The sequence below is a fragment of the Silene latifolia genome, chromosome 4 (genome assembly GCF_048544455.1).
Source record: "Silene latifolia isolate original U9 population chromosome 4, ASM4854445v1, whole genome shotgun sequence".
Lineage (NCBI taxonomy): Eukaryota > Viridiplantae > Streptophyta > Magnoliopsida > Caryophyllales > Caryophyllaceae > Silene > Silene latifolia.
Genome location: NC_133529.1, coordinates 3,982,054 through 4,054,142, shown reverse-complemented (window position 1 = coordinate 4,054,142; position 72,089 = coordinate 3,982,054). Strand labels below are relative to the sequence as shown.

General features: G+C 35.7%; 3 protein-coding genes across 4 annotated transcripts; all 3 read right to left on the bottom strand.

Moving 5' to 3' along the window:
• Positions 1-2,697: 2,697 nt before the first annotated feature.
• Positions 2,698-5,259, bottom strand: LOC141652619 (putative inactive poly [ADP-ribose] polymerase SRO2). The gene is made up of 4 exons (XM_074460164.1): positions 4,549-5,259; positions 3,986-4,373; positions 2,825-3,178; positions 2,698-2,773 (listed from the first exon to the last, which is right to left on the bottom strand). The coding sequence occupies exons 1-3, from the start codon at positions 5,070-5,072 to the stop codon at positions 2,942-2,944; spliced, it is 1,149 nt and encodes a 382-aa protein (XP_074316265.1). The 5' UTR covers positions 5,073-5,259; the 3' UTR covers positions 2,698-2,773; positions 2,825-2,941.
• A 2,594-nt stretch (positions 5,260-7,853) lies between these two features.
• LOC141652618 (putative inactive poly [ADP-ribose] polymerase SRO5) lies at positions 7,854-11,513 on the bottom strand. 2 transcript variants are annotated; one of them, XM_074460163.1, is made up of 5 exons: positions 10,711-11,513; positions 9,100-9,353; positions 8,708-8,847; positions 8,378-8,477; positions 7,854-8,200 (listed from the first exon to the last, which is right to left on the bottom strand). In XM_074460163.1, the coding sequence occupies exons 1-5, from the start codon at positions 11,229-11,231 to the stop codon at positions 8,160-8,162; spliced, it is 1,056 nt and encodes a 351-aa protein (XP_074316264.1). In that variant the 5' UTR covers positions 11,232-11,513; the 3' UTR covers positions 7,854-8,159. The 2 variants fall into 2 exon arrangements, with proteins under 2 accessions (XP_074316264.1, XP_074316263.1); XM_074460162.1 differs by having other exon boundaries at positions 7,854-8,207; positions 8,379-8,477.
• A 3,577-nt stretch (positions 11,514-15,090) lies between these two features.
• Positions 15,091-63,246, bottom strand: LOC141652617 (serine/threonine-protein kinase ATM). Its single transcript, XM_074460161.1, has 79 exons — positions 63,043-63,246; positions 60,939-61,047; positions 60,687-60,830; positions 60,152-60,313; positions 59,857-60,055; positions 59,608-59,770; positions 59,380-59,525; positions 58,627-58,729; positions 57,350-57,453; positions 56,993-57,091; positions 54,976-55,032; positions 54,784-54,868; positions 54,212-54,286; positions 52,889-52,930; positions 52,691-52,761; positions 52,098-52,146; positions 51,384-51,455; positions 50,528-50,683; positions 50,038-50,127; positions 48,661-48,848; positions 47,169-47,766; positions 47,001-47,072; positions 46,594-46,758; positions 45,738-45,863; positions 45,404-45,531; positions 44,592-44,748; positions 44,437-44,483; positions 44,291-44,354; positions 43,942-44,016; positions 42,228-42,356; positions 41,553-41,738; positions 40,231-40,352; positions 40,067-40,136; positions 39,813-39,940; positions 39,565-39,706; positions 38,735-38,875; positions 36,792-36,890; positions 36,658-36,704; positions 35,898-36,090; positions 35,589-35,810; positions 35,303-35,374; positions 32,824-32,893; positions 32,409-32,526; positions 32,186-32,309; positions 31,873-32,016; positions 30,910-31,020; positions 30,396-30,443; positions 30,193-30,297; positions 28,778-28,864; positions 27,717-28,025; positions 27,497-27,612; positions 26,912-26,978; positions 26,715-26,789; positions 26,525-26,644; positions 26,209-26,373; positions 26,030-26,128; positions 25,245-25,396; positions 24,962-25,163; positions 24,821-24,868; positions 24,575-24,658; positions 23,939-24,022; positions 23,088-23,168; positions 22,856-22,945; positions 21,325-21,387; positions 20,991-21,131; positions 20,789-20,845; positions 20,508-20,567; positions 19,309-19,403; positions 19,121-19,229; positions 18,324-18,413; positions 18,154-18,233; positions 17,996-18,074; positions 17,822-17,868; positions 17,644-17,743; positions 16,548-16,679; positions 16,314-16,448; positions 16,167-16,232; positions 15,679-15,822; positions 15,091-15,458 (listed from the first exon to the last, which is right to left on the bottom strand). The coding sequence occupies exons 1-79, from the start codon at positions 63,115-63,117 to the stop codon at positions 15,381-15,383; spliced, it is 9,147 nt and encodes a 3,048-aa protein (XP_074316262.1). The 5' UTR covers positions 63,118-63,246; the 3' UTR covers positions 15,091-15,380.
• Positions 63,247-72,089: the final 8,843 nt, after the last annotated feature.

Genomic DNA, 72,089 nt, shown 5'->3' with positions numbered 1-72,089 from the left:
TCCTCTGAGTCTGAGTCCGAGTCTGCGTCTGAGCCTGCGGCGGTGCAAATACTGATGGAGTCTGCGTCATGAATCCGTCCATCTTCTTTAACTTGTGAAAGATAACTCGTCTATCAAAGAAGTTTCGTAAATCGGTAGTATTGGTCTAGGGTTTGTATATATATAGATAGAGAGATATTCAAATCCTTACTTTTTAGGCAATATTGTTGATTTTACCATTAACCTAATTATTAAGTTGAACATATTTTTACAAATAAGATATTTGTATATTTTTACAAATTACAATACCACGTATTTGCCTTTTTACAAATAACGCCAACTTTCAGCGTATATTCCTCAATCACTATCGTATTTTTACCCCCGAGAATCGTTTTTCTTATTTCCCAACTTGTTGAGTGACTAACGCGAAATTCCAAAACTACCCTAATTTAATTACACAAACACACTCGTTACCAAAATAATTACTTTGATTCCCATCTTTCTCCAATTCATTCAAACAAATCAACCCCAAATCACTCAAATCGATTATTGAAATCCCGATTTCATATATCTTCCCTTTGGCGTGTCAGCTCTTTCTGAACGGGGAGTACTAATTATAGGTGGTTGTCTTGAGGTACTCTCCTTAATTTGGGTTGTGTTCCTTGTCTAGGGGTATGGTTCATATATACTTCCTAAGCCAACAATGGAAAAATGTTTTTTCTTATATCCCAATCCCCTAATTACTAAATGAACTAGTAAAGAACCCATGCAATATATGCACGGTATTTATAGAGTTTTACTTTTTAGTGTATTATTTATAGAATTTAAATTGGAAATTCACTTATTTTCATATTTCTCCTTAATGTATTTTGATTATAAAAAATAAATAAAAATTTAAATCAGAAGTAACGAAATGAGTACTTTTTTTTTGAATTTTTTTATTAGAGAAATAAATAACTTATCATGACCACACCTATAGTATATGTTAAAAATACCAAGCACTATTATAGGAAATATGTTTTAGGCGGGGAAAAGTTGAAGTTTCGCCTATTCATTTAGTAAATAGGGATAGGCGAAACTCCAACTTTTCACGCCTAAAACATATTTCCTAAAATAGTTCTTGGTAATTTTAACCTTACTATATGTATGGACATGATAGTTTATAAATAGACATAATCTTTTGTATTTAAATATTTATAACATTCAATATTTCACATTATGCACAAATTTATCCTGATATTTCTACGATAAAAAGATTTCGTTTTTTTGAAGAACTTTATGATAAAAAATTCATTGACTTTTTATGCTAAAAAGTTATTGCTAAAAAATATGTTATTAATTAGTAAATATTTGTTAAAAATTCATTGAGTTTTTATGATAAAGAGTTACGGCTAAAAAATATGTTATTAATAAATATTTGTAAATTAACATCATTAGTTCCTCGGTAAAAACAAAAAAAACTTTCAGAAAAATACTCATTCCATTACTTATTACGATTTAAATCTTTTGAAGAGAATAAAGTTATGGGGAACTTCGTCCCACCAAGAGAGCCAAAGGAACAGTTTGATGCGGGGTTGGGAAGGGATGTCCCAAACCCAACGAAGATCAATGGGAGGGCTGCTCGGGTCGTCCATGGTGTTATCATAAGACGAACCAATAGAAAATTTGCTCTTGGAGGCAAGGGTAGAGGAAATGATGTCGGGTAGGGTGATGGAGGGAAGAGGGATAAATAAGATGAAGGTGGTGAGAGGTGGAGGAAATTTGCTCTTAGGGTTGTTTGGTTGACACTTTAAAACTACGTGCATTGCAAAATTCCATGATTTGAAAAAAATATGGGTTGGTTGGTTGTCATATTCGAAAATGGAAGAATTAGAACTTCCCAGGAACTTTCAATACCTACATGATGTAGGAATTGACTTACCTACTATCCCCTTGCATCGATCATTGGAAATTTCCATGGAATTTAATTTCTACATGAGCAACCAAACACTTTTGACAAATTCACCCGAATTGGATGCAGGAACTTATTTTCTATGAAACTGAAGTTTCTAGGAAAACTAAGTTTTTTGATCAACCAAACGACTATATCTCATTTTCAGTTCCTATACTTAATTAAATTTACGATCGCAATAAGTTATTGGATTTACAATTAATTTATACGTAATTGAGATACAGATTAGAGGACACAAAATTTATTAGAGGACGTAAGATTGACGCAGAATTTATTAGAGGACGTAGGATAATAATTATATTAATAATATCTCGCCTGCCCCACTTATTTCTTGTAAAATTGTTTTGATCTCAACAAAAAAGTTACGGAGTACATTTTGTAAGTGAGCGCCCGGATTATATCCCGACTGTCCACTAATTTCTTGTAAAAATTTGATTGATCAATAAAAATTTGTGGATGCTGGTGCTCGCGCTGCTACTTTTATTTTTACTTGACTTAACATTGCTATTGCTAAAGGAGTGGGTGCCCAGATTATAATTCGTTTTGTGTCTCAGGATGCCGGTGCTTGCACTGCTGTTTTTATTTTTACTAGACCTAGCTTTGCTATTGCTATTGCTAACGGAGTGGGTGCTCAGATTATAATTCGGCTGCCCATCAATTTCTTATAAACTATTGATTGATTAATAAAAGTTTCCATTTTTTAAAATAAAAAATAATAATATGCTAAATAAAAAATAATATAAATTTAAAAATGACAATGTCAAAAGTAGTCCTCCCATTATGTTGCATTGAACTGATCTGAACTGAACCGAACCGAACCAACTTGAACTAAACTGAAATAAACTGAATCGACTTGAACCGAATTGAACGGAACTTAAAAAAAGCGAAATTAACTTCAAAAGAACATAACCCTACTCAACAATTCATAAAAACCAAACATAAATTAAACTCTAGCCTATCCAATCCAATCACACAACTATCTAAGAACAATTAAAATTTCATAATCCTGCGTCAACTCTTTGCGCATGCAACAGTAATCTTGTTACTCTTGCAAATCTTGTGTCCTCGACATCCACATTTTCCCATTGCCCTTCTCATTGACCTCAGCTGCTGCTGCTGCTGCTGCTGTTCCACTTTGAAGAAAGATCCTTCCTTTGCTCCACATAGTTTTACTACTACAATCAATAAATTCACCCCAACCAAGCGCTTCAACTTTTCTATAAAATCAAGGCGTGAGATTTTCCTGGCCTGCAGAACGAGTAATTCTTATGTAAGACGGTTTTATGGTAAATCGCTGTGAAACTAAATATGATGGACAATGGTACGGAAACATTAAAAAAAGTTCACTAACACTAAGGTGGTAACTAAATTATAATAAGACGGTCTCATGTAAGAATGTGTGTAAATAACTACAGTCAAGGCCTCGTTTGGTTGCTCACCCAATTTATGGGAATTCTAGAATTCCATGAATTGGGATTTTTAAAGCTTGTTTGGTTACCCCATTTTTTTTGTAAAATGGAGGAGTTTAAAACTCCTAGGAATTTTCAACTCCTACATGATGGGGGAATTTAACTACCTACCCCAAACTCCAACATGACAACTAAACCGATTATTGTAATTCACGTGAATTTTAATGTAGGAATTAAACTCTCGTGCATTGCAAATTAACACGTCAATGTAATTCCCGTATCAACCAAATGAGGCCTATTGCATAAATTTTTCTAAAAGAATGGTGCAAATTTAAAAAATAATATGGAGTAAAAAACTGAGTCCGTATTTACTTCCTATGTCAGAAGACAGAAATAGAGCTGGACATGGGGTCGTCCTGACCCGCTAAAAATCAAAAGAATAATAAATAAACCTATATGGGGTCGGGCCAGACAACAAAGTACACGGTCCACCGTTCCCCCTCTTTAGTGGGGGATGTGCCTGGACTGTACGTCTGCAACCGTCCAGACCAATCAGCGAGACACAAGATGAGACATAAAAATCAAATATCGGATCTAGATTCATAAAAATTAGGTAAAGAAATTCATGACTTAAAATAACACATACCTTGAGATCCATATGTAACTTGCTGACCAAGGATATTTTCTGTGGAGGCAACAATTTGGCAAGTGCCAAAATCAAAGTAGAAAAAGTCAACCAAGGAGAAATTGGTTTCTTCAACTTAGGAGTTGCATTAAAGGAATTGGTTGGTGCACTAGATAACGTGCTCTTCAAGGAAAGTGTTGGCAAAGGTGTTTTGAAACTTATGACATATTCCGGTAGAATATGAGTATTCATCTTTGTACTCTTAATAACATAAGTTGTAGGAGAAACAACTTCATCTTCGTCGTCATCATCTTTAATATCGTAATTTGAATAATCTTCTCGTTCGAGGAGAACCCGAGAAAGCAACACATGTTTCAAGCCATCATCTTGCATAACACATGAATTCAAACTGCAAAAACACAAAAATTCAGCAAATTAAACATGATTAATTGCAGATGTCAATCAACTTAATTGGTAAAATCATGAGCGGTGATATTCCTGATCTGGGTTTGAATCCGTCAGCATCAATATTGCTCTTGTGGCTCCATTACGCCAAAAAAATAAAATTAAAACATTATTTTTACCTTTGATTAAGGAACTTAATCGGGAAAAAATTGATACCATCATCAAATACGCCATCCCAATTAGGGATGTCGTTAATACCGAAACCACGGGACATAATCCGAGCAATGTCTTCCTTAGAAGTACCATACCATGCAAATTTCATATTATTATCATCACCATATTTGTTCTTCAATGCTTGACGATAAATTTCGAAACAATGACGTCTCGAATTTCCTTCAATTGAATTCGACCATACTTTCTTATGAATTGCAACAACACTAGTTTTGTTACCAACATCTCCTAAGCAAGACAAAAACTTGTTATGAAGAGCATTATGAATCGGGTCTTCTTTCTCTAATCGAACCAAATCATCGTCATCACCAAATAATTCATCGTAATAATCACTATTATTGCTTATGACACTTTCACAATCGGAAACTTGTTCATCATCATCATCGTCATAACCATGTTGGTTATTATTACCATCGTCATGGTAGTTGTTTTCTGGGAACTGGTTGAATCTGGACTGAATCTGGTTTTCCATAGTCAACTCTGTACGCGAAAAGAATAAAGATTGAAACTTTACACAGAATGTAACAATAAGTTACGAATTTTACAAATTTATTGGTACAAATTATATTTGAAAAGTTGTTAATTGGAGCATTAAAATTGTAAGGGATTGATGGTTTGAAATTGAGATTGGTGTGTGTATTTATAATACAAAGATTGACAACTAATTGGTAACTAACTTGGAGAGTACGTAATATGGTTATTAGGAAAAGTGGCCGTTAAGGAAATCAGAAAACGTACACGTATTGGATTACGACGTCATATCACGTGTGGATTAAATTTGTAATAGCGTCTAGGGTCGTTGAATCGGAGCCGACTTATTTTTTGTCTTTTTCCTTATTTGGACTTTGTTTTATTATATTTTCCTTTTTCTTTGTGATTATTTATCCACCACTTAGAGTCAAACACGTATATACCAAATTTTTTATTTTATTTTGTTAATAATTTAATCAAAAGGTATTTGGTAAGACCGTATTATAATAATAATAATAATAATAATAATAATAATAATAATAATTTATTTATAGTAATTTTATTTTTTATTTACTAAGTAAGGTAAATAAAAGATTGTCTTCTATATAAAAGTTTTATTCTTTTATGCACGGAGTATCATTTTCAATAACTTTTTCATCATCTACTATCTTTTCCATAAATAATGGATGAATTCCCTATTAACTAAAAGATTACAAAAGCAAATTATAAATGACAGATTTATCAGAAGGTTTGACTAACATATTATAATTGGCAGATTGCGATTAATAGATTGTTAGTTTTCTTTGTGAAATGGAGAAAAATTTCCTATTTTAAAATATGCTGGGCTAAGCAACATATTGTAAAATAACATATTGATCCCCAAATATGTTATTTCAATCTGCTGTTTACCAAACACTAAAATTAGCATATTGATGGTCAAACATGTTTAACCCCTTGAATATGCTAAAAATCAGTCAATATGTCGTTTACCAAACACCCCTTTCACAACGAGCATATTGGAATATCACTCAAATCTATTATATTCTGAGTAATATTCTGATTATGCCCTATTAACTAAGGCCGCCCGGATTAATTTCAGCATAAGGAGATTACAAAAACTGATTATAAATGACAGATTTTATCAGAAGGATTGACTAGCATATTATAATTAACAGAATTAATTTGAGTGTTTGGTAATTGGCAGATCGTAATTAGTAGATTGTTAGCTTTCTTTGTAAACCGGGGCAAAATTTCCTATTCTCCAATATGCTAACCTATACAAACATATTGACCCCCCCCCCCCCCCCCCCCAAATATGCTATTTCAATATGTTGTTACCAAACACTAAAATTAGTATATTAATAATTAATTTGACAAACATGGTAAAACCCTTGAATATGCTAAAAAATCGACAAATATGCCGTTTACCAAACACCCCCTAAAAGATTAACACAATATGACAATGAATGATAATAATGAAAGAGAGGGATCCACTATTAATAGGGTGAAGTGTGGAGATCCTCTGTCCCATTTGGTGTCCCAATGTGTGTGCCACTCCAATCACCTTCTAACCCATCAACAAATTAATATAATTATTGTAATATTTTATTTTGCAATAAGTGATGTGTCAAAAGGTGGGTGGAGTGGCACACACAATGGGACACAAAAGTGGGACAGGGATCCATAGTGGGTTAAATTGCGCTCAAATATTTTCTATTCTGGCTACCTTTGGAGTTTTGACGCCCTACGGTGTTAAGAAGCACCCATCCATGTGGAGAAGGTAGCCATAGTATAGAAATTTATTGGTGGGTGGATCCTGAGTGTGGGATAAATAAATAAAAAAAGTTTCTCAAAAGCTCCCTTTGAGGTCTCGAACTGATGAAGTAAAATTGGAGGGGGATGCAACTGATTTTCCTCGGTTCTTCCAAAGACAATATTATTTCGCCATCTCGATAATCATCAATACGTAAATAATGACATCGTCGTCAAAAGCTAAAGAGTAACTGTTGCTAGCATTATTGGAGTCCCAATTGGAGAAAGGGACGACGGTGAAAAAAGAGGTGAAAGAAGCAAGATCCCCGACCTGTCTCCAAATAACTTTTGAAATCGGGAAAGAGCAAGTGGTCGGGTGTCTCCTCATACGAGAGGCAGTGTAGGCACATGTAACGGGTCATCTAAAACTCTGAAAGCCCCCCTTCTAACCCGGGTGAACGTTATACATCAAGCGACCATGCAAAACGAGCCAAATGAACATCCTAGCTAGTATTCTTCAGATTTAAAATTTTGCACAAGTTTAAACCTTGTAAGCAAATGTTGTCAAGATCGGGATTCTACTTTGGATCGATGGAGTAGGTAGAATCGAATTGGTAGAATCGCATCGTAGAATCGTAAGATTCTACAAACTAACTAAATATAGTTATTTAAAGTATATGGTAAAAATATAAAATTGAAGATTAAAATACGTATTTATTTATATTTTGCCATAAATTATTGATGATTGATAGTTTTGGTGTCATTGTTATGAATATGTTTCTACAACTTATACAAGATTTGGATTTTAATATCATTATATAAAATGTTATTTTATTTTTTTATCATAAAACCGGATCGTAAATCGTAAGATCGTAGGATCGTATTATGATCCTACGTCTAGAAATTTTCAAACGAATAGGATCGTAAGATTCTACAATCATAATAGGATCGTAAGATCTGGGATCGATCAAGTTTTTTTAGATCGTAAAATCGTACGATCGAATTGGAATTCTGACAACAATGCTTGTAAGTCAAGAAGAGCTCTTTATTTGCCATGACAACTTTTTAGTACGACATTCAAACAATCCTTGTGATGTTAGGCTCTTAAGAACTTTACGATCACTAAACAGAGAAGCTAGCTACGATTGATTTTATAATATCGCCATCTAACAATAGATTTACACTTCGACCCATCTACAATAAACGGGTAGTAATGGAACATTTCAAAACCTATCTAGTACCCTTTTCACTTGAACAAACAAAATGATAAACAATCAAGTCTTCTATGTGTATCATCTTATTTCTTCCAAATATTTTTCTCGTCCTACTCGCATTGTTAGTTGTTATTGTGGTTCCCTCGGAAATCAAACGACATCCTGAAATCCTGTGAAAGGGAAAAGGAAAGTAGATCGACTTTAAACAAATTCTAACCATTGGATATCGTCTCATCATTATCGTTGAATTGAATACACAATCAAACCCGGTTAAATAATTGAATGGTTCTAATTAAAAATTGAAATTAAACAAATTTAAAGAAAGAAATCGAAGTGCTCACCTTAGTGCTTTTAAATGATCTAATAATCCCGATCAACATCTTATCCCCAGCTATTTGTCTCACTTTCTGTATCAACTCCGGCCTCGAAATTCTCCTCTCCTATATTACACGAAAAAAAAAGATAACACTCCGTAAAATTCCTCTTTACTGAAATGAGCTAAAAACAAGAGTTAACTCAAGTGTTAAAAGTTTTCTTACTCCGATCGTGAGGTTAAGAGAAAAATAAAATTTGAGCTAATTAAAGTTACGGAATAAAAGATTACATTTTCTTATAAGTGGTCGACTGAGTGACGCAAATTCAATTCAGAAAAATGTCAATAAAAACTTACCCTGTAATCTCTATGATACTTGCTGATCAAGGCAATAGCATCTGGTGTCAAAAATCTCGCCAAAACTGAAGTCAATTGCGGAAAAGAAATCCATGGAGACCTTGGCATTCTCATCACATTTTTCATCCTAGAAACAACTCCTGAACAAAAAACAATAAATCACTATAATTAGCCAATTACGCAAATTATACTATGAGATGGACGTATTCCGCGATCAAATAAAAATTGACCATTTTATGTTAAAACTGAAGACTTTTGACTGTTTATTGTGAATTGGTCACTTTTTGTCCATCATAGCATACAACGATCGCACATAACATATTTAGCCATCATAAATCAGTAAAATAACGTCATTAACGTTAAGTTAATTAAGATTAATATTAATAATGTACCTGTGGAAGATAATTGAGCTGGTTTGTTAACTTTGAATGTGACAACAAATTCGGGCAAAATGTGAGTGTTCATGTTACTACTCCAAATTAGATACTTCTTCGGATTATCATACGAATCGACACCTGAATCATACTTGTTTGAACTCGGGTGTGTCTGACCTGACCCGGGTTTAATCAATTCAGATCGTCCGAGTAATACTCGACATAGTAACACATGCCTTAACCCGTCTTCATCCTCCACCGAATCCTCCACGCTATCAAAAACAAAAATTAGCCACATAATTCAACATTATTAGGTACTATTATGAACTATAATCTTTCAAAAATTAACACCGTACTGATTTTCCATACAAAAGTTCCATCAATTTGAAGTCTCACAAATCTACGAGAAATACCGACCATACGACTAAGTGTGTGCTTTGTTAGAAAAAAAAGATGGTAGTACTAAAAATTACACACCGTCCTCTCAATTTCACCGTATTAACTTTTCAACCGCATATGTTGAAATATGCAAAAATTCTACTGAATGAAATAAAATAATTATCCAAAAATTTCTCAATTTCAATTGTATACATTTCCACTTTATTTAAAAAAAAAAAGGTATACATATTTCAAAACCGGTTTCACATTTATTCACTGGGACTGAGGGAATACAAGGTTCTCAAAAAGGCGATTTTGAGATTACACACTCTCCCCGAGTCGATGGGCACGCACATGGGCTTGGGCAACGCCCATTGACTAGAAGAGAGTATGCATCTCATAAGTCATAACCCTAAGGTGGTTCCATCCCAAGCCAATTGGCAATGAGGGAATTAGCTTCTTGGTTTATAAAGTGAAATCCTATCCCTCTCTTTTTCCATGTTTGGGTTGGTTATTTCTTCCCACAAAATAATACGGAATTAAAAAATTCAAATTATAGAACAAGACTATCTCACACAATATGAGACTCAAATTATATTAGTAGGTGGATTATACATCTGATGTATTACCATCAATTTTATAGTTTCTGAGCATTATAATAAAAATTTTGAGTTTTGTTTTTAAAATTATGAGTTTTACAATAAAGTTTATGAGTTTATTTACTTAAACATTAAACTCTAAAAATTTACAATAAAACTCAAAAACATTACATATAAATTTAGTAAAATTTGAGTTTTGATGGAAAAAAATTAAAATCTAACTTATAAATTTTAATAAGCTCAAAAAATATACATATGCTCAAAAACAAATAAAGTTTGAGATAATAAGCTCAAAAAATATACATATATGCTCAAAAACAAAAAAGTTGGAGGTAGTACATCCGATGTATGTTACTTTTTCTCAAATTATATTAGAACAAGATTACCTTACACAATATGAGACGGTTTTTTTATCACAAAAAAATGAGACGGTGCTTGTTTCTATACTAGTTAAACATTTATTTATTTATTACGGAGTATACAATGAGTAAACTAGTGTTTTCAGCTAAGACGATCTTACACACTAATTGTTGCTAGATATATTACTGTAAAATTATACTTCCCCCGACTCATCCCAATAAATATATAAAAAATAAACAAATAACCGAGACGAAATGAATATATCCGAATAATAAAGTAATGAATTAATTACCATGAAGCAGGGGAATCAACAGGAGAGAGTAAAACAGCACCATGATTATTCCTCAACAAATCTTCATAACTAAATCCATGCCTTAAAATCTTAATTATCTTCTGTTTATCACCACCATACCAACCAAACTTCAAATTCGCGGCCCCACCGTCACCGTCACCGTCACCGTCACCATTATTCCCATACTTGTTTTTCAAGGCATTGCCGTAAATCTTGAACGCACGAACTCTAGCTTGACCAACCGAATCCTCCGACCAATTTTTCCGGTGAACCGCCACAACAACCGCCGTATCTCCAATTCCAGCGAGGAATCTCCGGCGAATCAACTCGTACGATCTCTCGCTATCCGGAATCTCCACCGACACGTTGTCAAAGCGTAATCGACGCTGGAAACCGTCACTGGAGGAGGATGAGGAGGAGGTGGTGATGCTGCTTTCGCAATCCGAGGCCGATTCGTCGTCGTATGGAATATTCATCTCCGGCGAGGAATTTTGATTGTTGACATGGAAAGTAGACTCCATTGTTACGAAATTAAAATAAGAAAAATAAATGGAGTAATAATTTTTTTTTTAGAAAAAATTGATTTGATTATTTAATTGGAGAATTGAGAAAAAAATGACCCAAATAATGAGAATTGGGTAGGAAAAGAATGAAGGAAATAGTTGATATTTGTATTGGTAATTTGGTATATTGGTTTCTTATGTTGCAAGAAAAAGTTTGTCAGGTTGTTGAAAAAACTGAGATGATAAACCCATGCAATATGAATGGGAAAAAGTCTGAATAACAGAGAGGGGAAAATCTGAGGAGTAGTAATGAGGAGAGAAGAAAAATAAATAGAAGAATACACCGATTTTTATTTAAGATCGTGTTAACTTAAGACATAAGACGGGTTCTACACCTGATTAAAATAGAGGCTCGGATAAAAAGATGTTGTAAGAGTTTTAAATTGAGACGGTATTAAGCAAGACCGACCGAGTTGGGTTTATTAGGGGTGTTCATTGGTCCGGGACCGGACCGGACCGGACCAAACTCTCTGGACCGAAGACCAAAAAAGGGTTAAGAGGTGGACCGAGGACCGGACCATATTAATATTGGTCCGGTCCGGTCTGGACCACAAAAACATGTGGACCGGACCGGACCAAATGGACCAAAGTGGACCAAATATTATTGTCATTGACATGTTTTACCATATAAAACTAGAACTCGAGAAATTCGTAATGATCAAAATAAACAACATTATTTTCTTACGAGATTTAACTACATAATTACACATCTTATAATATGTGTAAAGAAAGTAGAAAATAAAATCAATAATATTACAAATTTAAAAATTCTTTTATTATATAACTTCGGTCCATAGTCCGGTCCGCGGTCCATTCGGGTTGGTCCAGGACCGGACCTAAGTAGAGTAAATAGGTGGACCGTAGACCGGACCAAACAAAATTTGGTCCGGTCTGATCCGGACCAAATGGTCCGGTCCGGTCCGGCCTTGTCTTTGGTCCGGAGGTCCGGACCACTGGGTGAACAGCCATAGGTTTATATTGTAATTTTAAATTAATTTAATTTAATAATTCTTTTTTATTTGGATTTGTTTATGTTTTTTTTAATTAAGGTGTTTGTTTTGTTTGTTTAAAAACGGTGAACTTTGAATCTTGAGGAAAGGCGGTACCCACCAAAGTCCATAGATATGGAATGGAGTAGGAGTTGTTGTTTAGGAATAAGAAAAAAAAAAATCTAAAATTGCTGAGGGGGCAAAGTTGAGACTTGCAGCGTAAGTAAATAATACAGGTGACATTAATTAATTAGTCGTAATAGCCAAGTCGTATCTCTCTTTAAAATCTGGTACATTTCGTTAGGAGTTAATGGTCTCAAGTCTCAATCTAAGTTATATACAAGTCCAGATAATATGAATTAACACAAAATCTCATTTGTGACGGCACATATCCGTCACTCTTGAGTGACGGATACCATTTTACCTCATAAAGTACCCACTTTTTCTCTCTCTGCAACATTATTCATGTGGTCCCCTTTCTCCACTAACCCATTTTGTTACCATTTTAACTCACAAAATATCCGCCATAAATGGTGACCCGTCACAAGGGAGACCAATTGATGAATTAATAACCGCTGTTTTATACAAATAATTTTATTTCGGAAGAAAATCGAGAAATTGGAAATAGTCATAACGGAAAATATATCTGAAATGTAATTTACAAAAGAAAGCGATATTAAACGAACATCAAATCCAATAATTATATTCCTTTTTAGGAGCTTACCAAATGGTTAAAAGAATTACTATAGTTTCCAAGTCGAACAACTAAATCCTATTAATATTCAGAGCTCGTGTAATCTAAATGATATGCATAATCGACTTTGGACATAAGTCGATTTAGACGACTCAAGCTAAGACAAATCAGCATTACTCTGATGCCTAAATTGGGGCTGGTTACGGGGAAAAATCGAGGACATTACATGACCTTAATCCATTGTTAATGATACCTATAATGCGAACTATATCAAATGAAAAAACATGCAAAAATAGTCGTCTAAGTAAATCCCCTTTAAAATAAAAACGTGTCAAATATGCTTCCACTTGTATATACAAGACGGACATTTTGTTAATCCCTAAACATCCTTCTTATATCTCATCACTATACTTAACCGTTTTATTCTCATTTTAAACAAGAATTTGTGATTTAGTCGGTTCAAAATGGTCAACTGAAACCATAATGAAGTCATGCTGACTTTGTGGTGAAGGCTACTTGATTTCATTTCATTTGTTTTTCCCCCTCGAGTAACTAGAAGTCTAGAATTGCGGTATAGCAATGCTGACTTGCGTCATTTGCTTTATATGAATGGCGCGCCTTCATACAATTTGATAATGAATAATGGCCAGCGTATCAACTATTACACCATTTGCATATTTCTCAACGTAAAGCACAATAATCACAGTTACTACTATATCATATCTTCTCCAAAAGGTCTCTCATTATAGAAACCTAACTTGCTCTCAACCACACCTTTCATCATCATGTAATATCCTCCCTAGTCCCTCCATCTCGATCATTTGTTTACCTATTTCATTTCGGGCATCTCTTAGTCAATTGTTTACCTTTCTATTTTAAAAATGTTTTTGAAGAATAATTTGATCTTCTATATTCAATTTGATCTACTTGTCATCAAATAATTGGCTCCCTCCTCAGCTTCTCTTTCTCTGGTCTTTGTGACAAAACCAAAGGTAAACGAATGATCGGGGCGGAGAGAGTAAGGTTTTGTTGATAATTTGTACTTCAAACTCATTTTAACGAATGGACTAGTAATTTTCACTACAAATATTTAAGACCTTAGTGCTTTAGCTACATATTTAAGAGAGCAAACACAATCAAACCAATAAACATGAAACACAAATTCTCTTGAAGTCTCACAACAGGTTAACATAATGTTAGAAAGGGGAGTTGGTTGTGGAAACGATGTCAGAAGTCATTTTTCGTCACAAGTAAGAATATTGTGAAAGAAAAAGGTCATGATTTTGCTATAACTTAGGTCAAACTTGCATGGTTTATACAGTTATACTACTGCAGGAAGAGCTACAAAATTAGACTTAATGAAAAAGACATAAAAAAGGATTTAGAAAGGAACATAAACTTTATCATCTTTAATGTAATTGATATTATAAACTTAATGCCCTAACCTTTTTGTCAAAAATAAAGTCTTTCAATTGACTAACATTCTATGTTGAAGAAATGACATGGATGCTTCGCCATTAAGTTGCTTACTACATGCATCAAACCTCACACATTATTCCTACCTCCTTTTTAATTTCCTTTAGCAAATGTATGTACCAACATCATCCTTGTATTAATCATATAAGTATCAAATTCCCTTAGAATATATACTTCTGCATAATTTTCTACAAAGTAGATTCACAATTTTGTAACCACAAGCGTCAAATTTACATTTCATGGATAATAATAATATGCGAAACTACTAGAAAGATTATATGTAAACTAGAGAAAATAGCTGGCTATATAATTGAGAAGCAAATATGATGCAAACTTTGTGGCTAGTTTAGACATTCTTAAACTAGTAGTTTTTGGAAGGTGGCAAATGGCTCAATAATTTTCTTTTCTGCCTTAGCTGAGGCGCAAGGCTAGTATAATATATGGGGAAGGAGATACGAACCCGTGATCTATTGTTCACGATTCCTTCGTTTGAAGTTTTTTAACCACTAGAGTCTAGACTAACCTATTACTGTAGTTTTCATTTTCTGCAATTCACAATCAATCTTTCTGTGCTGTTAACAAAAAGATATGTTTACGAAATCACTCCTTTATTCCACCATACATGGAAGCCGGAAGCCCTAAAGATATCGGGGTAATATTTTTGTTGCATAAGCTGATCTTATCTAGGTGATCAATCTAGTTCTATTTCGTTATAAGGAAAACTAAATCAACTTCCTGATGTTTCATCATGATTTCTTTGATTTCAGTCTAAAGTTGCCTAAACTCCTTGTCTCTCAAGAATTGTACAACTCTTCCCTTCAAATATGGGAAAGAATCGTATATGGGGAAGAATCGTACTGTACACTTTCCTCGCCGTATATACAATATCAAAATTGAGCAGAGCGGCTCAGAAACTAGAAAGGAAAACAAAAACGAAAAGATTAAGACTCACATCCATGCACCCCATCCCGGGAACATATTACACAGTCGCTCTGGGTCGATAGCATCTTGGATCAGTTGCTGAACCTGAATCATGAAAATAGTTTTGTAATTCAAAACAGATTGCACTAGAGTAAACTAAGAGACCGTATTGGATAAATGGCTCTATTGAAACTTGTTATCTGAAGTTTTTTGTTTTGTTGTTCCTGATAAGTGATTAAATATGGGTCGGAGCCTCGGAGGTAAAGGGAGTGTCAACAAGCAACAAGAATTTACTTCAACGAGAGAAATATAGTATTAAATCTACCTGCCCGTGTACACTTCTCAGTTCACCATCTTCATATCCGTCTAGTTTCTGTTTGACGCGCATTAAGGCGCGTGCGGCATCCTTATTCCCTTCATACTCATCTAGAGAGTCTTCCCAGTTTGTTTCTATATCATCGTCGCCCTCCTGCCAAGGACAAGATTTGATAAGAATATATAATGTGCATGGAAAGTGAAGTTTACCATAGCCTTCAAGAAATATCTGTTCAGAATGGGAAAAAAAAATGAAAAAATCATATAATGCAAATGGATGCTAAATCATATAGCATATTGGAAACAAGGAACCCAGAAAAGTATCGATTTCAGATGTTTCCTTCTTAAACACTACCATGAATCAACAGAAAGTCAAAAACACAAATTCTATTGATATTCTATCTAGAAACTCAAGATGATAATAATGTTCACACGCTGATTCACACACGTCCAATCGTCAACAATATTCATTGTATTAATATCTACAAACTTATTCACCTTTTGCCTCTGTAATGCTTTCAATGGGGATAGCGCCCATTTGTATAAAGGGTCGTGAATAAAAACCTGCAAAACAAGCAGGTAGTAAATTTTCAAAGTAGTAGTTAGAAACCAGACATGATGAGAAACTTCTTCACTCGGCATTACCTCAATAATCGTTAGAAGTGCTTCTTTATTAATCCGCATCAAATCAAGTGTTTCCTCACAACATCTTCTGAACACACCTTCGACCCCTGTAACACCCATCCCATCAATGATGTCCCGTGTAAGCCTAAATGGGACCTGTGAAAGACATTTGAGCAGACATGTTCAAGTAGCCTATATCACGAACGTTGTTGAAATAAAGCGAACATTGTCAGATATCATAATATAGAAACAAACCCGTTCTGGTGTTTTTAGCATCAATCCTTGGTCAAAAGCAACGCCAAGATCTATATGAACAACTTCCGCGGTTGCCTGATCAATTAGGATATTCATGGAATGCCGATCTCCGAGTCCGACAATATAGCCAACCTAATGAAAAGAAACCTTAAGGAACAGACATTTGGAAAATACTCTTAAATAAAAGAAGTTAAAATCCTGCAAACAAAGTTGAGGCCCTAGAGTACAGAGACGAGGACTTGAAAAGGTGAATGACTCCTTAGTTTTATGCCATTTCTAACACGGTTCTTGATTATATGATGAGTGATGAATGCATTGGTCTATCTCAGAGCTTATTAACATGATAAAGCTGGTCATCATATAAATTTATGGACAGTTAGCTGGAGTTGTCGGTGGAATTCTGTGTCAGATATAATTGGAGTGGCTTGCAAATACTCTGTATGTCTTATCGTCAATATTGGGCCCTATTGGCGCAAACAATTTCACAACATTAACTGAACTGAAATAAGAGAACACACAGTTTTTGATTTGAAAGTTTTTCGGAACTCAGGGAGATATTAGATTACGATATATGGAAAAACTCTACTAGCAGACTTTCTAGGTTATTGATTATTTTAAGCATGTCAGCTAGAATTTCCCATATTTTTATCGACCATGAGAGAATTGTGATCAACTTTACTCTGTACTGGACTTGGTCTAATAGCGATAAAGTTGTAAATGGGCACAACTTACGAAGTACAGAGTAGCATTAGATAAGCACAATGTAGAAGTAAAAATTCTAATTTAGTTCCTTATTTTCATCATAGGCAACCGCAAACTCATCAAAGCACATAGTAGGTAGCTCGATTTTTTTTTTTCAAAAACATATTATAAGTAGCTTCAGATTTTATAAGATGGCTAAGTCAGGGACTCAAATCTATTATAATTTTGTTCAAAATAGCTAAATTAATTTAAGTGACTTTATTACGGAATCTAAATGCTTCAGTGATTGTCTTGACTTGATGTAAGCCTACAGGCAACATTATGTATTCCTTACTATAATTTTTGCTATAAAATAAGTAAAGCAACGCTAAATGCAGTAACTAAGCCTACTAACCATTGAGCTGGCTGCAACACTTCGCGCGTAAGCCAATCTTTTTTCAAACCAATCAGCTGGCTGCAAAAATCTTTCTAGGAAAAAGTAATGCATAACAGGCCTGCATTAAGGGCATGCAGTGTCAGCCAAATGGCGGTCTGATTTTAAGAGCATTTTGATATCGAAAATATTCAAGTACCTGAAATTTTTATACACATCACGAAATGCCTTACGTTTGTCTTTGGCCTGCATAGTACATAGACAAATTAGTTTTAACTGTCCAAGATTGTTGTGCTGGCATAATATTAGATGTTATATGAACTAAAAAAAAGACAAGATAGTAAATCAAGTGACAAGGAGGAAAGAAACATGCATTCATCATGTGCTCTCTACATTTAGCAAATGACCAGTCCCCAGCACCGTAGCGCCCATGTGCTCCTCCATTACGTGAACTGTCCAATAAAAATGTGTGAATTCTAGGAAATTTATAAACATAAACAGTTAACACAATCATTCTGCATGAAAACTGACCTTCCTATGAGATATTCACCCAAGGGAAGAGTACCATCTACCCATTCAATGATGCCAGCACTAGGGGTAAAAGGAACAACCTACAAACATTACACTGTCATTTAAGACACCTGTTCCTACAAATTATTTCCGTAATTTGTCCAAGTTATCTCGGCAGGACAAATACACACCTTATACGTACGTACACCTAGCTTTCTTCTCCATGTATCTCGATTGTTGTGTAAGAAGGTGTTTACCAAGCCAAAGAATTGCTCCATGACCTGTTCAAATAAAGCATGGAATACTTTTCAACACATGCAAGACTTCGCCGATAGCAATTTATGACTTACAGTTATCCAACTTTTAAGTCAACAAGGTAGGAAGAAAAATAGTTGACTCTAACAAATCCTCAAGATTTTCGCCAAGGAACTTGACATTTTACTTTATAATCAGTATAAAAATTCACACTGCACATTTTTATTTTTTACAATCAAGGCAAAAATGCTCTTGGCATTCATAGAAAATTCTAAAAGGTGATGGAGTCAGTTCGTGTTATTTAAGGCTATTGAACTCTTGGTGTCTCCTAGTTCAATTGACAGCCCGAGAAAATGTTTGCCAATATATCATTGAAACTTAGGGAAGGTTGAGTTGTATTTTTATCTACGCTGCGTATATTGGTGGGTTTTTGTTCCCCTGAAGTAGACCAGGAACAGCAATAATTTTTTGTCAAACAGAACTACAGATGCTCTATTCCTTCAGTCCTCTAGGTTAAACAAAAATATCTCTCTTAAAAAAGCAAGGTGTTTCGTAAGGATGTGTTAGTTGGAGCAATATCAACATCACCAGAAATATTGCCTACTCATTTTTACTGAAACCCTCCTGTAGTCCTGTGAACTAACAAAAATTTAAGATGCAGATAATACTGATCAGAAAAGATAACAAGAGAAAGAGAAAATCAGAAAACTATAATTCGAGATAAATAGCATACTGCATCTTGTCTCAGATCATCATTTCCAGATTTTGCCAACTGCCTATATGTTTTACCATCAGAACCATAGCACTGTACAACTTTTGGAGCATTGATTCCGTTCATCACTCTGTAATGCCACCAACAAGGATTAGAAGAGCTTCAGCAATGAAATAAGGAACAAACAGAGGAACTTATAAGGAACATACACAACTGAATCAGCTAATCCTTTGAAATGAGGGAAAGTCCCTTCATGATACAGACCGCTACAATCAACAGGTAAATTGGAGGTCAACACAGGCACCTGAAACATCAATTTATTTATTTATTAATTTTTTTTAAAATCTCATAAATCAGCAAATGGAAAAATGACCGGAATTGATCATATAAAATAACATACCAAATTATTAACCAAAAGCAGTCATAAGATAACTCTTGACACCTCAGTAACAGAACTAAATATTGACAGGAGTGTGCACAAAATTTTAATCTTTTAACCCTTAAAACATGTTAGATAGCCTATGTACATTCTAGTCCAACACCATCTTCATCTGATTCCATGGTGCCATTTTGTTGAGTAAAGTAATCACCATTCCAGTTACTATCAAGTGAAATAGGTTTTACCTTCTACAGCACGAAGCGTTCACCACCGGCGCCCTTACTGCCTTACATACTTTTCTCTACTTTTACAAGAGCAATAATGTGAATAATCATTACAGGCACCCAACTCATATTACCATGTCACCGACTTGTACAGACTGTTTTCTCATAAGAAAATGACTGTCCTGAAATTTTCTAAAAGGGTAAAGAAACTAGTTGACATAGAGCTACTCTAGAACCTAGGCAGTGTAGTGAGACACTCAATGAAATAAAATCTTTTCAATGTGGATAACGCAGGCTAAATACTACGAAAGAACCTGCATTTGTAGTTGTTGACTTACCCCCAAGTATCTGTGTTTTTTAGCACTTTAAGACTAGATAATGACAGTGGCAATTCTTGTTCTCCTCATGTGGTCTAAATAAAAGCATAGTAATTTTTTCCAGAGATGAACTCCAAGCCAAGCAAAAGCTTTTGGTGCATAAGTTCATCAAGAAAGAAAGTGAATGACAACTGCTCCAAAAAAAAAAAAAAAAAAAACAAGTCTTTGAATATTTCCTTAATACTGGTCCAACAATCCCGATAAACAGAAAATGGTTGTCAGTTTCAATGTAGATTGCAAGCTAGAATTAACATACACTAACAACATAGAATTAACACAATTGTAATATTGGGGAACTATACATCCATTTGAGCTGGAGCAAAAAATCCTCTGGCAAAAGTTGCTCCATAAGACATTTTTTAAGCAGTTCAAGATTGTCATGGTAAAGCATTACAAAACTAAGCAAGCACGGTTTTAAGAAAACATACAAGTTCAAGTTCTCGTACGCTCCGAATGTCTCTAGGCAGGCTGATCTTCTTGTTGGTATCCTGTTAATGAGATAAAATACACTATATCAGGAAGGACAGAAACCAAACAATAGAAAGAATAGCAAAGTAATATTGTAGAAACATACAAATGATACAATGACATTATATCAGTGCCTCAAAGGCTTCCGCTGATGGTAAGGAAGGGGACGGGGGGGCTGATGTACAAAACTATCAGAGAGAAAAAAATATGAAACCAATAAATAAGAAGATCAAACTGAGACCTCTCTTCTCGTTTCTAGTTCTGCTAGTTTAATGTAGATCTCCACCATTTGTTTCATCTGCAACACACACATAACACCAATAATTAAATTTATCGGGCACTATGAACAAAGTGGATTGCAAATTCAGCATCTGGCGGTTTTAAAAAAAACCCAGAAACTCGCACAGTAGCAACATCAAGCAAATACCTAGAAACAGAAATACCTGTCTTATAATGTTCCCATGATGCGACAATAATTCATCCAAGAGATTTTCTGCTGCATGCTTTTTATCTAAATCCACCACGTATGAATTTTTACTGCGCTGTTTGTCCTTTATTCGATCACCATTTGAAAGAGCCAAAAGCTAGTGCCAAGAAAGGTGAGATAAGAAAGAAAACCCCCCAAAAAAAGATGATAAATATAACACGCCGAAAACAATCAAAGGCAGCAGCAGGCAGCAACATCTTATTTTCCTTTCACCAAAGGCTGAGACGTAAACTATGTGTTTAAAATAAAGTCCACTGTATCTTATCAAGTTATTGTAAGTGTGAACTGACCTGAAGGATCGTATGATACGGATGGTCAATAGCCATTTTCTTCAAAAGCGAAGCCAAAGCAGACTGCATGATGTATTAGAATACATAACACATATTACTGAACATAGCTTTATTTGAGAAGTTGATACAGTGTGCGCACACGTTTCCAGTTCTAGGCTATTTTAGTCAATAAAAATGTTACTATAACAAAATTGTTTGCCAAGAATTTACTTGTAACTTGAAGGTTAAGCTGAAAAAATATTCACCATGATCTGAAAGCAGGCCAGCAGGGCACATCAGACATCCAATCAATCTAACTAATTACTAGGCCTACGACCTTTTCCAAGCCGAAATGTGTTAACAAATCCAATTCCCTTCAGACAAAAAGACACTTTTTACACAATATTGTCTCGTCCAACAGCACGTTATTAAGGGAGGAGTGGAGGACATAATTGCCATCACTGTCTCACCCTGCTCATTGTTAATTTTCCTTCCATTTATTGTCAGAAGCAAATATTATCAAGGGAAACATCTCCATCTGACCTTTGCTTTACCAAATAGATTTAATAATGCTTTAGCACAAATCTCATTACATTAAAGCCATGGTATCACTGTAACTAACAGAAACATATTATCATTGTCTTCAGAAGTCAAAAATCCTTTACGTAACGAGCTACAAGAGAGGTTTTCTTGTTTTCCTTTGCTTAGTGACAGAGTTCCGTTTTTCACTTGAGTTCCCTCCAAGTATTCTCTTTTAATTTTTTGATGCATCAACATGTTTTTAATATTTCAAATCTAATCGCTAGAACCGGAATCATTTACTTCTACTCTCCTTTTTTTCATCCAAATATTTTGTGAAATGGTATTACTATCCCTATTCCCCAAGGGTAAAGCAAAAAAGAAAAAAAATTGTCTCATTTATGTTGTCAAAATAATATTCCCGGACCTAATCACTATACTATGTTTATGTAAATCGACAGAATTCTCATACAAAGTTGTTCATTGCAAGTAAGCGCTTGTTTTAAGCGATTATCTACACTTGACATTATGAATGGGATGGAGATGGGGAAATTTAACTTATGCTGTTACATACAAATATGCATTAAGGTGAGATTTTCTTATTTGTAAAACTTGAAATCTTGTGAGGTTCGAAGTGCTTACCCGGATTCCCAATTAACTCAAAACAAAGTATACCATCCTTTCCAGTAGCCTTTGGGTCATTTCAACTATCAGCAGTTTCTTACTGCTGTGAGCACTTCTATATGAGAGATGATGAAATTATTATGTTTCCTAATTTGTAAGGTGGAGCTATCAAGTTCTTATGAGAATTTCTAGTTTACTTGAAAACAATGGAGCATATCTTGCTTTCCAGTAGCATGTGTCACTGATAATTAAACACTTTCCTGCTGGTCCTTAGTACAGAAAGCACTTATATTTCCCATTTGGAAGCCTCCTCTTTCCCTTACACTAATAGCTTTTTCCTATACTAAATTCTAAAAGAATGCAACCCAACAGACTCAATGATGAAACACATTTATGCACTCAAATGTACCTGAAAGGTATTGGGACCTTGAACCTCTTTTGAGGTGCCCATTCTAGAAGCTATCTGGTAGACAAGTGGTATAAACTTGTACGATGGGACCTGCAAAAATAATTCACTACATAAGAGAAAGTATCAACAACAAATTATCATAGAAAAAAACTTGGACGGATCATGCAACAGCAGAAATCAAATCACCAACCAAATAAACTCATGATACAGCAAACACGCCTAGAAAATTCACCTCTTTAACAGTATTAGCCATTGCAGTTATAACGTTTTGCATGGAAGAGAGTTCAAACCAGAGAGAAACAAGCCGAAATACCTGAAACAAATGCCAATGATAAGATGTCAAGTTAGATTTATACAAAATTATCTAAGTGAAAATATATTTCATACAAAAGAAATTTTGTGCAATTTTCTGGTGAGAAAAAAAGTGTAGATTTAAAGTAAATGTGTAGCAAATATTGATTGGAGATACGGCCAGTGATCGATACTTGATCATATTTGACTGATCCTGCAGATCCTAGGGCAGTATATATCCGACCCAGCCGACACTACGCATTTAAGCTGTAAGTGACCAATAAAAAACAAGCCGCAACTGAGAAAGGCCTTGCATGAGAAGAACCCCTTTCTGTCAAGTCATCATCTCCCACACCCATTGTCACCACCAATGGTGATATTCACAATTTCACACTATCCACCTAACAACAAAGTACAGAGCTCTTCAGTCTCCCCATCGCAAGGCTTTTCCTAAGAGTTGCCTATGCAATGGCGAATTCCCAGATTCACAACACCTCCACACACTAGCACACAGTAAACAACAACATGACCCCAGTGCCTCAATGGCTCCCGCAAATTGCGGGGTAGGAGGGGTCAGATGTAAAAGAGAACACACAGTAATGAAGAATAATTGAACACTAAAGAGAACATTTTAACCCAGTGTCCCTCTTATGAATTGAGGTGTAAAAGGTACCCGCATTCATTGCCTCAACAAATGGAAAGGGTCATAAGAGCTACATTCACCCTAAGTGAAGTACTAAAGAAAGAAAGATCTACAAATTATATAATTTACAATATTAATCAAGAATTTACCACTCTGACATCGTACTTATCCCCTGTTACAAGGCAATGCTTATACCCGACAAGCGCCAGGTTCAGGAAAATGTCTCGGTCATCCTGAAGTATAAAAAAATATGTTAACTATAAACACATTTTTAAAAAATCTATTGTAAGAGAACTTTTTTAAAATTTCCAATGGATACAAAAAGAACTATTCCATGGTTCTAGAAGATATAAGAATAAGTAAATGGTCAGTTGGTCACTGAAATCTGTGTTTATTATATTGCGAAATAGCACTTGGTTAATGGAAGTCTGGAGGCATTTGTTAAATTGCTCGGCTGGAAGCATCCCCGTGTGTCTAAAACACGAGTTAGGTTGCTTACATTTTACTATACTGTCAAAACAGACCCAGCCTGAATCACTAGAACCAAGACCCGAATTGCAACAGAAAATTGGTATTTTTCAATGCAAATAAATTGCTTGTATGATTGTATAAGGCATGGCCTGTTTTCAATAACTAACATAATAAATTATGTAAAAATCAAGAATGTATTTGTTGCTTTATTAAGCTTATTATTGCAGCTGTGATCAATTGTGCAATAAAATAACTGGGTTGATCTTAACAAAATTTGATTAAAAGAATCAGAACTTTCATGGGCTATCAACTACCTGTAACTTTTGAGCCTCCTCAGCATCCATACTAAGTTGCTTCTGCAACTCCTGTATTTTTAGTGAATAGTCTGTTTTCTCTCCCTATTTACAAAGAAAATAAATTAGAGTAAATATAGAGTGCATATATTGAAAAATGACCAAGATCCAAAAAAGAAAATATTCTTAGGAGAAATTGCTGGCTGAAGATAGCTGACAGGTGGGGATTGAGGAAAACGATGTAGAAGAGGGATAATGTGAACCTACCTTTGCCGAACTCTTGAATCTCTTGATGAGTGCTTCTAACTCCAATTTCTGCAGAAGTACAAATTCCCTTAAAGTCACCGTCAAAAAAATAGTGCCCCCCTTTTCTTTATTTCCGGAATCCCTACTTCTAATGAATCATACCTTATGCTTCCTCAAACGCATAGCAGCTTCCCATTCATTGGAATTCAATCTTTCATCATGAGTTTTAAACAATGCATCTGCATAATGTGCAAGATGAAAATGTGTCCGACATTTTCTCTCCAAATACTTTCCACTCACAGCCTTGTGCTCGTCAGCCAATGACACTGCACGCTTCAAGTACTTCTCCAAGATTGTTCTTGAGCTGCATCCATTCTGACATAAGATTTCCAAAGAGTGACAACAGTTAAATGCAAAAAAGACATATCCAGAAGAGATGACAAACTTGCTAGATCGTGTTTCCGCCAGCCACTTGCCAACCAAGCGATGAACATCTGACGACTCTTCATTTGACTGATTAAGTTCTGCAATATACTTTCCTAGGTTGATAGCCATCTGTTTCTGACCTTGTGCTCTCAGAAGCTTTGCCTCTTCCAGCTGCAGTACGATTCAAATGCTTCAGAAGACCAAAAACTAAAGGGGATCTGAATGGAACCCTAGGTAGTGCTGTTTGATACCTCTTCAATATTTATTCACACCCCCCCCCCCCCCCCCCCAATAAAGAAAAAAGAGAAAAGGGCCTCAAACTAATGTTGAATATCCATGGAGTTACAATTTTACTACTACGTTTATATCCTGTTAAGTGCTAACCAGTGAGATGACTTGACAGTAACATGGAGCTCATATCCCACGAACAAAGACTTGGGGTAATTCAACATCCTAGAGTCAAATAGGGCAAACAAAAGATATAGGCAAACAGGTACGCAACCAGAAGAAGCATATGAAAAGATATATCCTGATTGTTTTATTGAAAAGGACTCTCAAGACATAGAGAGAACATTGATTACCAAATAGGGAAAGAGTTCAAATTATTGATGTGATTACTTTTAAATCCTCCTAATTTAATAAAATGATTATTTCTTAGTAACAAGGATTGGCCCACAGGATATACAAACATAGTGTCTTGATATGAAAGAATGAAAGACCACTCCAGTTAGCTCCTAACCATTGTAAAACAGCATTCTTCTTTTCGTAGCACTTTTAAGTCAAAATGACAAATGGAAAGTTTACCCTGCCAAGCCAGTACAAATTTGTATGTTCGCCTCCGAGTTCCATGCACATAACTTTAAACTCCTGTAAGGAGGCAGCAGCTTGAGAGAACATAGCACCCTGCACAAAATTTATCATAGGTAAAGCATACTTGAAAAAATGTCTACATAGTATCTACATTATATGCTTTTAGACTATACCTTGCGGAGGACAGATGAAGATTGCAAAAGATGCTGAAGTAAGCTATCCTTACAACCCAAGATTTCGACGAGGACTTTCCTGAATGCCACAAATGGCTCTAACAAATTCATATCCATCTTTGTCTGCTTCAGAATGCAACCCCATTGAGTGTCCAGTCTAAACAGCTTTAATAACATACACGGAAAGATAGAGGATTATGAATGAAGTTAAATGATAAAAGTGTCTTAGTATTGAGCAAATAATCAAAACCATAATAAAAAAGAACGAGGATCCTAATTCAAAAATGAAATTAGTCAGGCACAGTGGGACAGATACCTGATCCATGGTGGGCACAGTAGGTTCAGAACAAACATTTGGTTTCTTCCCGCGTGAGTTTGCGCCTCCAGGTGAAACTCCCCATCTTAAATCCCAAGCTAAGCTCAGATGATCTAGGATCTACATGGTGATCCCAAAGGATTAGAAGGTCATATCATAATATAGGAAACAAGTTTTTAATATAACGTACCTGGAGTTTGACTATTGTTGAGTAGATATACTCTGTACGCTCCTCGCTTGCATGAGAAAGGGACAGCATAAGCTCCTAACAGATAGAATACATGGTCTTAACACTATGAAGCACACTAGCATGTATATGCTCCTGTATTGACAAAAATTCAAAAAATAAAGATGAAATTCCCTTGAAGTTGTATGAATATACTTCACCTGTTTGGAGTCCATCAATTGCTCATCAAATTCATTTGAATCTCCTTCCTGTAATGCCCTCAAACAACTGACAAAATGAAGCTAACAAAATTAATAATAAATCAAACAAAAAATATACTTCTTTCAACTTTCAAGTATGTTGTTATTAGAAGCTCATGAAAAAAGCCCCTATGTTTGAAATGTGTACCCCTAGAAGAAACTCTGTCCTGGTACTAGAACAAGACACAAACACAGTGGGTAGTTAGCGACTAATTAAGGGGCCTAGGCAAGGTTAGGGACTAGTAGAATAGAGCTCATCTAGTATTGCTTACAATCATGTGTCGGCAAGCCGGTCAATGAAAATGAGAAATACCGAGAGCATTAACTTTTTGAAACAAATGTAATGCAAGGAGCAAATGAAGCATTAGATGACATTCATAGTTTATGTCTATATATTATATATACTAACCCTTTGGAAAGTAACCCTCAAGAATAATGCAAATAAACATTGAAAAATTAAAAATAATATTTTTGAAGACTACATGCAAAAACAAAAGATAACAAACTTGTTGGCATCCTTATCACCTACTCAAAAAGAAGGGTTACCTGTGCAGGTTTTGATTGAAAGGGTTGAATCTAAGAAGCTCATTTGATGTTACAGAATCATTTCGTATGTTAAATAGAGAAAAGTCCCAGTTGCCCGCACGCCAAGCTGCTTCATACTGCATATCATTCATCATATTTAAGCAATGAAAGTTAGGATATAGCAACATAAACATATTAATAGTGCACTAAACCAACCAACTAAATCCTCAAGAAGACTGACCTGCAATTCCACAAACTCCAGATCATCTTGGAACTCGCCTTGACGAGAAATCAATCCTTGACAATATAGATCAAGAATATGTGCACACCCAATTCGCTGCAGAGACTTAATGACTCCCTTATACGGCTTTCTTTGCTGCATCTCAAGTTCTGCTTTAGGGAAAGACAAGCCACTGGTTTGTCCACTACTCTCATGCGATAAATACTTCTGAGGATTGTCCTCTTTCTCTAATCTCACATGCAAATCATGATATTCAAGAGCCTTGCTCCAGTTACCCTCATGTTCGAAAGTCAAAGTTTGAGAGGTCAGCTTCACAATGAAGCCAACAACAGAAAATCAAAAGTCAGTTATCAAAATAAAGATAGTTCTTTCACGAGTTCATATATTTTATAAGCACGTAGTTCTCCCCGTCCTCTCTTAATGAAAGACCAACTAGTGTTACTGAAATGTCAAACAAAAACATAGCAAAACAAACCAACTTGGCATATAAAAACTAGAGTGTCTGTCTTGGAACCTACAATTTGCTACACCTAGCAGCCAGGCTTTGAACTGCTTATACAGTAAACGTAAGGAGCGCAAAAAGTTACACCATTTAACAGTTCCCTCTGAACAGGATCTGTGCATGACGAAATTCCAGATACGAGTAACATTACGGTTTGCTAGGTGTGATAAGACCGTCTGAACCAAAAACTTAAGCTGATGGTTGAGGCTCAAGCAATGGTGTTATACTTAATACACCCCCTCAAGCGGGCTTGAAAAGTGAATATCCTGTGCTGTGATTCCAGATGTGACAATTGGAGGCTCCAAGGATACAATGTGAGAAAACCATCTGAACCAAAAGCTTAAGCTAAAGGTTGAGACTTGAGACCCAATAATGTTATACTTTTAACTAGGAGATGGCTAAAAAATATTTGAAGCTCAATTTGATCATAAAACGAGGGGAATAACACACACTTACAATCAGATTAGACTAGACAATTAAAGCATCATAGTCACTCTATTAAGAATGCTACAAACTATTCATGGATAAAGTTTTTACAATTTGAATTCTATTGGCAGACCTTATGTGATTGAATAATCCCATATAAACTGTCAGGCTCATTGATCTGTGTGAGAGCTGAAAGCAGTATCTCAGTATGATAGGCCAACTGCAAAATACAAAAAAATGGGAGTCTGTCATTTTAATATAGAACTTATCGACAACAGACCGATACAACAGAAGCCCCCAATATCCAACCATAACAAAGAACGAAAATTGCAACAAACGCATTACATATTAAATAGAGACCCATAGAGCAACCCGGATGGCACTTACGGTAATGCTAATAGTATTAGGATTCATTTCATCTCTCCAGTTTTATTTAGGGAAACTATAATTAATTGCGTCAATATCTTAGTTTTGAAACTCCATTGCATTAATTCAAGTATTATCAACACACAGTCACACATCAATTAGTCTTTATATCAAATATTCGTACTGTACATTATGAATCTTATTCTGAACATTGGCCGAACCACTTCACCTTCAAATATTTCATTATCCAAAGGCAGACTCAACACAAAACCAGTTATGCCAACCATCCCCAGTAGTTAACCCTACAAATAGTCCTCAGTTGCACTTTCCACTCTACTTAAAATTCTCTCTTTTGATAAAGATGGTTACTATACACAATTAAATTACTTTTACAATACACAACTTTGTATCATAATTTCCCTCTTTCTCTTTTCATTTTCTTTCGCTGTTTTATCATATACAGACGGTTCCAAATGATGATTTATGTTAGCAGAGAACAACAATTTTGGGGCTAAGACTTGATCTTGAATAGAAGGGTAAATTTCAGAATCATTTGTCATACTCAAACACACCCGTTTAACTTCTGCAACACACTCCCTTTAATTTTTTTTATAAGTCCGCCCTTTTAAAAACAAGTTTTTCTGTCTAACACTACCCAAACCCACATTGCGGTGCAAAACGTCAACTGTCTGGCATTTACCAGCGTAGGCACATGAAAACTTCTTTTTTTTGGTCCCTTCATTTTATTTGCATGCAACTGGTTTAGTTTACCTCCTAATTTTGGGTAAACAATCACGTGAGTTAACTATAAATCTTTTCTAAATAGACAATGCAGACTATGTGCTGTTAAAAGGGAGTAGTTCGACGATAGATGTCCTCCAGATGGTAGAGCCTAGAGGTAACCAAAAGCAAATTGCACGTGGTTCTGGTGGTCAACGTTGTAAAGTTGACTATTTCGCCGAAAAGCAAGTTAGCGTGTTTTTACACACAAACAATGAAAGGGAATAATTTGCAAAATTTTGGTCAAAATAAGTAATTGACAATTAAACTCAAGTAACTGACCAAAAACCTTTCGATTTTCACGATGCAAGCATGATTGTCATTGGTAAGGGCTCTCTTGAAATATTCCTTCTAGAGTAAAAGTAAGTAATATGTAACCAAACTGGAATACTTGGAACTTACCGTTTCAACAGGAGAAAAGTCGGGTTTTCCAAGAGTAAGGCTGTTGAAATGTTCTTCACACCAGTATTCGACATACATCAGAGCAGTGAAATATGAACCACTAAGCTGTCCATTATCGAATTAATATCAATAATAAATGTTATAAGAATGGAAGCTAAACAAGCAGGAAAATATGATACTCGTATAAGAATATTGATGCTTACAAGGGCGGACTTGGCTACAGTAAGATAATCGATAATGAGCCAATACACCTACCAAAAGGGAAAAAAACGCTACACTTATTTTCATAAAATCAGTGAGGCAATCTGAAGTTACTAAACAGATATTAATAGAATGAGACCAGTGTCCAATATCCCTAGTCAAAAATAATGAACATTTGTCTTTGAAGACACATATGAGAAAAATATTTGATATGTATAATATTTAGAGCATGACTAACTAGATCAGCTGAACCACGGGCTAGGGCAAATGTCCAATGCCAATTATGAGGCTAAATGTATGTTATGGCAGAAATAAAATCAGGCCAACCAAAAGGCAATGAAGCATAAATACGAGCAGTCTGAACTACGAGATCCATACCACCAAGGGGATAGGGCAAATGTCCAATGGCAATTATGAGTCTGAATGTATCTTATACCAGAAATAATTGCAGGCCAAGCAAAAGACAATGCAGTGTAAATACGAGCAGCAATTAATGTGTATGTACAAACATCACACCTTATCCCACAACCTGGTCGAGATTGTCGCAGCACTCTTGGCTGGGTCTGACTCATGGGACTTGGGAGATGCTCGATGTTTTATTCTACTCCCAGATGAGGACCGAGAAGCCTGTACAACAAACACAATGTTCAGAATAACTGGAATATCAAGCACATACTGCTTAAAAGACAGTCCTCACTGATACCAACTCTTATTTTCTCTTCAAAGAGAAGGTGTACAAATAGTCATTCTTATTTTTACCCCTCCGGAAGAATAACACTGATACTAACTCTCTTCAAAAGGAAAGAGATGCCTCAACCCACCCCAGAAAAATCATGCACATGGTATCTAATGAAGATGCGTCATGGAGACATTAATGAACGATAACCCAAACCTTACACTTGGACTCACACAACAGGAAGATTGAACAAACCAAGTATACCTGAAGGAAGACAACTGAAGAAACCTTTATCGGTATCTCCAACAAGAGCCTGTTCCCTCAAGGTGTCAAATGTTTAAACCAAGGATCTTCATTCAATAAACATAGCTATACTTCCACCAACACAGACTCCCTCATAATTGAAACTACACAGCTATAGGACATTTCAAATCTCTCAATCCCTGTCTCGACCAATGGGTTCAGAAAGCACATAGATTTTATTATAGGATATAACCCACCAGCTGTGTCATTTTTTATAAATATTTCCTTTTTACCCTTCCAATTGATATCCTAATAATCAACTTTAATAGCATACGCAGTATATGCCAAGAAACAATAATGATTATTATGGATACACACCCGTGCATAAAAATCTTTCCAATGTTACCATCCAGTTTTTAAGCATTAATCAAATGAAAATGTGTCTAGAAAACACTAGAACCAGAGCCATCCTTGAAAGAAAGTAGTGAACATTTTTCGTTTATGTGCAGTAATATTCGAAAGGTTAGGCCACCTCTTTCTAAGAGGTTGATAATTCTCACCTTCAAATTTTCTGGTTGAGGTGACGAAAAAGCTCTACCATCGCTCTCCAATATATGACAAAGACGAAGCTCATTAAGTGCATCCAACATCACCTGGATTGACTTAGTCAGCTTATTTCTCTCTGTCAGTATATGTTGCTCCACCTGCGTTTTATATGAAAATACATTATTGTGCCGCATAACAGTGCTCTGTTTGATTTAACAGCAACATTGACCAAACAGTACTGATAACCACGGCTACTTAAGTAATACAAAACCCCAACAAGGAAACCAAAGCTTAAGGACGGAGCAGCTAAGCAAGTGAACTGAGAACCTTGACTGATATATGTTTGCAAAGATCAATGGACAAATCTTTTCTTCCAGCTATATTGATCATGATGCTCGGTAATAAGAGCTCAGCAATTTCAGCCTTCACCATAACAATATCTTGGCATAATCTGGCATATATCGAATGAGAAAAGATAGGAGCTAGATGAAAGCAAAAAGCTGCTTAAGAATTAAAACTGACTGACAAATTTGAGAAATCAGAAATTTACCGTAGAGTAATATCAGTGCAATAGTGAGTGAGTGAGTAAACAAGAGGACATATCCACAAATCAAATGTTTTGTCACACGTACTCCATAGTGACGAATCCTCCAAGGATTTTCCTTCAGCTGTTAATAACTTCAGATGAGTAATCAGATATTCTAATTATAAATAACATTTCAAGTCAAGCTCCTGCAGGACTCTTTTCATCTTTTACTTAAGAGAGTCCCATTTTTTATTATTATTTCTGATTTTGACAAATTGTGGGATTGTAAGATTCCAAAGTGTTGGAAAATGAACGTCAATCTCCCACATGCAACGGAAGCACCCAGTCAATAAGTAAATGTAAACCTCAAGTAATAAAACTATTACACTAAAATTAGGGTCAATTTTCTCTCCTTGCCTACAACTTCATAAAAGAGTACCTGCAAACTTCTTCTGCAGATTTAAAAGAATACTCTCCACCAGCTGCAAGTTGACACCTTTGCCATGAACCTACAGCGCACAATAATCAGCAACATATAAGTTTATGAAAAGAGAGAGAAAATGAAACAGGCACATCACAAACTTTTGGGCCTGGTTACTTCAACCTTATCAATAACGAAGAACTCATACTTAAAAGTCAAAGACCTTTCTTAGAGAATTTGAAAGAAATGACATGGGAATGTTTTAGCACAGGCAGGTCCTCGATAATTTTGTCCTTGATAGTAAGTGATACAACAATAACAACCACCGCTGCATATAACAGGTACAGAGTCAGAAGTACGGATCCTTAGCCCTGGGTTAAGTGGTTAACACCACAAAGAGGCTATTTTAGTTTTCAGGTGACCATAATGAGAATTACTCGGGAATTAAACTGACTGATTACTATTCCACGATAAAAAGAAGCGTGTTCAATATAGCAAGCTATTTTGCTTTATTCCACGTAATTGGAACCAAAAAATGGATCTTTTGCCCCGTAGGTAATGAAAAATGTTGACGATAAGTGAAACAACGTAGATTACAAAAAAACAAAAAAAATTATACATATCACCCTTGCACAATCATGAGTTACTTAATACATAAAAGAAAGTAAAGACGAGGTATGTTTTGGAGATGAAGCTAGGCTTGAAGTATGCATTAAATATCAAAAAGAAAATTACACATCCACAGAAGAAAACTCTTGGCCCTCGAAAATTAAATTCAAAAGTGCCATCCTACACTCATTGCACCAAATCTTTATCATTCCTCATTCTCAGACCTAAATAACATTTCAACCTAAAGACGAAAAATAGAACCTGAAACAAAGTTAAATCTACATATGAAAATAACCAAAGGACCAAAAAAGGAAGAGGTGATCAACCAAACATTTTCAACCTTTGCACAAGCAACCTCTTGTAAAATTGAAAATATAAATCTCCAACATGCAGTCAGTAGGAATCATACAAAAGAGAAAAGGCAATTCAAAAAAAGGGTGGTGCTCATTCAAGGACGGATTTTACTCTTTTATGGACATAAATGACCATTATACCCTCTCATTTTAATTCTTTCATTTACTCTTTTGTCCAATTCAATTCTCTCACCCTAACTGCCACCATCCAAACACCACCACCCGTAAGCCACCATGCACTATCCTCATCGCCGCCTCCCCTGAGCCATGGCCGGTCTTGACGACCTCCTCAGACCGGCCATTATCAGACGATCTCACAGATCCTCCTCCCACAATCTCGGCAGAAACGTTCCATGGCAAGTTGTGCTGATAGCGACAGATGAAGAACACTACCGAACACTACATGACGCATCTAGAGTTAATTGAGCAAAGATTTATAAAGGGTGTTCTTTTGCAATTGTCAACAATGACACTGTGAAGAGAATTCTTCCTTTCGTGAATTCGGGCCTTCTTTTTTAGTGGTAAAGACCAACCCTAATACTATAACATCCTTAATAAAGTACATAAATAAGAGATTATTACTTGATCGACATGAGAACTAGCGTTCATAGTTGCTTCATGACAGATTTGATTAATATTGTGAGGAAGAGAATTAGAGTGTTTGTTTTTTTGTTTTTTGGGGGAAGGGTAAGGTAAGGAAAATAAATGGCAAAAAGTCCGTGAAAGAGTAAAATGCGTCCATGAATGAGCAATTACGAAAAAAAGGCAATCTGAATTCTGAAGGAGGGGTCGTTCAATGAATAAGTATACCCATAGCTATTTATTGTGTTTCCAGCACTTCAATAACAACCTTTTTAACATAAACAAGAACTCCATCCCGTAAACCAAGTCACAGAATCGGCAGATCAGGCTCCGAACCAAAATATATTCATTAGGAAGTCTAGAAAAAAGTGACGCCTCAATTCTTTGTAACTTCCATTCTGTCACAGGTCAATAAGTGGTAGGCATGTGATTGCCAAAGCAATAATTTCGGAGCTTTTCTTGAACCCAAAACTTTACTAAGGACCCCATGACGAGAGAATTTTTTTCTTAAAGTCAGGTTCAGAGTGAAGTAATTCAAGTATGCTTATCAGTATGTGGCTCCGGTATCAACCAATGAAGGTCTAGCTATTAGTATTATACTCCCTCCATTTTCCTATTTTCACCCCATTTCCCCTTTTTGGCAAATTATTTCTTTTCACCCCATTTCTCTTCTTTCCTTATTTAGACATCCAAATGACAAAAGTACCCTTATCCCACTTGTGTATTTACAATATTTGCCATTGCTTTTTCATTACTTTTTCATTCTTTAATCCATTTTCTACTATTAACAAGGCCCACTTACATCTCCTTCATCACTTTTACATTCTTTAATCGGTTTTCTTAATAACCGTGCAAAAAGAAATGGGGTGAAATAAAAAATGGAGGGAGTATATTAACTACGAAATACACCACCAAATTTTAAATATGTAGATGCGCATATACACTGCACTTACCCCAATAAGAGATCTCTCATAAGAATCAAATAACCCTAACACCCTAATGCCTCTTTCTGTAGAAAGGATTCCCTGGCAAAAAAAGGAAACAAAGAAATCAATTTAGCAGGTAGCAGCACTGAACAGATTGAGGATTTGTGCAACACAAAGACCATAATGTGTTTATATATCTTGTTAAGCACTTTATATTCACATCAATCATGAAATGCAAGTCAGAACAAAAGTTTGGCAAAGTATGAACAGCTAAACCAAAAGCATAAGCTAAAAAAATAATTAATGAACTCACACGAAGAGTTTGAGATGATAAATCAACTATTTTAACGGAATCATCCATCAAGTAATTCTTCAATTTCCTAATAAGAGCTACTAACAGCTCATCTGATGCAACGGCATCAAACTCGAAATTGATTCTAGATAAATCGCTGTTGTGCGCTGCTCTGAGACCACTCATATGGAGTAAATTTCCAGGTAGATGAAATACAACTGAACGGGGATCGCCAATTCCAACCTATAATCAGAGCAACACCATGAATACAGAGTGACTCAAAAGAATTTCAACAACAAAACATCAGAATAGCATGAAGCAACTGAAAACCTTAGAAACCAAATCAGACACTAAAGCTCGAACTTTCTCAGCATCTGGCAAGCAGCATAAACGCACAAGTGACCAGACAGCTTGCACCGTTTCACCATCAGAATACCAGTCACTAGACAAAGCATTGCTTTCAACATCTTCTGCTGACAGAAAGCTCTCCCGGTCAAGGAGCTTTCTGTGAAAAGCTTGGAGACTACAACAATTAAAATGACTGGGATTAGCATGCTGCCAGTTAATGTGTCAGCAAATTAAATTCTCCGTCCTAGTCGGCAACGTTCTTAGAACAATGAATCAGTGATTCTTGTTCTTAACTTGATAAGTGAAAGTTACATATACATAAGAGACACATCAAGAAGGCCAACGCTCATTTCCAGAAGTATAGCAAACAAAGGTAAGGCCTTACACTCTTGAACTATCTAGTATCACTTCATCCACAATAGAAGAAATAGGCGACTGCTGGTCCAGGATAAACATTTAACTTCAAATGTCAAGCATAATTTTAGTTTTTTCTTGTTATTCAAGCCTAATTTCCAGTGGCGCTGCCTCACAAAAAAGAACTTGCAGCATGATAAAGAATTCGCATTAATTCATTTTTGTGCTACATTCGATGATCAAGAGACTCGCAGCTCGCTTTCACACACTTTGTCCTTCTTCCGTTACTACTCACTATCCATGTTATTCAGCTTTCAACCAAATGTGTACCACATTGAAAGATTAACCATTCCGAAAAAATAGAAGAGATGCATGAACATAAACAAACCTCCAAAGAAGCAGCTTTGGTGGAAGGTCCAAAGATCTTTTTACAAACTGCAATATAAAGTCCACGTCTCATATCCAAGGACATGAAAATCGAGAAAATAGCATGATTAATTAAAAAAATAAGGTAGTTCCTACCTTTAAGAAGTAGTCCCTTGGTGAGTACCCTCTACATAATTCACCATGGAATGTCTTTATTGTGTGAAATTCCTCTAAATCTGGGAATGGTTCAATTTCCTACAAGTTCGATGAACAAAGACTACAGTGTAAAGCATAGGCGAGTTTCAAAAGGTAAACAAGTTTCAGAGATTGTTAAGCAGCCCCCTATGTAAACTCACATTTACTAAGGCTTATACCAGTCAACAAGAATTGTTGACAACATACAAATAGCAAAAAGACATAAAGAAGATATTCAAGTGGACAGCTTGCCTAGATAGACTGACTACAAATCACAATTTGCAGTTCTGCGAGATTCTATGTTGGGTGTTCAAGAGGTCTCAAGGTAAACGATGAAAATAAAGATCTGAGTGCAGACTGAAGACTGCAGAGTTGTGATAAGGTGCAATCGAGGTGGCGTCTGCAGAACCAGCGACAGTGCATGGGGTTTCATATGTAAACGGCCAACAGTATATACTGCCTTGAAAAGTCTAAGAACACTGACTAGCTAGCTACTCTTCTTATCCCACTGAGCAACTGATTCAGCCAACCAATGGAGCCATGAATAGATTGATTTATATTATAACGTGTAAAACTCGTTTACAACCAGCTCCACATTGATCATCTTCTTAACTGTTTCACCCACCCACCCACCCAATTCCAACAAAGAACCACTTGATTACCTTTGCGAATATCCCTAGAGATACACATGCCAGAAACTTTTTCGTTAGAGCTCATCACGACCTTAACTCATGCCAACATCCTCTAAAAAATTATTAGTCTGCTCAGATCAATGCAAGCTGAACATAGCAAAACTATCCAAGAAGCTATTCTCATAAATTCATAGACAACAATTGTCGACGACAGCATCTAACAGCTACTTCTTCTGTCCTTCTCACTGAACAAAACTATACACGCTTCCTCTACATGATAAAAAGCTTATCCTTTGAAAGGCTCAAGAGATCTTCCAGTGAGGTTTATCCTTGTAAATGCAATGACTAAGAACGGGTTAACTTGTATTGAACTCTTGATTCATTTTTGTGTCTTAAGATAATTGCCCGAGTTTCTAAGGCGAGATCCAATGGTGATCATAGTAGATCCACATGTAAATTAGTCATCTTTTGCTATCAAAAATTGAAAACCCACCATTTCAAATTCTAATGGAGAAAAAGATTCACGCTTTTTTGGCTTTGGAATATGATGGAATAAAGCAAAATGGCTCAATAAATTGTTTGCACTTCTTATGCTGTGAAGTTTTTCAACGTGTCATTCGGAAAGAGAACCTTTGAATTTTCAACAGGAACGTAAGGTTGCATACATTCGACTCTCCCTAACCTGCCATAGGCCAAAGCCTTTGTTGCACTAGGGTGATATTATAATTTTCATATTGCTAATTTCCCGTTCTTTTTAACTGGCAATTGATTCATAGGTGCATAGTGCACTAATGCACTTCCTTGATTTTCTTCTTATAATTTATTTTGACAAGTATTCCTTCTTGAAATTACTCAATTAAGCTTAAGATAGAACAACCTAGTTAGTGTCAAATGCAAATATAATTTTCAGACTTCTTCAGAACTTGTCCACAATAGTGGCTAACCAATCAGGACAAGACATGAGCCAACATGTGCTTGTCTTTAAAATGAATCTCATAATGCTACCTCTCTAAATAGATTACCAGTAGATAACTAAAAGGCTCAATGGAAGGAAGCTGTCAGCCTGAAACATGGTGCAGTCACCAGGTATTATGCAAGGTATTTGGTCTAGCAAACAATCATTGAAAGCTCTAGAATTGCCCAGCAAATATACCAAGGAGTACAATATGCAGCCAAAAAAACATGACCTATAGATCAGACAATCAAATAATGTGACTAAAAAATTCCTAGTTAAAACTTCAAAGCTAAAGCAACCACGGGACACAGACTTACTTTGATGTAGGCATGAAGAGATGGATCAGAATCCACAATCAGGAGGTGAAGCAATGACAACACTTGGGATGATGATGGGGAGGAAATTTCCGCATTAGATCCAGATGGAATACAGCAAGAAACCAATTTTGACACCAGATACTGCACAGAAGCAAGAAATGATCATGCCACAAACTGTTTCAGATACCATAGACAATTTCGGAAAAGAGAAGAATATACATGAAACAGATTAGAATGTCCCAACAGAAGTATAAAAACCAAAATCAAAATCATTCTCATTTTCACAAACAGCCAAAAAAGTAACTCGGGTTATAGAGCAATCAAGGTTTATACTAATAGAAGAGACATTCATGCCATTGGTGATTTCATCCCTATAAATCTGTAAGGCTTCGGTAAAATATTTTCTACTAGTTCTCTTCTGAAGTAAGAACTCCATCTAGGAAACAAATTAGCTGCTATAATTTCCTTGGAAGGATTTTTTCGCGAATGGAGTGGCATTTTCTAACCTCATATTTCTCCCTTATCACAGTTCATTCTTTTAGGTTCATTTCTATAATGAAACTCTGTTTTATACTTCACATCTTCTCACTGTTGAGACTGACGAGGTTCCAGCCTTACTTCTAAGTAGAGCCAAGGGACTGAATACATACATATTAACCATTACAACAACAACAACAACATTACCCCAGTGCCTCAATGGCTCCCGCAAATTGCGGGGTAAGGGGGGGTCGGATGTACGCAGCCTTACCCTTGTGTTAGACTGTTAGCAACACAAAAAGGCTATTTCCGAATGACCCAAGATGAAAATTGAGTTAAAAAAAATTGTAAACCTGTAACTGTTCTCCAAGAACACGAGTGATCTCTTCAGACATATTACTCTTACACATTTTGAGCAAGAGGGAAATCATACGACAACATTGATCTTGTAGTGACGGAATACTGATAAATTGACCAACCAAGTTGAGCAGATAGCTGAAAACAAGCCAAAGAAAATGTGAGATAAAACCCATGAAAACCAGATGTTAACAAGGACTCAGAGAGGTAGAAAATTGGAACTAAATTTTATGAAATGTCACACCAATATGTGCTTGCCACTGCTACTCTATGCCCAAGGATACGTATAAGGACCTCAACTCCAGCTAAATGATGAGCTACATGTCTTTGATTAACTGCTGCTGTTACTTTGTAATGTAGCTCTATAAGGATCTGAAAACAAGTGAGCAGAAAAGGCATAACAGCTGGATATGAGAGAAACTAGAAAGAACCTTACAATATCTGGTGTATGCAATCTAAAAGTAATAAAAAGAAAGGGGGAGGGGGAGGGGGGGATACCATGAAAACTCTGTCAGGCCGGAAAATATTAATCTTGTCTATCACGCCCTCACTAGAATTATAATTATCCCTGAAAATGACCAAGTCAAACTGTCTCAGTCTATCACTGAAGAATATATCAAAATAAAATAGCACTTAGAACTAACTCAGGAAAGAGATCATACAAATCCAGAAAACCGTCAACAACTGTCCGAACTGCAAGTTCAATATGCTCCCTTGGAAAAAAAGGAATCTGAGTGTCTGGAGTAGACGAAGCAAGACTGATGATTTGGCAGACAATAGTAACCTGTACACACACAAAATAGCAATTAAAAAACCGAATAATTCTGAGTCTTTGGGTTTCTAAGTTGTATCCCTGCCTTTCTGACATTTTACGACGTAGCCCTCAACTCTATACACTATTCAATAATATATACCCAGACCTTATTGATCCGTTAAATTGATCAACCCACTCATTTACATATTAGCCCACCAATAGTTGATCCGCTATTCCATCAATTAACCCATCCAATTACTCATCAACTCACTCATTTACATATTAGACCCACCCAATAATATACGAGCCTACCCAACAATCCATGAAACCTTGATCATCACTACCTGCTTGATAGAGGAGTCATTAATGGTAGTTTGTGGTGGTTAAAGGGTTGTAATCTTTCTGACAAAGGTGGGTACTGTGATGTTAACAGATGAGAATGGAGGTTGAAGAAGAGTTGTTGGGAGAAGGAGAGGATTAACACAGAATTGAAGGAGGCCTTTATTGAGAATAAGGTGGAGTTCAGGGGTACACAATAGAATGTAAAAAAGGCAGGGGTACAACTTAGAAAACCCACAAAAACCCAAGGGTACAACATAGAATTTCCCAATAATGATAACAAGCACAGGAGATATGTAGTACTAGTAAAGCCATGTTTATTTGTTACTTTGATCATAACAAAAAAAAAATCCTGCAAAAAGAACCCGAGGGTCTAAACCTCACTAGATATAGGGAAATTTTGAAGTCCACAATGGACTCCAACTAATGTGTATTCATATGAAGAAACTCACAGTACAAACAGGGTTTCGCTGTTTCTTTTGAAACACCCCTTACTTTGAAAATGCGCAAGGCGCCCCGAGGCGCTGAAGGATCGAGGCGACGAGGAGCAAAGCGCAAGGCGAACGCCTTTTGGATGCGAGGCGCCCTATTTTTTATAACAAATTTGTAATTTCCAAATCAAATTTTGGGCAATAATAGCCTTTTAAAGTTGGCTAACATGTCAAGGAGTAAAGTTAGGAATAATGGTGAAAAGAAATGGTGAGCCTTGTTTAAAAGATACAGAAAGTGCGTACTAGTTAGCCTTGTCTAAAAGGCGCACCTAAAATGCACTGAGGCGTCTTAAGCGCACTCAAGGCGCGCTTTTTTAAACTAAGTGCAGACCACATGCATCACGAAACATTTGAACCAAATCAGGTAAGATACGTAAACTTACAAACGAGAATTACAAACCATATTTTTCTTTATAAGCATGTCTCTATCATCCTCAGATATAACAGCAAACTGCAGAACTTTGCTCTGTAGCACAGCTGATGCCTTTTGCGATTCAGAATTGTTACAGCAGTGCAATACCATACAGATTGAAAACACCGAGGGAAAGTAACTTATAACTAGAGCCGGTACAGTCTGCCCAGTTTGCTGCTTGTATGTAAAATCAATGTCATGTCAGCACATACAGGATGAAACTATGAATTAGAGTCACTGGCACTAAAGAAAAACATCAAAACAAATGACCAAAAAATTTAAGGGGGGTGGGAAAGACAAAGCAAGAGAAGCTCAGAGCAAAAACTGATCAAAAATTTTCCAGATGTATCTTTAGTGGGTGGGAGAAAGGGGCTATGGGGTTTTTTCTGTGTATTGGTGATATCTTGAATCACCAATAAAAAACACACCGTAAGATATTGTCAACATAGTAATGTAAACAATCTCTGAATTTGAATATAAAGATAGCTAACTATTATAATCATGTACAAAGTAACAAAAAACACGTTCTTAATAAAAATAAGAATGGATCAGTATGCACACTTTCTTCAATTCTTTAAATGCCAAAAAGGAGTATGGATAAAGAACATTCCATATTGAGAAAAACATTTTCAGATTGGGAGAAGCTCAAGAAAGGAAGTTGACCTCTGCTAACCATTGAAGGGTGGAACTATCATGAGTATCACCATGCAGTATAAGAGCAGGTACAAGCCATTGGCAACAATATTGCAAAAAATGGCTCTGTTCAATGTCCAGAACAAAAAGATCCATTATCTGCCAGAAGAATAATAATCGGTTAAGCAGCTGAGGTACAACCCTATACATGCAAATTTACACCGAAACATTCTTCACTCTGCTCTTACCACCACATATTTATAAGCTTACAGGTATGTCGAACATAAGAAAAGCCTCTGAAAATGCCCCTAAAATTTTTATTTGCCTGCATCCCCTGAAGTATTTTTTTTTTTTGTCTCAGTCATAAAGTTCCTCTGCCACTTTCATATAAATTTATAATACCTCCACGGCTCCACCCTCTTCAGCCAATAATCAATGAAGGAGCAAAAGAGGAGACGGGTGGAATTTGCATAAGGAATAACAATCAACAAACTACAAAGGTTACCCCTGTGTTTAACATTTTAAACACAGAGAATGTTTGCAAATGACCCTGTGAAAAGTGCATCGAAAATTGCATCAAATGACTCCTATTTCATGATGAAAAAAAGTTTAGCTAGTTAAGTGAGTCATTTTGCTATATTTCATCATAACTCACAAAATATACAGTCTTTCGCTCGGTTAGGAATGAAACTACCTCAAAAAAAAGGCTAAAGGTTTAGTGGCTGACAGCTAACCAAAAATAAGTTTTTGGTAACGGCCAAGAAGAGTGAAGACTGGGGCAGAAACGATCCCCATATAATCATCTAGTGATAACAAACAACACCATTACCAAAATTCCTCAAAGGCCCCTGTAAGGATTTGAAATGGCTCTAGCCATACCAGAGAGAGCACATAACAAGTCCAGGGGATACAGTGAGAAACTCTCTACTCCGCCACCAATGTCGGACTTTACATGTGGGTTTCTTACATCCAACAGCCTCCAAACCCTACCTGTGGCGGGGTAATGGGGTTGGATGTCCAGTGTTAACCTATGGTATTGAAGCTCGATTTGAGACTCAATCACAGAAACGGTTGCTGGAGCCTAATATCAGGCATTGCAGCATAAATAAGGTAGTGATAACCTTCAAAAACTTGATTACACGGTCTCACTACGGTGCTGTGGCTGATATTAATCATACTGAAATTCGCATCCAAACATTGTACAAAAACAGGGTGCTCAAGACATGGCAAACACAGTGGACGCACTTTGGAAAACCCTAGCATTCCTAAAACTGCGAGGGACAATCTGTTTTAAGTGTCTTTAAACTGCATTATTTTGAGGAAATCTTTCCCAGTGCTGTGACGAGGAGATGTTCACTCATGAGTAATCACTGCATGAACAAAACAAAAGGGGAGGGAGACATATCACATATATGCTCTATGATAAGAAGTCAAATGTCGGCCAGGAAACTTGAGATAAATCTATGCTAACCTGAAACAGAGATCAAGCTTAAGTCATGCAGGTCAAAAACATGTTCCCTACATTCAACATTAAAAACTACCTAATCATGTGCGTGAATGTATAGAGCCTATCATGTAACTCAAATACAACTATGCTCCAGTCTCCAACATTGCCCAAATATTAGGATCACTAGTATCAAAGTGCCAACCCACATGATACAGAAAATCAAGGCCCAGTACGAATACATAAAACAATCTGGCGACAGCTCAGATGCCAGGAACTAAGATGAAGTTTGAGGTTTACCTGAACAAGCCCCTGTAACCCCATACCACAGGCAACCCAACTGAATATGAGAGGACCCATAAGCTCTTCCAGATACTGCAAACACAACAGCAGCCAATTTAGGACTTTCCTGGTACATACGGTGCATGTGATTTTATCCTAAATTTATAGTAATGCACTTCACTGGACTCAAATGATGAATGAAACAAGAATAAAGAAACTTAACTCCACCCTTATTATGACTTCACTTATATGAAAACAAAACGGCTATGATAGAGAGTAATACTAAGACCAAAGATTGTTCAGGTCAGCCATAAAACAGCCCTCGATATAAAATTTTATCATTCAAAAGAGAAAAAAAATTCATTACCTTTGACCTGCAAGAATACTGGAGTTGCCTCGCAAGATTATCCAAAGCTGCTTTGACCAGGTCCCTAAATGAAGACCAGCTTCTCATCAATTAAAAATATCAGGGCATAATTTATGTATATAATAGAGTAAATTAGCCGTAGCAACCTTTGACAAGGATGATGTGTAGAAACCATACATATTCTGAAAACAGCCTGCACTCATAATTAATATTCATATTCAGAAAAACATCAAGCAAAAATATTATAAACAAAATCGAAAGATCTAATGCAAAATCTGATAACCAAAGCATCATAAGTTACCTCCAATTCAATTTTCTCACTATGAAACGCGACATGCATGAGGGTCACGACAATGGTTTCTATAGCTGGGACAAGCTGAGAATACGCACCAGGGTCTTTTATTTTGGTAACAAGTCGTCCTTTTGGGCAGAATTCCAATCTTGGATCAAAGTTGGAGCTAAAAAGAAAATAGGTACAGTTTAAACTATATAAGAAAATACTCGTTTAAACCAAAGTAGCAAAATAACATGTAACTGAACATGAATGCTGGATACCAGAAGATGTAAGACAAACAGATTTTGTTTCAAAGAAGACGTAAGGAAGCTTGGGCCACTACTCCACTACACTGGCCCTAACAATAGTGTCCCATGTGACTTCTCATGACCCAACTCATACAATGATAACCTCAGAGAACTAACCTCTTTCCCTAACCCATTATCCTATTGATTGAAGGGAAACACTATTCAATCTCTTCACAACAGCTACTCAGAAACCTACTCAATCTCTTCCTTTTCCACCTCTCAAAAATCTAATGCCTCATCGCAAAAGCTATTCAGAAGCGTCCCAATGCTACTATTATATCCATTCCAAAAGATGGAATCACGTCAAAAATTAAATTGACTAGCAATTATCACTACTGAGGAGCTACTATAGTGGCCTTTCAGTAATACGAATGGAACTTTACTTATTTAAAGATAAAATCAATGCATCAATCTCTGACAGTCCCGTAGCTCTCAACTCTACATACGCTTGGTAAATCAAACATAACTTAAGAAGCCAAAAAAAACAGGCTTCAATAAATTCTGGAGCCAAAAGCTACGAATAATACCCACCAGATATCCTGAAAAAGAACATCATGACCATCCCATGAAAGGAAGAGAATCCCAACTCGTCTAGCCAGCAAAAGCCGCACTCGGTAATCGGGGTCACTCAGCAATATCAACAACTTTTGGATCATTGTCTGTCAAAATGAAAGCAATGAACATAAGCGAACAATGGGAAGCTTACAAATTTGGTCGAGAATCCATGGGAAAAAACAACAACTAATGCAGCTTATGACACCATGAGACAGAACATAATCCAAGTAAGAGAAAGGAATAGGGGCGTAATAAGATTTTCAATCCAACATTTGGTAAATTTTAGCCATGTCATCATGAAGTAAATTACCTGGCCAATTTGAGGATTGAGTCCAATAAAATCACATATACAATCTACAAGCTTCTGGCGACCCCGCCGATCAAGTAAGTTGGACTCAAAAACCTTGATTACTAGGTCCCCAAAATGCATCAAGCTCTGGAACAACAGGTAAGACCATTCAATTAATCATATGACCAAACAGAGAAATTTCAAAGATAATTACGAAAAAAATCCGATGTAGAAGGTTAATTTAATCTTAATCAACGGGAGATGTCGAACTGTAGAAACATTCAAAGAGTACATGAAGAATACAACCAATAAGAAAACAACAGACCAAGCACATTGAAAGACTTAACTGCAGTCATCGATATTATTAAACACAAAATCTTAAAAACAAGCTTTGTTGAGTTCCCAAATCAGAACACTCAAAAACTACATCAATACCGACGTTAAAATAGTACAGAACATCAGAAAACCCTAAGCTGTCAAACCAAACCAAATGGCAAAAGGTGGCAGACAATCACACATACCATTTACCAACAAACGCCCACTAGACTACAGCCACTCACCTGTAATTTCCACACTGGCATACTTATTCAATATCAGATGGCCAAATCTAATACTCGTAGTAGCATCGAGCTCCCATTTGATCTAAAGCAACCAAATCTAACTCAGCTTATATGTATTGTTTTACTCACTGTCATTTTTTGAGCTCCACATTTATGTGAAGTAACTCGGAAACTTCACATCGAAGATCATAAACTTTACACAACAGAGCTTAAAAACTTAAGCAGCAGTCCTAAACTCGTAATAACCCTTGAAGCCTCAAGCCAAAGAAAATCCTTTATTTCCTGAAAAAGGTGACATTTAAAATTAAAACAGTTACCTGTGCAAAGTTTTTGTCCTCGAGAGGCAGACCAATATCTTTATCTTTCCCACCATGATTCAAGGACAACATTTTTGCTAACAAGCAGGATAATGGAGATAGTACATCAAATAGGTCGAGGTTTTGGCTCGATTTCTGCTCAATCATATCATCAATCACAGCTACCTGTAAGACAATGTTTGTTAAACCCACAATTCTAAATGTAACCCTCAAAATCCATTATGCATTATAATATTTATATATATTTGGTATTATACTTCGTCTAGATTATCCACACTGAAGATTCAATAGACATTTTTGAGTTACACTAGGAACTAAGAGGTTAAGGGACCATGCAGTAATGTAGACTCAATTCTTTCAGAAAGACAGATATGTTACACTAGCAATATCACAAAAAAAAATAGTACCAAATTAGTTAGCTTTCTCGCAGATAGGCAGTGAAAGTTTTGGCAAAGTCTCTGCAGAATATATTCACACACCTGCTCAATATATCAGAAGTTAGTAAATAACTGCACTGGCACCATAATCTTTTATAAAAAGATAACATAAGCGATGTACACATTGACATAACATACCTTGGGATCACTTTCAGTATTCAGAATGTCGAACAATATATCCCATGTAACAATAGGCAAAACTGAGAATCCGCATGAAATCAAGGATATGGTGTCCATTTTCCGCCTTGACCAACCAAAAGACATCCCAGCCGTGGTCGTTCCACAAACAACGTCAGGAGAATCATCAGCACTATCCAATTCCATGTCTAGTAGACGACTGTTACTGCTTCCTGGTTGTAGAATGTTATCAGCTGGAGTACTAGAACCAGATACCTCTGACATCGTAGTCTCAAATTGTACATTTTTCCAATATTCATGCAGTTGTAGGTACAATCTCGACAACGCCATCAGAAGCCTCTCAACAGAAAGAATAGTTGGTGTAAGTATGGGATCAATTGTGTCGTGCATTCCATGACCATATAAAATGGGGCAACTAAGAAAATTCTTTAAAGAGGCAACAGCCGAGCATGCTCCATCAGAGGACAAGCTTGAACTCCAGAAGCCGCAGGATTTAGAGTCCCTCATTGAATCTTGGATGACTAGAATAGCAGATTCAATCATGCCAACCAAGCAGTTGCACAGTTCTGTACGGAAAGGCAATAAATCATCATTCTTCCTGCAAAGGGAGCCATGGAATTGTCCCACTTAAATTATCTCAAATGCAAAAGGACTCCGTTCCAGCTATCATGTAGAACTAGAAATAAGAGCATAAATCGATAACATATTGGCTGAAAAGCGTCAGCAAGTAGTAATAAATGGTCTTTTTTCCTTTTCTATGGAATAAAAACAAACAGAAAGGAGAAACAAAAAGACACTAAGGAAAAGAGTTACAAAAGAGGTTGAGGAGACATGCCCAAAAATCCGAACTCAGATCAATACTTAAGCTGCAGAATTCCAGTTTATTAGAGTCAGTACCTAAAAATAAAAATAAAAAAAATAAAATAAAAAAAGATACCCTACACACTCCCAATTCTCTCAGCTAAGTCAAAATAATTGCAAAGCAAACTTCCCTTACAGAAACCACTCCCGTCATCCCCTCGGAAAACCTAACAAATTGATATTCTTTTCCATGACACTAGCATAGTCTAGCTCAAAAAAATAAGCTAACCATGGCTTGAATTTCCAACACGCAAAACCTAGTGTTTCGAAGATCAATAGTATTATGTTTGGACCAGTCAATACATGTCGTGCACTCATGCTTGTATTCTATCCCTAAATTTGTATACAGGTGTCACCCTTGAAGTCTTGTACTCTTAATCCCTAATAGAATCCGCAAACAAACACGTGTAAGCAGACCACTTTTCAAAATAACACCTTAAGTGCAAAACGATCTCGAATCACAAGTGAATTTTCATGTTACTTAACCATTTGACCTAGGGCCCTAGGCATATGAATTTGTGTAAGCAAAAGATCCAAACGCTAACCCCCTAAAAGTCAGCTGATCATGATATAGACATCCCTATTGTACGAAAATATACTAGAAAAAGATGAATGTGAAAAAGATCCGAACCTCATTATCATTGAGCCATAAAACAAACTAGACAGCAGTGAGCAATGGAGAAAGATGTCATGCAGCTGGTTCCTTTCGTTTTTTCTGCCCATGAGCTCATGAAGAACACAGCTCTCCATCTCACTCAATAATGGGTCCTGTAACTGTCTCGGAAGACGCACGCCTTGAGAGGTACGGGTTGATGGCTCCTGGACATGAAGATAAAAGCCCAATCACGAAAACAGTAGATTTTACACATCAGTCCTCAACTCCTCACAAGTTGAACATTAAGTTCAATATGAATACTACATTTTTTATAGTGAATAAATAAGATATTATTAACAGAAAGAGAAACAGATAAATAGTAGTCCTCACACCTCATACGCAAACATAATAAAGATGTCCAATTAGAGTGTATAGACGTAACTGCAATACCCTTAAAAGCACCCGTAGGGCCATAGCCTATTGTTGTTTTACACTTTTACTACCCAAACAGCGACATTTAATGCATCTCTGTCTCAAGATTCTTCCAGCACATGAAACACACATTTGGACTAAGTATGTGTTTGGCCTAGTTTTTAGAAGTGCTTTTAGATACTAAAAGCTTAAACTTGGCCAAACACACATTTTTTGCATGTTAAAAACTATTTTTAAAAAGCCCATATTCATTGTAGAAGCATCAATTTGGTACTTCTAACTTTTACTACTATTTTTAAGATGTTTATACTCCATAAATGACAAAATTGGATGTTGTAGATATTTCAATAAAATAAAATAAATACTTATTCATTCATATTTTTTCATTCTCAACAAATAGAGACCCATCTTGATTACTTTTACCAATAACTTTTTTATTCAGTTAAGTTAAAAAACTCTTTTTGAAAAACAGTTCTGTAAAATGATAGCCAAACACCCACAATTTTTTCAAGAAATAGCTTACTAAAAAACTCATTTTCAAAAATATAAACAGTTTGTGTAAAGTTAGGCACTTAGGCCAAACATTGTCCAAGTGTGGTACCATGTCTGCACTTGTGTAGATTGCCACAGCCCACAAGTGTTAATTCTGCGTGGTACCATGGTCCAAAAGAAGCTCTCTAACTTTAAATGTAATATCGAAGCTAGCTTCCTGGCATGTAGTAATGATAAAACCTCAGTTTAACCACAGCCCCTGACAGTTGATTTCAATTCATCCCTACCTCATGTAAAATTATCGAATTTTATGCCAACTAATCCTAGCTTAGGGGTATTCTTTGACTTGAGGCATCATACAGAACAAAAAAAGGAAATTCCAGGAGCTTAGGACACTCGAGACATAGGTACGGCTTCTGAAACAAATGGTTACAAAGCCCTAAAATTTAGAAAAATAAGATATAGTGACGTCTGCAGGACTATCTTTACCTTATCAGAAAATTCTGTGTTAATTTCAGCGACAACACTAATAAGACATTCAAGATTTTCATCAGAATCCTCATGCCTTTGCTCGTTCCCCTACAAGAATAACCAAAAACAAAAGCTATCACAGGGCAGTAAACTAAACACCAGAGGCTAATAAATAACACAGACTATCAAAGATTCTAGTGTTTCTAAACATTGACTTTCTTGAATTTGAACATTCCAGACTGTTCAAACTGCACAGCAGCTTATACAATCCATCATCTGAGTTTAATGAGTTTACATATTCCAAACCTCCGAGTAAAAAGTATTTCACATACCCTTCAGCGAGTCCAGTACAATATTGAGCTTCTCATAAAAGGCCATTCTTCACCAATCACCACATCTTTTATTGGTGAAATAATTATTAAGAAAACTCGGCACTGTGAGAAACGAACATGACTCACCCAGACATCATTGTTAATTTTATGTGATAACTACGGTAAAGAAAAAGTACCTCAAGCCAGTCCATTGTCATTCCAGAGGTATCTACACTCCAGTAAGCTGGATACAGCCCTCGGTAATAATTCAAAATGTCAGAAGCTCCCACACATATTGCATAAACAGCCGCTGGCAACAATACAACCATGTGCTCATCCAATTTGAGGGTAGCCTGCAGATTTGGATAAACCAATGTAACAAAAGAAGACATGACTGCCAACAATAAAGTAAAGCATTTAATCATTCATTATTTTTACCCAAAAACACTAAAATAAAAAGGGTTTTTAGTCAAAAACTACCTTATATTTAGGGGTATTTGTAAAAAAAACTACCTTATATTTTTCTTGTTTTAGACTACCTTTTTTTTCTCATTTTTTGGTCAAAAACTACCGACGCTGAAAATATGGCGAGATTTGGTCGATTTAGTGACATTAACCCATCTCACATGACATTCTTAACATCAAACAACAATGATCAATTGCGTTCAAACCAAAATTTAACTTCAGATAAGAAAAATTATTGAAATTCACATTTCAATAATAACTACAAACATCTACTAAAGTTTAGCGTAAGTACTTTATGACTTCCCAAAATCGGGCCTAAGTAAGATTAAAACATAAAAGAGTCATGTGAGATATGTTAAAGCCGGAAAATAGACCGAATATGTCTAGATTCTTAGCGTAGGTAGTTATTGACCAAAAATAAAGAAAACAAAGGTAGTTGAAAACAAAAAAAATAATATAAGGTAGTATTTTTACAAATACACCTAAATATAAGGTAGTTTTTGACAAAAAACCCAAATAAAAACGCAAAAACAGATGACATAAGAGAAATGATCACCACATTAGTGGTAGCAAGACCGTGGGACTGACCTTTCTGGTGATAATACTTATAACTCTCCTCAGAATACTTTGTCTGAGATGTAAGTTGTCTCGTAGATCTCCCTACATACAAATTGCCACGTCAAAACATTGTTCAATGACACGCACAACTTACAGAAAGCAACATCATTGTCAAGGTATTTCAGAGCTACAAAGATTATCAGCTACCAAATAATAAATTCAGAAGCAGCAATGACACAAATTTGCAAACATAATTATTGCCCCTAAAGTAGAAAACAGCAATTCATAGCAGACCCTGAAATCCAGAGTATCCAATCCCCAGCAAACAAACATAAAACGGTACTATAAACAAAGGAAAACAAATTGATTAAAATTGCATTTGGTGTTACACATCTGTCAACACGGAAATGTGTATGGGACTATGGGCCGTATGGGGTTAGCAACATAATGCAGACCATTTCCTTTTCCTTCTCTGCGGAGACGCAAAGTGATGAGTCGTTAATGCCATAAAACTTGCAAATACGTGGTAGAAGTTCAGCAAAAAAAAGACATAATAGCAAAAAAAAAAAAAAAAAAACTGTGCTCGGTCAGCATATAGTAACAATTATTATCAGCTTCGTATCCCTTTTACCATTCCTTTCTCCCTATCAGAGAGATAAGGAGTAAACAGAACAAAATTTCATATGAAAAGAGAGTGATTATTAATTGGAAGAACAAACTGCTTCAAAGAATGAAAGAACTTACTTGTGAACCTTTTCTTGAGAAGTAACAGGATATGAAGTATAAAGCAGACCTGCATTAACCACAAAAGATTAAGGTGGCCAGTGGTTGTGAGGTTTTTCTGTTTAATATGTGTGAAAAACGATGGTGAAGGATACAAATTGTATAGAATGGACAGAAGTCTGACAGTTTCTTCTTACACGGGATAGGAGTCTAAATTAGTTTTTACAAGTTCGATTTTGATTTTTATAAAATCAAGCGTATTAACATTACTAATTATGTTTATTATAATACTCTCAGCGTGTCAGATTCACAATCAAGATCGAAATGCATATTCACGTTATGAATTCATATTGGTCAGCACTATGCCTTTCGGCTAAATTTTAGCTCGTCATTTTCACTCAACAAAAATCTCAAATTTCTGTATAGAAAATAGTGCATTAATCAGATAATAGGAGGTGATAGTGTGATACTGCTAGAAAAAGATGGCCAATTAATAGATTATCCAGTATAATTGACGAAGAGTATCAGGAAATTAAAAGTTATTGGAGACGGATACAATCCAGAAAAAGATGAAGAAACTAAAATGGAAAAGAAAAGAAGAGTAGAACACCCACAGAGACGATATATCTCTAAAACACTGAAGGTCCCACACATCTCGAGGCACTTCTGTCATGACTAGTATGCCCTGAAAGAAGGGAAACGCCATTTTTATTACAACACAAAACGATAACATGTGCACAAACAGCTAATAACAGTCTGGAAACATCTTAGAAACTAGAAGATTCGGACAAAAATAATGAAGTGGGACACACATGAGCAACCATGTCACCAAGCAGCATGAAAGCAGCATCAGCCTGCACATTGTCAAAGCCAGTCCAGTTAAGAAAGACATTGATAGCAAATCATTTATCACTTATCAAATTGATAGCAGTATAGGCACGCGATACTAACTGGATAACCATAAAACTAAACAAAATCAAATCCAGCATACTGAAAGAACTTAGAAACAAAAAAGTGACACAAAAACGTTCAAAACAGAATGGGTGTGACTACTGTAACAGACCCAATGAATGTTTTTTTTTTTTTTCTTTTTGCGAATTACAACAGAAAAGTTAACTCTACACACAAAACGGTACTCAATGTATTTCAGAATATAAGTTGTTTCAGGGGGAAAAACATTTGTTTCACAATAGAAGTAATTCTCTTCTCCCTGTGTGTTTTAACTACTTATTTCCAAGCAATCCTTCAAACGCTTTTGCAATTCTAATGAGATTTGCAAAGAGCATGAGTAAAATTCATTAACTTTGTGTTTGATGTTCCTATTTGTGGCGTTGTTAATTATTTTTTGTGGGGTTCCCATTTTCAAGGATAGTAGTTAATTAGTTAATGATTAATATTTTACAATTTCCTTAACCATTTTTTTATGCTACAACTTTAAAGAGAGTATTGACAGGCCGTTTGGTTGGGGAATGGGGTCTAAGGAAAGGGAATCACAATCCTCCATTCCCTTTGTCATTTGTCTTACCATTTTTTGCATTCCTTTTCCCATACCCTCAAAGTCCTCTATCTCCAATCCCCCCACCCCTTAAAAGGCATGGGATTCGCTTTCCCAGTTTCCCTAACCCACCCCTACACCACTTTGAGTAACACCACACCCATCAACACTAGCATGCAGCACTATCGCCCCACCCCTGACAACTCCGCATCACCACCTTTGGCGTCCTCTCATTCTGGCCACCTCACGGCACCCGCCCTTACTAGCCACCGCCTCCCCACACCTCTTCGAAACCCAACACCGCCAGCCTCTAAACACCACTAACAACTACAAAAACGAGGGGTACCAACGAGGGGCTGAAGGGGTGCCGGCAAAGGGGCTGACAGTGCATCGGCGAAGGGCTGAACAGGATGCCAGTGGAGGTGGCTCGGGGTGGTTGTTGGATTTGGATCCTGTTTTTTCATTCCCTTACCTATTTTAGTTACCAAACAAGTCATGTTATAAAGGGTAAACGTAAACCTGTTCCTTTTAATGACATTCACAAGCATCACACTCCTTTACTTTTTTGCTTATAGACAAGCATCCTAATACTGAACAGGTTAGAGTAATACAGTGTGATACATATAAATCTATAACTTACAACAAGGGCAACGTTGCTAAAAAAAGGGAGGCCATGGATGAGCGATTTCCAAACTGCTTGCCAACCACGAACAAGCTGTAAAATGAGAAAAATAATAATAATAGTCACCAATCGACCTCGAAACATAGAAATTCACCATTGACGAAACCATCATTTCTCATTTACTCGGATTTAAAATCATCGCGTACCTAACTAAAAAATTTACAAATAAGTATTACTACCTCCAATCCACACCAACTGACCAAACTACCCATTTTTCTTTTTGGGTAAATCTACACCAAACTACAGATTCCTTTTTTTAGTAGTAAAATCCTCTCACGTGAAATATTTTAATGTTATTATTTCTCTTTCATACTTTTTCCACCACACACACTAACAATAGTTTATAATTTTTCTTAAATCTTTGTGCAAAAAGTGAATGGGTAGTTAATAGTTTGGTGTGGATTGGAGGGAATAATCAATAAAGAGATGACCGCAAAAACAGTCTCTCTACTAGTATGACTGGCTTTAAACAAGGTCTCATGAAGCTGAAAAAAAGCAGAAGAAACAATCTACAATTTTTCAAGTTACACCTTATGCGAGGCTGAAAGTGACTTCGGCGAGCACTTCTCTGCTGACACTGGGGGCGGTAATAGCGAAAAAAGTTGGTGTAGGCTCCTTCATACAGGAAAAATTATAATAAAATACGGGAATAACACAAGAAAAAGGATACACGAACACTTCTTCCATGTTAAATTGATAAGGAAGTTCAGGATCCAGCATACCGCAGAGTCCAAAGCAAGCCATCATAATTATGTCCTTTATTAGCATCAGCCAGAATTCTGCAGGAATAGACAGGACACAATCACCAGAATAAGAAACGAGTCCTAACATAACATATTTATTTATGTAAGAAATGATAGATAATACTACACTGTTTCAAAAAAAAAAAAAAATTGGAATAACAAATAAATGGCATTCTGATCAGAATGTATGCATCCGCTCATATTTGACCAATAAAGTCGTACTCACTGTCACAGTTACGGACAAAATTGCTTCTCCTATACCTCGTGCTAAACATCTTGGTATTATTTTTTGATTTAAGTAAAAGGGGGTATTGATGCATAAAGGATACCAACGCGTGACATCTGTTCACAAAAGAAAGACACCAAGGGGTGTCACCCTCCACACCTCTTGGTACCAAGACAGGAACATGGGCATGAAAACTGAAAGATAACATTTATTTTCAAACATGTGTACAGCTGGTTATGTGCCATATGCTGCTTTACTTACTGCAGAATTAATGCTGTCAAACAACGGCCATTCCCCTATGCAAGAAATAAGGAAACAAGAAACCTGTAGCACTTTTAATAACAATGGGTATCATATACTCCTATTTAACATTGGACCGCTGGCAACTCCATCTTCTCTACCTAGCACATCTTTCTCAACTACAGTTTTCACCGAATCCACAATGGTTACAAGTTATGGCTACTCATAGTGATGGACCCTCCTTTTTAAAAGCGGGGAAAAAGCGGAACCTTTGCACTGGTCAGATGCTGAAAAAAAAAATCAAATACTTCCTTGTTATGTTTGATTGTTTATATTTACTTTTTGCACAGGTTTTTAAGCGAGTCTAAATTAGGAAGGGTCATATTGTTGATTGGCATATATGCATTCCCAGTCTCTCTCATCCCACCACCAACCTCATCCCACACACTACCATCAGTTCATCAAGAACCGATACTTGCAACCTTGACTACCACCTCAATCAGGCCTCCACCTCCAGACAACCTCCGCCTTCACCTCCGCACCTTTGCACATCCACATCCACCTCCACGCCTCCACCTTCAGACCTACTCCGCTCCGCCTCATGCCTCCACCTCCAAACCACCACCGTGCGTCACCACCTCCTTTGCCACCAAGTCATTACGGTCAGGCCCCAATTAAATCACCATCGGTGCTCATCACGTCAGATCAGTTGCCCAGTTGTTGGTGGTCGCGCCGAAGTAGTGACGTTGTATTGGATAAGGTCGTTTGGTGGTGGGCATTGGTGGAGCCAGAGTTGGGTGATGGTAATAGATGGAGATGATGGGCATCTCAAATGCGTCGGGGTGGTGGTGGGAGTGGGGGGTTTGAGGTAGGTTTATGGTAGTGCAAGGATGGGTGGCTTTGGGATGAGGTTGGGGGCCTCAGGGTTGGGAATGGGGATGGATCCAAGAGCATAAAGAAGAAGGCATTATAGTCAATTAATAAAGTTTTGAGTTACCAAAAACAGAAATGTATGCAATGCAATGGAACACATATATAATCAAATGAAATAGTGAATATAGGAGGTAAGGATGACTCATGATGAAGTTCACAAGACTGCATCTGTGGGCTAGATATAGATATATGAAGCTGCTTAACTGTGTTTGCCACTCGATTTCAGAATTTCAAGAACTAAAAATACATGCTTGCCTAGTAGAATCATCACTTATTCAATGCCTCTTGGTATGATTATACCCTTATAGTGCCTACGTTTTGTAACTTTACTCCTGGATGCACCTTTAAAACAAATGTAACAAGACAAAAAGTAAATGTATGCGAAGGCCATCTAAAAAAGCTGACAATGTCTCAATAACCACAAAAACTGATGGAAGAGTGGGGAAAAAAAAAAAAAAAAACGTGTAAAAAAGCATAAGCCTCAGTCAACATTAACACTGCCAATAAATGAACAAATCAAGAACATGCAATCAACAAGACAGCACAAACAGACCCACAGTAGGAGATAGGAGGAAGGGATTGAACAGAAACATATACCTCTCAAAACTGGAGCAAATGCCATCAAACCAGCACACAAAGTGATCCTTAGGCAGGCGATTTTTATAGTTACAGCACAAGTAACACAAAACAGCATGCCTGACAATTACAACAACAAAAAACGAGAATATTACTCTGAGGCTTGTTGTGTATAGCAGTGGATATCGCTTGGTGTGCCTTGTGCACAAGGTGCACCAAAGGCGCCTCGAGGCATTTTAGCTACCCCACTCAGCCTTGAACTTAAGAGCGCCCGAGGCAAGCGTTTTAAAACTAAGTTTATAAACACAACAATTTGTATTGCTCAATAGTGTTCGATGTTGTAAGCCCTAGATTGAAGCAAAATAAAATTAAACTCACCAGACCCATGTTCCATGTTGTAACTGATTTAGAAGGTAGTCTGCAGTACTCAGATTTCTTGCTCGTTTTGTAGCCAATGGTCTTTTATTCACACCAACAATAGACTGGGAAAAAAACCAGAAGCAAATACATGACATAAACATAACTTATTTGCATTAAATAAGCATTTATAATGCACGGATAGGGTCTTTTCCTAACTCTCTTTCTCCGATTAAAATCCCTGCTTGACTTTTTGGTGTGGAAGTTTCAAAACGTTCACATCAAATATGTTAAAAACTATAAAAAAAAAGTTTAATATGAAACATAAACTTTTAGATATGACCAAAAATTCAAAAAAAAAAAGATTTGATACAAAAATGTAAGAGAAGTATGACCAAAGAACATTTACTATACTAAAATCTATACATATGGGATTTGCTAGGGATAAGGAGAACCGTTACTAGGGTAATAGAGCTCAAATGAAGAAGAATTTGGAGAAGAGGTGATGGTGGTGGAAGGCGGAAATGAGGAGAAGAGGGTAATAATTACCGCATAAAAGGGAATAGTTACCCAACTCCACACTAGGAGATAGTAGTATATACCGGTTAGGCTCACGGTTAGGATAATCGTGCCTAATCTCGCTAAAAGCGAATAATAATGGCCACAAAATGCAGTAAAGTGCGCTCGAGGAAACTTTCAAAATCTTGATAACTCGGTCTTGTATTGGTGTCACAGCCAATATTTAAAACCATGCACTAGGGTTATGCATTACCTCCAAATGGGCATAATAGTTCTCCATTTTTCTTTTGATAGCTAAGACATAATATTAATTAAGGAACACCAAGGGGGTGTCATCCATGTACAAAATATATGATAGAGGTGGCGGCAGCCATCTTCAAAAAGACACGATGGGGATGACGGATTGACGGCCATATACAAAAAGACGCCCTAAATACGACGCCCGTATTCAAAATGAGAGGTGGATAATTACGCTCTCAAACTACCATGCCTATTAGTTTCCCCATCATGTCCTATTCCCACCCTCCGACACCAATCGCCTCCTCTTTCTTCTATTTAAGCTTTTTTACTCCGGCAATAGTTAACTCCATGCCAAGCGAGCCTTGAGGTAAAAGAAAGAGCAAGAACAAATAGTAACTATCACTTGAACAATTAGAAAAGAAGTACAGAGATTCAGTTCCTCCTCTTTATCAAGACAAAAAAGGACTACAATTGTGGATAGCCAAGCTCATATAAAAATGCATAAGACATTAAAAGTTAAGTATGGCATGAATGGATACCCGATACACAACAAGAGCTGCCAGCTCCAGTAGATTGTGATTAGAACTTGCCAAAGTCCCAATCTTTTCATCTTTAGCTCCAGCAGTTGTAAATTTGTCTAATCTGATAGTAGAATGTTAACAGTCATGCATACACCAAATGAAATACCTTGAATGTGTTCATTGAAGGTAACAATAAAGATTACCCTGAAGACATTATTTTTTAATAGAGCCCTTATTTATCCCAAATGAAAAGGAAAATGCAATTTAATTCAGCATGCAAAAATTTACATTGCACATGTTACCAACAAAGAATTACTCTTGCAGCAAGAACAAATTATGACAAATCTATTTACTTTTGTTTGTTTTGAAATCAACTATCGGAGTATTACTCAAACAAGTACAGAAATAGCAAGATGAAGATTTTTCTTCCAATGCAAATTACCAATGGATATTCCACTGTAACCAATCTTATATACTAGATAAACACAACATGAAGTACTTTTTTCTAGGGACAACTGAAAGAAATAACCAGACCTACATAAACGAATAAGATAACCTTTCACATTCAATAATATTGAGTGCCAACTTTTAGATATAAGAGTTGTTGACAATGTGAAAGCTATTTTTTCCCCAAAAAATATATATATCGATTAAACTACTCTAAGATTAGCAAAGAAATTATTGCAGTGGTAGCTGTCATTAAACCTGCAAAAGTTTGATTCATTGCCAAATGAAAATGACAAAGAGGTAACATAAAAACAGAGTGCTAACCGAGAAGTGCCGATGCAGAGAATACTGCAATGCTCTAGATCTTTACCAATTATCTTTAACAACTCATCTAATAAAGGGGGTTCATTTTCGTCTTCATTTCCTCTTCTCAAAAGTAGTTGTAACTTGGCGTACAAAATTAGTACATCCTAGCAGCAGAATTTAAATTTATTATTTTGGCAATGAAAGAAACGGATAAATTTATAAATCCACAAAACAAAAATAAGATACCTTGAGATCGGTATCAGAATCAGGACGTTGATGCCAATTACTGAATACAAACGTCTTCACAGAATTATGGATAATCAAAGACTCGCCGCCAAGATTTGGACCATCTTTTAACAAATATGCATTAAGACATTCAATAAACTTACGTGGAATCCTCCATACATCCCTGCAAACCAAATGACAAAAAAAATAATGAAAATATAATCGAAGTTGAAAACCAGATAACAAAATAACAAGCCTCTCGAGACGTACCTAGTCGTGAGTTTAAAATCAGTGAAGAACTCAACAAGCGTTTTTCTAATTTTGCTCGGGAAATCCCCAGGAGGATTTTCCAGTAGAAAATGAAGAGTCATCAAGTGTTTGAAGCACTCTTCTGCACAGTATCTAGATTTGCCTGAATGCTCCTCGCTTAAACTTACTTTGACTTTTTCAATGTGAATGACCACGAGTTCTTCAAGTAGACAAGAAGAATCATTTAAAGAGTTACCAAACAAAAGTCCAGAACACATATAAAAGACAAAAGTGTCCGAATGTAACTATTGCTCACCACAGTAATGAGCTTTCTTCATATGAAACCGGTAATCACGAACAGTCAAAACATGTCGTAAGAGAACAGCATACTCCGAGTGAAAGCTCGGAACACCTCTAAAGACATCCAAAATGTGTGTAAAAAGATCCTTAGTGATCATGATAAGAGGCAGATGATGACCTGCACAATTATAAATTAACAAAATTTTCAAATTTTAGTTACATTTTGATAACCCCAAATGCAACACAAGAGATAAACTCTTAGCAAACATGTCACCAAGATCTCATCACATGCCAATAATCTCAAAACTCTTATCTCTTTTCTTCAGTTCAGGCTTTTTTCATTCATTGTTTTTACCATTGTACTCCGTACTTCTTTTACCGTGCTTTCCAGTCATTATTCATTTATTTGTATTAGTTTACCTCATATCAATGGTTTCGAATGAGAAATCATATTAGCTGCCTCTGAAGCACTTTCGGACAGAGGTTTTGCTGTTGTTTTCAATAACAAGCTCAAATCATGGATACAAATAACCCATCGCCATTCAACTTACCATGACTTTTATTATCCTGAGCAAACTGGACAACGGTTCGAAGTGTTTTGGCAAAAAGTAATTTGGGATCCCGCTTCTTGCTTCCCGATATCTCCTCCTTTGTGCAAAAAATCAGCAAACGAACAAGGAATGGCCAGGTTTCCACTGTGTGATGAAAAATAAATAAATAAATTCAATCATATACATGTACAACAAATAATTCAAAATGAAGGTAGCAAAAGGATACAAGAGGTACTAAAAAGCAACCCTTACCGCCAGCTATATCTTCCAGTTTAAGCATTGCTGTTTTCCGACTAAGATATTTACAAAAACTTATTGACCTTTCACCTTTTAGCCATGTGTTAAGTAGCTTAATCCCCTCCTAAACATAATACAATCAAAGAAACATACATCAAACTACGCATTACCAACAAATTAGAGTTCACAAATATCTAATTGGACGGTAACTTCCAAAAAAAAGTAACTGAAGACTCAGGTGCTTTGCATGAATTGCATCCCTTATATACGAAGAGCACATATCTGAAAGACTAAGGTATTTTGTATCCCTACTGTTAACATTTTCATCATCGAAATATACGTCAATTTACACAATTGCAACAAATAATCAATTAGTGATTCCATGGCATAAATGTAAAGCTGAAGAGTGAGGTATTTGAATGAACATAAGCTGAACTCCACGACACAATAGCAACTAACTAATCGGCAGTAAAGTACAGAACTACGGAATTAGGTATTTGTATTTCTCCTAAATATGCAATAGACAAAACAAACATCAAATTGGCAACGAAAAAAAGTCCAACAAAACACTAGTCATTCCAAAACACTCATCGATTAATGAAATATAAGTTGAACTCCACAACACAATAGCAACAAAAACATCATTATTCGCCCTAAAGTACAGAAGTAATAAGTTAGGTTTTTCCTTTTCTCCTAAACATGCACTAGCCGAACAAACATCAAATTGACAGCGAAATAAAATCAAACAAAACACTAATCATTTCAAAACACTCGATCAATGAAACCTAAATTGAATTCCACAACACAATAGCAACAAAAACACAATTATTCGCCTTAAAAGTACAGAACTAGGGAATTAGGTTTTGGCATTTCTCCTAAGCAGACATCAAATTGACAGCGAAAAAAAAAGTCAAACAAAACACTAATCATTCCAAAACACTCGATAATATAGGGCATTAGCAATAGACAAACCCCAAATGAGGTTTGTCTAATGCCACATCACTCAACACACAAACCTCTCTAACAACAAACCTCAATACAACAATAGACAAACGTTTTAAATATAAACAAACCTCATAAAAGTATACTACATGGGGTCCACTATCATTCACAACCAAAAACACAAACCTGTATACATAATTGTAACCGTTCTCATCTATGAACCTCAACCCCTATTCCCAACAATAGAGAGGTTTGTCAACAAACCTCTAAAAAGTATACAAACCTTTGTTGACAAACCTCTATTGTTGATGCCTAAGTTAGACTCGACAACACACTAGCATCAAAAACACAATTATTCAGCGAGAAGTACAGAACTACGGAATTAGGTATTTGCATTTCTCCTAAACATGCAAATAGACGAAACAAACATCAAATCGACAGCGAAACAAAGCCAAACAAGACACTAATCATTCCAAAACACTCGATGAATGAAACAGAAATTGAACTCCACAACAAAATCACAATTGTTCTCCTAAAGTACAGACCTAAGGAGTTAGGTTTTTCATTTCTCCTAAACATGCAATAGCTGATACACGGCGGAAATAGTCAAACAAAACACTAATTACTCCAAAACACTCGAATAATATAGGTTGAACTCGACAACACAATAGCATCAAACACATAAAATCGACATCGAAACAAAATCAAACAAAACAGTAATTATTCCAAAACATTCGTCAATCAATGAAATATAAATTAACAGAATAATCAAACAAAACACTAATCACTCCAAAACACTCGAATAATATAAGTTGAACTCGACAACACAATAGCATCAAAAACACAATTATTCGGCGAAGTACATAACACAATTACTAACGTATTTGCATTTCTCCTCAACAAACATAAAATCGACACCGAAAAAAAATCAAACAAAACAGTAATCATTCCAAAACATTCGTCAATCAATGAAATATACGTCGAATTACACTATTAACGATTCAATAACAAACAATGTAGAGCTCAAGTGCGAGGTATTTGCGATTCTCGCGAAATAAGGTCGAACAAAACATTAATTAATGGCGAAGATAGACGAATAAGCATAAAATTAAACAAAAATGGAGGAAATTGAAAGGTAACATCAATGAAGAAGAAGATGAAGATTGAGTAAACATACTTCGCGAACTTTCGCTTTATCGGAAGACAATTTAGTAACGATATCGTGAATATCTCGGGTAGTAACTGTCGTCATCGTCGGAGAGATGAAAGAGTGGAGAGAAATGGCGGGAAGAGAATGGAAGGGAAGGGGGTTTTACCGTTTTAGAGAGTGTTTAGTAGAGACTAGAAGTACTAGTGTCCTTGACAAGGAATTGCGGAAGTACTGGTCTCTGGGGTTAATGTTGGTAAATGGTAAATATAAGCTGTAACTGTAAAGTCGGCGACAGGGTGGAAATGGGTGGTGTGTTGCCGTGTTGGGCTTCTTTCTTGGGTTTACACCTTGGAACAGCCTGGTTTATGCAATATTGGGCAAGGCAAGTAACGGTAAGAATATGGGCTATTCTTGTTGTACAGTTTAAAAGTGTGTACAAATTTTCTCGGTCGCATTTGCGGTAGAGGTTGTTTAACATACATCGGATGTACTACCTCCAATTTTTTTTGTTTTTGAGCATATATGTATATTTTTTTAGCTTATTACCTCAAAGTTTATTTGTTTTTTAGCATATTTATATTTTTTTTGAGCTTATTAAAGTTTATAAGTTATATTTTAATTTTTTTTCCATCAAAAGTCAAATTTTACTAAATTTATATGTAATGTTTTTGAGTTTTATTGTAACTTTTTAAAGCTTAATGTTCAAGTGAATAAACTCAAAAACTTTATAGTAAAACTCATAGTTTTTAAAACAAAACTCGAAAATTTTATTATAATGCTCAAAAACTATAGAATTGGTGGTAATACATCAGATGTATAATCCACTTACTGCTTTTCATGTACATGGTTAATTGCAAAACCCACTTTTATTTTCTTTTAGAAAAGAAAACTAGGTTGATCCTCTAGGTTAAGATCAACATATCTCATCCTTTCGAATGAGTGAGGTAAGTTGAAGCCACCGGCTATCAAACCACCTCGAAAGAGTTGGACATGAATGTCCAATAGAAGCCATAAAGTCAGCAACCTTGTTGGCTTCACGAAAGCAATGTTTAATTATCACTTCATCGAAAAAACGAAGGTTTAATTTCACATCCTTGATACTAGAAATTTGCCAAGAAATTTGCCAAGTACCTCGAATTGAGTTAATAACACATAAATTATCCTTCTCCACAATTAACTTTGAGATTCCTATTTAGCTGCTAAAATACCTTCTTTTAAAGTAAGAGCTTCCGCAACAAAGATACTATTGGATCCGCACTTTTTTGCTCCCAACAAAACGACTTTGCCATTGTGATCTCTTATAGAATATCCTAAAGCAGCTTTATTATCTTCTATTCTCGATCCGTCAAAATTTAGCTTTAGAAAACCGTTTCTAGGTTTTTCCCACCAAATTTCTTTCTTACTAGAGTTGTTTCTAGTTTATTCTTCTATTTCGTGATTATTGAGATCCTTAAATCTAGTTACATTCCAGGTCTTAGTGTTATTATTACATAAAGTAATAAGTTTGCTGATACTTAAATTAACATTATTAAAGATAATATCATTTTTATGAAACCATGCATTCCACCAAATAAAAATAATTTTAATGAAATCATCTTTTGGAATTAAATCTTTGAGATAATTAAGTTTCGTTATAAAACTTTGGCTTGTAATATTATCATAATTTGACAAAAACTCGTTGAAACTTGATACTAATAATGTTCAAGTCTTGGATGACAGACTCAATCAACGGACATTCGTAAAAGAAATGATCTTTGTTTTCAATAGGATTGTTGCACAGAACACAATGAGATGGGATATCAATATGACTCTTGAAAGTCTAATTTTTGTTGGAAGACCATCAACACAGGCTTTCCAAATAAAAAATTTTAATTTTGGAGGAATATTCAATTTCCAAATCCACTGAAATTCACATTTGTCAAGAGCTTGATCGAACAAACCTTGCGCTAACCAAGTTGCTGTTTTGGTAGAGAAAATTCCATCTACGGACAACCCCCAAATGAAGGTATCTGGAATATCATTATATGGCAGTGGAATGTTAGTAATCTGATTAATAATATCGTTATTCACTCAACTGGATAATTTACAAACATCTCATTGTTTGTCTGAGGTTATGAAATCTTTAACCAAAAGACTAGGATTACGGTTAATATCATCATCAATCATACTGCTTGTAAGTGGGTGTGAAAAAACTCAATTATCAGACCAAAACTTAATGTTGCTACCATTACCTACATGTCATCTCAATCCTTTTCTAAACAAAGTCCGAAGACTCATAAGTTTACGCCATTGCCAAGAAGATACTGAATTAGGCTTATGATCAAAAAGTGAACAATTTTTCAAGTATTTTTTAGTCACCACCAACCGACTTTGGTAAACAAACTTTATGCCAACCAATCAACTTAGGAGAACGCTGGGAAAGATTTTTATTCCAAAGAAAGTCTCTATTAATTTTATCTAATCTCTATTATGGATCGATGAAGGAGGGAGGAAGTTTTGCATCTAAAAAGTTCCCTTCGCGGCTAAATTAACATTGACCAGAACTAGTCTACCCACTCTTTTTTTCAGAGAGATTTTAGTGAGACGGAAATTGAGTTGTGTTATGAAGGGCAAAGATGAAAATTTACAGTAAATGTCGACGATAATTAGCAAAAGTGTCGACGATCTTTAACACGTGCCTTATGAAACTGTGCTGATCAATGCACGAAAGGCCCAATTATACAAGAACGGCCCATTAGATAAATCAAATTTCAGAATTGATTCGTCACCATTCACTAATTCCACTACTTTGATGATAGTTTGTTTTGGGTGCTGATTTTCGCAGTACGCGTTTTACTTTTCACAGTACGCTTTTGACCACTCTACCCTTCTCATTTTCAATTGTATTTTCCCCTCAGTTTTCTCTCCTCTCTCTCTCTCCCTCACTTTCACCGTCTTCGAGAACTCGGTCTCCGATGTCAAAATTTCCGTTAATCCATCTTCTACGATTCCGTCTTCGTTGTTTATGACATCAATACTTCAAGTTTATCGCGTGAGTACTCTCGTATGGCAAGTTTCTTGACGTTAATTTTAGAAGGGTCTTGATTTTACTGCAAGTTTGTCGCGTTTTGTTCATGCTCTTTTACTTGGGCATGAAAAATGCAATGGATTTGTGATTTCAATGCTTACTCCTAGTTTGTCGCTTCCTTGATTAATTGTTATGGTGAAACAATTGGACATGTAGCATTTCAGTCAATTATTTTAAGGATGTTGTAATGTTGATTCATGATTTCAATGTTAGACAAACCCTAAATTAAAAACAAAGTCATAAAATTTGAAAGAAAACATTAATAATAACGCTATTAACGAATTAAATACGTGTTTTACACTTAAATTATCATTCGTGATTGAAGACATATGTTCATTTTGAGAGAAGGCAGGGTTGACAATAGAGAGATAATCAGGGATTCAGGGATAGTCAAATGGAAAGAATTAGACAAAAAGTATTAAAATGAGTAAAAATTGTACTGCGAAAATAAATTACGTTTGTTTTTTGTGTAAACCATCTTACTTTGCCCGTATTTGAGCCAGGCAAGATTAATAAAATGCTAAAATTCTTCCTCCTAAATTTTAACACTACTGTATTTTAAGACTTAACTCAAAACTCGGGTTAAGTTATAGCCTAATACTCACTGGTAATTCCACTATCTTAATAGTTTGTTTTTGGTCTAAATCATCCTGTTTAGTCCAAATTTAAGCGGGGTTAGATTAAAGAAATGGTAAAACTCTCCCTCGTAATTTTCATTACTACTGTATTTCAAGACTTTAACCCAAGATTCGGGTTAAGTTATAACCCAATACTCATGATGAAAACTTGATTTAGTTAGATAGTCGAAAGTCGAAAATGGGCATCCATGGTTTTCGCTTTTCAGAGGACGTAGTTGAAGAAAATGAGAAGTTAGATGGTGAACATAATTTGACATTGATTTAATTATCTTGGGCCTTGTTGTTATTGGGCTGGTCTTATATCAAGAGACAGTCTTATACTCCGTATAACAATTTGAATTTATGAAATTGTGACGATCTATGGACAAAAAGCCCAATTATACAAGAACGGCTCACTAGATAAATCGAAATTCAGAATTGATTCGTCACTGTTCACTAATTCCACTACTTTGATGATAGTTTGTTTTTTTGTGTAAACCATCTTGCATTTCCCGGATTTGAGCCATACAAGCTTATTAAAATGCTAAAATTCTCGCTTGTAAGTATTAACACTATTGTATTTCAAGACTTAGCTCCACATTCGGGTTAAGTTACAGCCCGATACTCACGGGTAATTCCACTATTTTAATAGATTGTATTTTTGGTGTAAATCATCCGATTTAGTCCGCATTTCAACTAGATAAGATCAATAGAATAGTAAAACTCTTCTCGTAAATTTTAACACTACTGTATTCTAAGACTTGAACCCAAGATTCGGGTTAAGTTATAACCCAATACTCATGGCTAATCCCACTTACTCTAATAGTCTAATGCTCCTTTAAATAGAAGCAAAGTATCTACTTTGAATACTCAAATACATCGAGTTTAAATCAAACTTATAAAAAGCAGCACTGATGATTATGATTATGATTAAAGTTTGATAGTCACACCTGTCCTGAATACTGAATACTACGGACGATGTAGTCCATTTGCAACCACAAGCGGGTCCATTAGTACAGTGTCGTGGGCCATAATGGAGCATAAAGACAAAAACAAAATGCTGCATAAAGTCAGTAAACCGAGCCCTATATTAAAATCCCAAGTCCAACTGCAAAGCAAGCAACTTCTTGTAATTTTTCATGCATGAACCATTTAGCTATTTACGTTGTCCTTATTTACATGGTGATATAACTAAAATTTCTCGATAAAATATCTTTTCGGAGAATGAGGGGATATATTATTAATAATGAGTACACAACCGTGAATTAAGTTTAAAGTTATAATCGGTGGTAATTTCCGTGTGATTGTTTTACTCACATTTTAGTAGAATAATCTACGGACATTAACATATAAAGTAATGTGTCATCAATCACCATACAGACGCTTATAAATTTAAATGAAATGAATTTAGAATTAATAGCTACCAAACTATGCTTACCATAAACTTGAATGAGATGGACCTAGAACCTAGAATTATGTACTTTATTTATATATTCTTTGTTTAATCAACATTAGTTGCATAAGAAACTACAAATATGCAATCACATATTCTCGTGTAATACGGTCTTACTTTTACAGAAGAGTATTGTAATAAACGTATCTTACTAATAACTACATTTTGGCTTTATGGATCATTTCCATGCTAGTGCGATCTATTTTACATAATATATATTAATGTAAAACTACTTTATATGAGATTAGTTATTATTATTTTTATTTTTATTTTTTTTATGACGAGGGGTTGAATCCCCCGGGCCCATGCATTCCCGCACCACCACATGGACCATGTAAATCACCCCTTCGGGGGCTGTAGTGGCCAAGTGATCATCGCCCCAGCTAGTAGTCGAACTCGGGACCTCTCAACTTCTGCATTTCTGCAATTTTCAAGATTTAACCCGGCTATCACTGGACTAACACCATTTGATTAATATATTCTCCGTATATATTTATACAAGATAAAAAGAAAATTACATGAGATCAGTTGTTTTATCATGTGAAGTAGGACTGTAGGAGTAGCATTCATCAATAATGCAGACAAGACAAAAGTTTAAACAAATCTCTGAATTAATGGAGGGAAAAAAGCACTTTAACATTTAAATGGTGTATAAATGGACCAAATGTAACGTCATTAAGAAGCAATCCAACAAAGATATATTCGTTTCTATTTCAAATGTCCTTTTCATTCCTATGATCATAATCTTTTTTTTTTTTTTTAATAAACAAAATGATCCTAATCTTTTCACTTATACTACCTTAGTCCTTAGAGCACTAATATACTACCTAATAGAGTAAATAAAAATATAAAAATATGGATTCAAAATAGAGAACATTTATACGAGTACAGCTTTTGATTTGCTCTTTTCTTGTGATTTAGATCTAACAAAATATGAAGAACTTTACAATAAATGAAAACCTCTAAAAATGAATATGTTAAAAGGAATACAATATACAAAGACACCTTTAACACTATGTATTAGCAATTTCGCATGCGTATTAATCCATGCAAGTTAGTTCATGAAGGAAGTGTACATTTCACTCAACCGCTTCAATTTAACTTTGTAATTTTGTATACATGTGTCCGATGTGCGGTAAGTAAATGCACTACGGCATACTAATAATTTGATTATTGGATTTCATGAATATACGGATATATGGAATATTAGCTAATACAAAATTTCTCCATATTTTTTAAAATTTTATATAATTCAAATTTCGTAATGTTATTGGGTTCCACTAGAAAGATTTTAAAAATTTGTCGGGAAATTTTTTATATTGCACTCCATACATTTTATGTTTATCTATTTTATTTTTTTTAAAAAAAATTGGAATCTATCCTTTTCAAAAGAAGGTTTACAAATATATAGTGCAACTTACCGATTAACATGCAAATCTTGTACTTCTTCCGTTCCAATGAGTTGTATACATTTGCGTTTTGAACACTATTCATAGGTGAAGAGAATCTTCATTATAATTTTTAATATAACATAAAAGATAGTTATGTGTGATCTTTTTAAAATCGTCTTATCAAGTACGTTATTAATATCAAATTTTTATAATTTTTAGTAACGTGTAACTAAAGATATGAGCAAAAGAAAATATGTATTGATGTACGTGTATAAAAAGTAAATATATACAACTCATTAGAACGAATAAAGTATAAAGGTATACTTCGTGAATCCGTATTTATGTTCAACGACATACTTTAGGTCTCGTTTGGTTGCCCTCTCAAAAATGGGTGAATTGAAAAATCCCATGATTTGGAAAAATGAGGGAAGTTTGGTTACCCCAAATCATGGGATTTTTTTTTAATTACCTAGCCCTCCCTAGGTAATTGGAAACTCCTGTGTCAATTTAATTCCAGGATGTCAACCAAACGAGATTTGGGCAATTCACATGAATTGGCCAATTCACGTGTTTTGTAAAATCATGGGATATTAATTCACGTATGGCAACCAAACGAGACCTTAGAATTTGAATTTGAATTTGATCGAAACTTATAATTGATTCCATAATTTTTCATATATATATTTCAACATAGTAACACCAAATAAACACACGGTTTCTAACCTAAATGCAAAAATTGGGATTATCCATCCATTCTCAAATACTCACAGTAACTACAGGTTAACCAATAAGGCCCTGTTCTTTTGGACTTAAAGTCACTTAATATAAGTTCGATTCGATTCGATTCGATCCTATAAGTTCGATTCGATTCTATAAGTTGATTCGATTCGATCCTATAAGTTCGATTGATTCGATCCTATAAGTTGATTCGAGATCCTATACCTCACTTAATTTAAGTTCGATTCGAATCCTATAAGTTCGATTCGATTCGATTCGATCCAATAAGTTGATTCGAGATCCTATAAGTTCGATTCGATTCGATTCAGATCCAATAAGTTCGATTCGATCCTATAAGTTAAGTTCGATTCGATTCGATTCGATCCTATAAGTTGATTCGATTCGGATCGAGATAAGTTTGATCCAAAAGAATGCGCCTAAATCTTCAAAATCACGACCGGTCTTAGTTCTTGCTATTTGACCATATAATAAAGTAGCTGAATTTCCTTAAGATAGTCACATCCTGACATCCGTCTTAAATTCAAAACGGATCAAATACTCACTTTTATTACTAGATGAGATAAGCATTTTGATAATTCCAAGAGATTTTGTTTTTTCGTCACATTTATCCACATAACCGTTTTATGTTTAAGACAAAATTTATATCCGTCTTAAACAAGGATTGTGATGATAAAGATTTGAAAACAAATCTACGCAATACGTACACTATGCTATGAGCCTATGAACTCCCGACAACATATCAACTCAAGCAGTCGAGTGATGTTTTTTTTCCTTACCTAAATAGATTCATCTCTCTTTACGTAGTTTACATATCTATAGTATTTGTATTTTGACCAACGAAAGTCTGAATTCATACATCCTACATTAAGCAGAGCCAATCACGTGTTACTATGAGACCGCATTTAGATTTTAGACTACCAGAGCGAGACGAAGTGGGTAGGCACGTGAGACATATCAGTAGGAGAATATATCCTTTGCTTGTAGTAGGAGGCGAGTAACTAGGGCCCACTTTGTTGGGCCCTCCTGGGTCGGTTCTTTGGGCTTATTAACTTATCTTTATTGGAAAATGAGTTCGAGCCCAGCCACTTAATATCAAATTAATTATTCCTTCTATTCTTCTTGGATGCCTTTGTATCTATCACGTCGGACAATGACACCAATACTTCCAATTCCTGCATGCTTTGCTTTTTTCTCATTCGTTGGTTTTATTATCTCTTTGTTCATACAACTCGGTATTGTTACATTTAAATTCATACTATTTATAATTGGATTGTTACATTTAAATTCATAAAACATGTGGATCTTATAGCGGTCGTAGTCATTTATTTAGGTTTACTATAACAACTCTTTAATAAAAACACGGTCGTATAATTGTATTTCATATTAAGTGGAACACACAAAGCATAATAAATAATAAACGCATAAGTATTTGAGGAGATGTTGTATACTTATATGCGTAACCAAACCCATTATTTTGAAAATCTCTTATTGCTAAATTCGATAATAAAAAGCACTTTTTTTTCACGTTTATTCATTAACTTGTTACACTTAATCCAATCATCCCATCTAGATCTCTCCAATCGTTAATTGGTTCAACATTTGATTTAAGCATTCACGAATTATCCTGCTAATTATCATAAGGCATAGTATAATAGTTTACATACGGATTACTACACTATTTAATATTATCACTAAATAAAATGAATCATAGTAAAACAATCTCATACTATTAACAATTAGTCTTGCTGAAGACGGGTCGGAGCAAGTGACGGATAATGCCACTCACAAAACGGATAGGGGGGACAAGG

What these genes read in the sequence shown, in the direction of transcription:
- LOC141652617 (XM_074460161.1), bottom strand. Translation starts at nt 63,117, where the DNA reads ATGACGACAGTTACTACCCGAGATATTCACGATATCGTTACTAAATTG. An exon ending in TTAGCAACGTTGCCCTTGTT is followed by an intron (nt 52,931 to 54,211) that starts GTAAGTTATAGA and finishes GACAATGTGCAG; the next exon opens with GCTGATGCTGCTTTCATGCT. An exon ending in GGTTACAGGGGCTTGTTCAG is followed by an intron (nt 42,357 to 43,941) that starts GTAAACCTCAAA and finishes TTCTTCTGGCAG; the next exon opens with ATAATGGATCTTTTTGTTCT.
- LOC141652619 (XM_074460164.1), bottom strand. Translation starts at nt 5,072, where the DNA reads ATGGAAAACCAGATTCAGTCCAGATTCAACCAGTTCCCAGAAAACAAC. An exon ending in ATTAAGTTCCTTAATCAAAG is followed by an intron (nt 4,374 to 4,548) that starts GTAAAAATAATG and finishes GTGTTTTTGCAG; the next exon opens with TTTGAATTCATGTGTTATGC. An exon ending in AGTTACATATGGATCTCAAG is followed by an intron (nt 3,179 to 3,985) that starts GTATGTGTTATT and finishes CTCGTTCTGCAG; the next exon opens with GCCAGGAAAATCTCACGCCT.
- LOC141652618 (XM_074460162.1), bottom strand. Translation starts at nt 11,231, where the DNA reads ATGGAGTCTACTTTCCATGTCAACAATCAAAATTCCTCGCCGGAGATG. An exon ending in GTTGATTCCCCTGCTTCATG is followed by an intron (nt 9,354 to 10,710) that starts GTAATTAATTCA and finishes TGTTTTTGATAG; the next exon opens with CGTGGAGGATTCGGTGGAGG. An exon ending in AGCTCAATTATCTTCCACAG is followed by an intron (nt 8,848 to 9,099) that starts GTACATTATTAA and finishes TTTTTTGTTCAG; the next exon opens with GAGTTGTTTCTAGGATGAAA.